The sequence below is a fragment of the Camellia sinensis genome, chromosome 3, assembly GCF_055761805.1.
Source record: "Camellia sinensis isolate YWXY chromosome 3, ASM5576180v1, whole genome shotgun sequence".
NCBI classification, from domain to species: Eukaryota; Viridiplantae; Streptophyta; class Magnoliopsida; order Ericales; family Theaceae; genus Camellia; species Camellia sinensis.
Window position 1 is genome coordinate 72072371 of NC_138963.1, and position 72089 is coordinate 72144459.

At 37.5% G+C, this 72089-nt stretch overlaps 1 protein-coding gene across 7 annotated transcripts; it reads right to left on the reverse strand.

The window, feature by feature from the left end:
* Window positions 1-1125: 1125 nt before the first annotated feature.
* LOC114305677 (regulatory-associated protein of TOR 1) lies at window positions 1126-51490 on the reverse strand. 7 transcript variants are annotated; one of them, XR_014364120.1, is made up of 23 exons: window positions 51049-51465; window positions 28876-28978; window positions 26103-26185; window positions 25867-26028; window positions 25660-25776; window positions 24905-25065; window positions 14942-15096; window positions 14691-14835; window positions 14536-14605; window positions 12885-12986; window positions 10520-10603; window positions 10295-10405; window positions 9606-9947; window positions 9329-9518; window positions 7927-8544; window positions 7114-7434; window positions 6909-7032; window positions 6341-6481; window positions 6111-6256; window positions 5284-5385; window positions 2583-2668; window positions 1969-2053; window positions 1126-1861 (listed from the first exon to the last, which is right to left on the reverse strand). XR_014364120.1 is itself a non-coding variant. In XM_082920008.1 (23 exons), exons 1-23 carry the CDS (start codon window positions 51331-51333, stop codon window positions 1541-1543), a joined length of 4035 nt encoding a protein of 1344 aa, XP_082776134.1. In that variant the 5' UTR covers window positions 51334-51490; the 3' UTR covers window positions 1126-1540. The 7 variants fall into 7 exon arrangements, 6 of the variants coding, with proteins under 6 accessions (XP_082776134.1, XP_082776133.1, XP_082776136.1 ...); XM_082920008.1 differs by having other exon boundaries at window positions 6357-6481; window positions 25867-26025; window positions 51049-51490; XM_082920007.1 differs by having other exon boundaries at window positions 6357-6481; window positions 51049-51460.
* Window positions 51491-72089: the final 20599 nt, after the last annotated feature.

Genomic DNA, 72089 nt, shown 5'->3' on the forward strand with positions numbered 1-72089 from the left:
TTTCCTAATCATATACAATTCAATCAAAGATATGTGTGCGTGCGTGTGTGTGTATGTATGAATGTCTATACAAAGTGAATTCTCTCTCTCTTCTCCTCCATCCATAAATTTATGTACATAAATATATGTATATATATACACATGCATATACATACACTTGTATATACAATGAATTATGTAGTGATTTTTAAATGTCAAGAGAATAAATCGCACCTAACCCAAATCACAAGAGGTAAAGTGACGTTTGCCTTTTAAAAATAATTATCAATTTTTTGTAAAATAACTTTTATTTAAACATATAACTATTCAATCATTTTGATTTTTTATATAAATATTTTGGAGAAAATTACACACCAATAAAACACTTATAAAATATTTACATGTTAATGAAAACAACATTAAATTAAATTATGAAATTTATCACTGATTTGAATTTTTTTTTTTTTTTTTTTTTTTAAGATGGTGGCTTGTAATTTCTCCAATATTCTACTTGACCAATTTGAGAGAAGCCACTAATTCTAACAAATTTTATTAATCAGTAAATTATAATAAAATATCACATTATACACATCAATCAATTACTTTTTTCTTCCAATTATCTATTAAATTAAACAAACCAGTTTGGGGGACCTCAATTTTCATAGGTCAAGAATGCAAACAGTTTGGTTTAATTTTTTTTTAAAATTTTAAATTGTATTTTAAAAGACAAGTTGTTAAAAAAAAAATTTGAAAATAAAAAATTTGTTTAATTATGAGTTTTAAAGATAATTTTGAGATGATAAATATATTTTTTTATTTTTTATTTTTTTGTAGTTAAATAGATGAGTATGAAAAAATTTGATTGATTAATGTATAAAATGTAAGAGAGGAGAGATGAGAGAAAAAAAAAATGATTTATTTATTAATAAAAAAAGAAGCGAGAGGAGAGAGAAAAATAATTTTGAAAAGAGTTTTAAAAATTTGTTAATCAAACATATTTTTTTGATTTTTTTAATCCAAATATTCATTTAAAAACTAAACTAAACCAAACCAAACAGCACCATGGACTCTCAAAGGGAGAGAATATTCTTCCAGTCTGACAAGAAAATATGAAGGATTTGCATGAACTAAAGGATGGAATGGAAGTAAATAAAATAAACATCCTAAATAATATATATGAAACAGATGGTTCAAACATATCTAAAAACCAAATCCTGAATGAATATCCAACATATAGTTAAAGCAATTGCAAACTGTTCACGTCTTTAAGTTATACATAAGAGATCATATGATATAATCATGCCATTTTCTAACCTGACAATATAAATTTATATTATGTACAACTTTGGCAACCGCACAACCACAGAGGGGAGAATGTATTTACAAGTTGGACCTACGTATCTCTATGTATATGATATATACAACCACTAGTGTGGAGCTAATATATATATACACAAGATTTTTACAAGCCCATCCCATATGAAAATTTTCCAGCCTGCACTAGTGAGCCTCATGCAAATTTGAAGGACGCTGTGTTTACAAGGTTCATGTTGCAGGTGGTTTAGCCGTCATCATATATGGAGAGAAAAGCATTGGTTGCACCGGCAACAAGAAGGGCTTCATAAGGATGGAAGGCGAGGCAGCTTACATGTCTGGTCCTCTCAGCCACGGTCTGGTGATATCTGATTGAGCTAAGTTGATCACCGTCGAGGTCAAAAACATCAATATGCTGATTCGCAGAGCCACTAGCAATAATAGGGGCATGGCGATGAATGACAAATGCTGTGAGTGAACTCGTGTAAGGGTGAATAGATAGGTACGGATTGTTTCTGTTTCTTAAATCGAGAAACTGAATGTCTCCAGCATCAGATGCACTTACAATCTACACATGCAAAAACAGATTATCAGAATATGCAAATTTTCATTTCCCAAAACCACAAAATAGACTAGGTATTGAAAATAATGTACTCTATAAGAAGCCTTGCATACCTTTAATGGATCTAAACCAGGTTGAAACCCTAGTCCAACAACTCTACCCGTTCCTTGAATATGCAGCTGTGCTGTACCAACCATCCTATAAGTATTGCAGACAACCAACATAAACACATTCAATTTCTAGTTGGGATGGAGAGGGAGAGAGACTGGGATGTTACGGATTTATGTTGGAGCCTAAGAAGCACGGACACGACACGACACAACACTGACATGCCAACATGAAATTTTAAAAAAAATATAAGATACAACACGTGGAAGACATGTAAAAAATATATAATTTTATATATTTATTATATGTTAAATACATAGATATTAAGTCAAATATACTATTTTTAAGGTCTGAAGGAGAAAAATAAATATGAAGTTACATTATTTTTGCTTTATCATTAGATTTCAAGTTATTTTATTCAAATTTGTAATGGGTTTCATGTGTGTTTTATTGGGAAGTGTCCGATGAATGTCAAGCGCGTCGGTATCAAACATGGTGAGAGACATCACACATTACCTTCATAGAAATATCCATGCTTGTGAGGTTGGAGTTTTATTTGGTAATTGGAATATGACCTTAAAACATGTGCAATCCTCTAGCCAATATAAGGGAAACTTACATGTCAGGGGTACGGATGTCATATAGTCTAACAGAACCATCCTTAAAACCAGCCGCAAGCTGACCCTTGTGAACTTGAGAGGCAGACTACAAATCAGAAATAAATAAATAAGATACATCTTGAGAAATGGAAAAAGGATCAGAAAACATGCAACCATTCTTACTACATATTATATCCATCTATTGATATTGTCATTAACTTGACAAATCCTCACTCCATTACTTGGTGTTTATAACGTGAATATTCTTTATTTATTTATTTTAATTGACATAACATGGATATTATTTTTGTCATTAGAATATGATTACAAACTATAATAGCAACTGCTATTGTACTCTTCATATGCTTCTGAATTTATAGGTTAGTCGTCTTAATTCATGTTTTGATTCCAATCATCAAGTCCTTTTCATGTTCTGACAAATAATAACATTTAGCTTACTTGGCAAAGCATATGTGTTGCTAGACCATATTGAGTTCCATAGAAGCTTTTGATCTTTGTGGAAGTGGAAGTAACACACACACACACACACACACAAAACCACACCTAGTGCAAAGAAGTTAAAAACCCTCCTGAATTTAAACATCATCTCCCGGCCACATCTCAAAATAAAACAAAATAAGGTAAATCATCTCAAAACAAAATACATATCCAAAAAGGATAGAAAATTCCCTTCAGCGAAAATGATAAAGCATACTTAGGCCTCGTTTGGGAACAGGCTAATTTAGTAACTTTTTGGCTATTTGGTTAAAATATGAGCTAAAAAAAACTAGTATGTTTGGGATGACTTTTTGGCTTTTTACGAAAAGATGTGCAAAAAATAGAGAGAAAATAGAATCTTTGACTTTTTGGTATGGGTTGTTGGCTTTTTGATTTTTTTAGTGACTTTTTGACTAAATGGGTCGCTTTCCAAACGAGGCCTTAGTCATCAATCCCCAAACTCACACATTTCTATGAAGAAAAATTTATCAAGACAATAAAGGTAGGCATGCTCTAGGTAACTTCTTCACGTAAATGAAAAATGAAACAAAAAAATATTCACAATAAAATGCAATATCAGTGGTTTTCTTTAATTGCAATACCTCAAACCAGATAAAGGCACGCACTATCTTGCTTTTTTTTTTTCCCCCTGCAAATGATTCTACTAATTTATCTTTTCTTCATTTCTAGTCTATATCCTAATGTGGAGAAGCATATTTCTTTCTTCTTTCTATTCTTCTCTATTTTTTTAGTGACGAGTAAGAGAAAAATGATCTCAACGGAGAGCTCCAGAAGTATCACTGGAATTTGCGTTCTACTTCAACAATAGTACCATGCTGATCAGAGGCAACCCGGAATAAGGGACAGTTCCCAAGTTGAACTTGGCCAAATCTCAACACAAATTAACCACTTAAAGAAAAGCATGTCCTACGAAACAAACTTCTTGCTTAGTTCATTTGACCCGAAGACAATTGCGCTCATTACAAAAAACTTGAAAGTGTTATTTCACTCTCTAAAATCCTAACTTAAACCCATTCTCCTTATTCATGCATTTGACCTCTAGCATGCAATAATTTTATGAACTTTCACAAAAAAAATGGTCCAGGAAGACTTTGAACTAAGCCAAGCATATCCAAGCTCATCTGAACCTACAAAGCATGGATACTTCTAGAACCCATTCTAAAATCCTAACTTAAACCCATTCTCCTTATTCATGCATTTGACCTCTAGCATGCAATAATTTTATGAACTTTCACAAAAAAAATGGTCCAGGAAGACTTTGAACTAAGCCAAGCATATCCAAGCTCATCTGAACCTACAAAGCATGGATACTTCTAGAACTTAGATGTATCCATGTCGTATCTGTATCAAATACTCATACCCCACGGATTCTCTCAGATACGTATGTGATACTTCCTATATGTATCCTATACTTGAAATTTATTTTATTTTTTTTTATTTTGAGAAGTATGAGATACTTATTGGATACTCTAGGTCACAATCTGAAGCTCCAATCTCTTATGCAATAAAGATTAGAATAATTCTTGGATAGCATTAGAGTATAGTTGGTAGGATAAATAAAAGAGTAGTTTTTCAATACCTTGCTTCTAAGAAAAGAATAACATAGTGAGATCAAACTAGCAACCTACTTTCCAAAATTTATTGAATTGATGTACTTTAATGTGTCGTACATTGTTTAATTGTTGAAATCCAATTTTACCAATTTTAGTATATCATTCTATTTTCCTATTTTACTTTCTTAAATTTGGGTACAATAGTTTTAACCTTAAGTCAACATTATCCATTCTTAAAGAATATAATCTCCTTTAATTTTGGTCTTTCTTTGGCCACTCACTATCTGCATTCAGGTGGCATCAATAGATGACAAAATAGTAGCCTTAAGACTGTTCAGTTGACTGCAGCTAAAATCAACAAACAAAGACATGAGCAGTGACTTACTTAATAAGGTTCTACAACAAGAAGACGACCAAAACTGAGGGCCTTTTATTTAATGGAGTACATAATCCTAGATCATGTAACAGAGGCAAAGTAGTTGCAATTTTAAGCATTACTTAATATTGAGTTGAATTGATTAAAGTGATAAAATCCAACGTAAATGACTCAATAATGTAGCCTAAGCGGCAAGTCAAGAGGAGTCCCTACATTTTCAAACCAAAGCTTAAAATAGAAGTTGGAATAGAGAAAACAAAGACGTAAACATACCAATGCTGAGATGCCAACTTCTGACAATGAAGGAATAGACTTTATACACTGCTCCCTGTCCATGTCCCAGAGCATGATGGAAGATATCTCCCCAGATGCATACTATTCATAGCATACCATACAAAATATAAAGTTAACATAGAAGTATTGTTTAAACTAAAAGAATTTGTTCACTTAATTATGATCTGTTTGTTTGAGCTGAAAAAAATGTTTTTCGCATTTTCTGGCATTTGATACAACGGAAAACAAACCTATATAGGCGGAAAATAGTTTTCACTTTTAAAAGGTGGAAAACATTTTTCTGACTAAGGTTTTACCAATGCCACCATCACCTCCACCAACATACCGCCACCGCCACAGCCACAGCCACCATCACCCCACTGCCACCACCACCCCACCGCTGCCACCATCCTACCACTACTAACACAAACATTAGTACATTAGTTTCAAGGATGCAACCAAACAAAGGAAAATCGTTCTCCAAAAAATATTTTCTGGAAAACGTTTTCCATAGATTATGTTTTCTATTGGAAAATATTTTCTGCTGAAACAAACAGAGCATTAATAAAATATTCTTTTAAGGCATCATTTTTGTTGAAAGAAATTTATAATCATAAAGCTTGTACACAATTTGTCATTTCTCTCCAGTATTAATGCTCAGAGAAAAAGTTGTCCATCAATATTTTAATATCTTGGAAAAACAGTCCCAAATATATATATATATATATATATATATATATATATATTTGATAAATAAAAAACTTTCCCAAATATATAAACCAAGTGAAGCAAGAAACATGAGGACACTCAAAATCTGAAGAACATACTAGATATCCAGACTGCTGTTGCCAATCCACTACAGTGCCAACATTTTGGAATGCAGGTCCAATGCTTTGAATCGAAGAGAATGCAGTGACAAGCTTCTGATCACCCATTGACGTATAATCCTTCCATATACGAACATTTCCATCACCTAATTAAATGAGCTTTGTTAACTTAGGTTTGATGTGTCAATGTAGAGTTGATGGGGTGTAACCACCACTTCTACCAAACATACCAGCAACAAATCTTACGTGAGGCAACAAGAAGCAAGCTGTCATCAAATTCATTCATAGGGCAAAGCTTTGACACGCCTTTATTGGAGAAATTGTGGTTGTCAAAACTATTAAGCACTATATCTTCTTTATAATTCCACACCCTGAGACAACAAAAACTTGGGAAATGATCATCCAAACACAAAATATTGAAAGTGAATAAACTTAAATTTCAAAGGACACATTCAAGTGAAAATTTATTTGACTTGATGCTTAAAATATTTCCAACATCTAAACAACCCAACTTGGTTCGTCTCTCTAAAGACTAAAACCAATTTGGGGCATACAGGGAATAGGACGTTTTAAGGGGATTCTAATCCAAACCATGTTTTTGTTAATTAAACCTTCTACCTGAATATGTTCTTGTTATGCTGTAGTATTTGTTTATATCAAAATTCTACACTTTCAAGTTGGACCAGTGAGACCTATATATGTTTCAAATATATCTCAAAATTTCTGCAGAGTTGATTCCAAAACAAAAAGAAAGGTCAAAAAATAGAAAATAAAACAAACCAAACAAAACAACTGCACCTGATCTGCTCGGTTTCATCTGAAACAATTACAACAGGAGAAAATGGGTCCAACAAAGCTGCTTTTGTGCCCAACTTAAAATTTGTATCCCAACATGCAATTTGTTTATTGAGCTTGCCAACAGCTGACATAAAAATAGGATGATAAATTATGACAGATTACACATGAAGAGAAGCTCTATGTAGAAAACACATAGGATACTCACAGAAACGCTGCCATTTCATCATGCAATCTAGTGCTACTTTCTCTCTCTCTTCTCTTCTACTCAAAATTTCTTCATCATCATCTATTGTATTACGAATTGGCCTTGAAAAATGGTTGCAACTCCATTTGTAAATAGCTGAATGCGAAAGTAAATTGCGCTCTAAAATGCTGCTCAATTCACCAGAAACCAACAATGGATCAGCCAATCCCAAGTTCTGTGAATTTGCCAGGTGAGGCCCAGAAAGAACTCTTCGCATCCCTGTGAAATGACGTTGCTGAGGGGGAATAGCAGAAGTACTTCCCAACCTCCGAGGTAATTGACCTGACAAATGAAATTCAACAATAGTGAAGGAATGGATACATTAATAAAGGTGTGACTACGTTACTTAATCATAAGTTATCCATATTTGACATTTTTCAGATGCAATGGTATTTCAGTTCAACAATGCTACGACGACCATCTCTTCTTTACCATATTGAGCTTACCACATTATGTGTCATACTCACATTTGTTGAATATAATAGGTGTGCCACATAAGGTGGTACACAAAACGTGGTAGGAAGAGATAGTCATTCTAACATTATTGATTTCAGTTACAAGAACCCACGCACAAGCAAGGTATTTAAAGAGACACAAGAATACCCACAACTTACTATACCTGAATCACTGAAATTGCAGACTATGGAAAAGTTTGAGGTAATACCCCTAATCTCTCCCTCTTTCTCTCTCTCCCCCCCTCTCTGTTCCCCCCCCCCCCCCCCCCCCCCCCCAAGCTCTTTCCCCTTCTAGTTAAGTAGTATTAGCCAAAATTACCTGCTGACAGGTCCAACCCCAAAGAAGACCTTGCTAGTCTGGCATGGCTGCTTGATGCCGGTAAAGATGCACCAATATCACTCAAACGATTGTTGCCTCCACCATACCATATTGCCTTAAATGCAACTTGATCAATACCAACTTGCGTTAGTATCTGTTTACCAATACCAGCAATATGTGGTGATGGGTCCCTGGCTAAAGAACACAATGCTAAAACACATTGACAGTATATTCTTTCATCAAGTGGTTTTGGCCTCAAATAGCCAAGGGCCATATTACTAAAACGGTCATTAAATATTTCCAAATCAGAGTTATGAGATGAATATTCTGACTCTGGAGAACCAGACATTACTCCTGTTGTGGCAGGATCACTGGAAGAGACCCTGTCATAATGACTCATGGCAGTGTTATAGCGACCACCAAACAACAAGGAACCAATTTGGGTAGGAATGATAAGCCCATGCGGCTTGCAGCAGCTTCCGCCAGTAGAGCCACTAGATGAACTCTCAAGGTTTGCTAACAACGGTGGTAAACCCAGAATGGTATTAGAGTGCTTTCCCAATGTAACAGCAGCCAACTTCAAGTACTGCTTGTGGCCAAAAGAAAAACGGGCAAGAGCTGTCAAGTAAACAATGCAAGAAATGTCAAGGAAGTAACCAACTAAGTAGTAATTTGCAATGTAGTACAGTTACACAAGTTCCACACAACCCTTCTGCCTAAAACACACACACACATGAGAGAGAGAGAGAGAGAGAGAGAGTCATGCCCAGACTAGTTGAGGTGTGCATCAGTAGATATTTCACAGGAGAGAAAAACTGAGAACAGGTCCAGATATAACAATGATAGACCAGAAAAGTAAACGACTAGAAGTAACTTACGGGTTTTCTGAATTACTAAAGAATGAAAGTCAACAGTTAAGCAGATAAGATCAGTAAAGGTAGTGATCCTCTTAAAAAAAAACTGGTATATCTGAGTTGCTGAATAATATTCCATCCAAGAAGCCTATTGTTGAAATCACTTTGAATAATTTAGGTATTCCTTAATTGGCTATTAAGGGTGCTATTGAATATTTTAAGACTACTGAAATACAATTACACTAAAATCCAACACATTACTAAGTCATAAATTTTTAATATATTAGTTGGTAATGCATATTTCATGATCACATGTTTTAGAAAGCTACAATTTACAAGAGTGAGGCATGCACTTGTGTACCTCACAAGGAAAACTCCTCAAGGTTACATGTCAGGTCATGCCTCAAGGCATTTCTTCAAGTTATAAATAATAATAAAATTGAGACTTTAAAGCCATATTCAATCAGCTGCTGATTATGTAGTCATCTTCTTTTTAAAAGGCATAGTAAGAAATCATCTGATTAGAAAACTTGACAGTGAGTACAAACCTATAGCAACCTCCAATCTAACCAGTGGATTCCCATCTGAAACAACAGCCAGAAGGCTCTGAACTATACTAACTTCATCCTTCACCTTCTTGTTGTCCTGAATTTCTTCACTAATTTCACTCCAATCTTCACATGAGTCAGATCCACTTTCAAGTAAGTTACTTAATGCAAAAGTAGCAGAAGCCCTAACCTGAAACAATGCAAACAGACAGATGGAGTTCTAAATAATTACTCATTGTCAAACCTAAACATTGAGCCAAAAAGAATGAAAGAGGACCTCAGGTTGGGGATCTGACAATAGCTCATGTAACTTCAGTGCATCTGCTCGCAAAGCTATAACTCGCGCCTCAGGACAATCCTCACAGAGCTTTCCTAGACAGAGGCAAAGCCACTGAAGAAGAAGAGGCTCAGTTTGGATATCATTTGGTTGAAGATACCTCAAACACAGGTGTATAAGATCAGAATTAACACAAGCTTCCTGTCCCTGTCTATGCCCATCCACAATGACAGTCAAAACAAATGCAGCCATTGCTCGCTGTTCAGGATTTGCATCAATGCTATCAAGAAATTTGATGAAATAAAAGTGCCCTCCATCCTTTACCAAATCAACCTGACATGACTATTATACCATGGGACAAAAATGAAGAATGTCAAGAAAAAAAAATAAAGAAAAATACATTAAAAGACATCCATGTCTCTGTGTGTGTGTGCTGTCTTGTCATATTACAGACTGGAAACACATCTTCGGATGCTAGAAGTTTTTGTATTCTTCAATACAGAGGAACATTTAGTGTAAGAGAGGCTATCTTATTGACCAGAAGTTGAATCAACAGCATCAGATAGAAAGGATGAATACATTGCTCACACCGGAAACATGTGGATGACTCCTCACTTGTTTTGTTTATGACTTGCCAAAGACATATACATACATATATATATATATATATATAACGACTAACAAATTACCTTATCAAATGCAAGGATCTTTGTCCATATGAATACAAGACTTTGTCTCAGGTCTGCTGCTGGTGTTTTAAGCAACTTGAGCACATATGGAAAAATTCCAACTGACAAGATCTAGATGAACAGCAAACTGCTTGCATAAGTTAAGTACAAAATGACAGCAAACTGGACAAGGGATGAAATGAAGAAGAAAAAGATAAAAAAGAAGACGAGCATTAGAAAAGTTACCAGATTCACAGCCCAGGGACCCATATCAAGGAATCTTCCAAGAAGGAACAGTGCTCGGAATCGATGACTTTGACTGAGCAAAACCTAAAATAATTTGGCAATTAATTTTAAAAAAAAAAGAAAGAGAACAAAAGTAAAAATAAACATGACAAAGCATTAACTCACTGCCCTATTAAAGCCAATATCTACTGTAAATTGAAGACCATCATGCCTTCCCTCATAGCCACAACTTGAACCATATGCATATGGCTCCAATCCATTGTCCCACATGACAGATGGGTATTTATTAGTCACTCATCTTTATTCAAAAATAATACAAAATGCATGTGTTGCTACAGCCCAAATAACTGAATTGTACCGGTGCACAGTGATATTATAGTTGCTTACCCTATTTAATAAACTTTTGTTTAGTTGTTAACACATAGATATCTTCAAAATAGCATAGTAAAATCAATTTTCGTTTGGAAGAGGACAAGATAGAAAGATTTTGTAAAGCACCCAGCATTGTGACTCACAAGTTGGACAAGTCATCCTAATAATCAACCAAACTCACTCAAAACATAGTCTTATGAACTAATTCAAAAACCCGTGCAGTTAAGCAGACTAAAACACAAATCAACCAATGGGCAACAAGAATGCAGTTAAGCAGACTAAAACACAAATCAACCAATGGGCAACAAGAATGGCTGCACAATGCATGAGTTATGAAACTGACTACACTTAAAACAATCTTGTGGAAAAAACTATTGTACTAAAATCATAACTACTGGCACATAAATTTTAACCAAATTTAGGATTAGATTCCAAGTTCAATGGGGTGATAGGACTCTAAAATTCAAATCCTTTGAACCTATACAACTGACATGTGGTGTCTACAAAGTCCAAAAGACAACTTGCTCAACCAAGTGGTGGCACATGTAGAGCCTACGGTGGAAAGACTACAGGAAAACAACTCTAAAAGGATCAATACGATCAGTTGAGATACCTGATAAGATACAATAACATCGCATTTAAACGATGTTACTCAAGATCTTCAAGTCTATACAAGTAGAGTGACACATGGAGCCTACAAAATTCAAAGGACAATGCATTCAATCAGAGGATGACACGTACAGAGCCTACAAGAAGGAAGCTACAGAGGATAAAATCCAAAAGATCAATATAGTTAATCATGTTTGATATGATAACATTATGTTCAAATTTGAACAGAGTAATCATAAAAATTCAAAAGGGAAATTTAGTCAAAACCTGTCCATTGGACCCTTGTTTGGTAAAAATGACAGCCCAATTTATTTTTCTTCATAAACCCCCTAAGGAGAAAACACATAATTGAGTAAAGAAAAAGTAAAATATCTTCTTTTTTTTTCTTTCTTAGACAATATTAAGAGAGTACCATGTTACTGTCAAATAGAGTAATTATCAAACAAAGTAATATATTACTGTTACTGATTACATCAATTTCAACGGTAATAATTTTTTTTTTAAAGAATTTCATAGTCAACCTGGATCTTATTTGATAGATCTTGATGAGAGAATTCTAAAAATATTATTTTTATTAAAAACCGACATCTACATCAAAAGTTATATTATTTTAAAGTTTAATATTTTGATAATAGTGATATTTGTTGGACATTTCAAGAAAAACTTTTTGTGCTTGTCCTTAATGCATTAAAATTTTATTATGAGGGGGTTTTGACCAAATTCCTCAATTCAAAATTCAAACTGAGGATAAGAGTCTCTTATCATGTAGATGGCCCTTTATAAATATGAGGACCATCACATACAAGAGGTGACGACAAAAAGACGATTAGAAAGACAAGAATCAAGAGAATTCCAAAGCTGAGAGTTCTAAGAAAGTTTTTTTTTTTGAACTCGTTCTAAGAAAGTTAGAACCTGAAGAATTGCATACAAACCCATTGACTGTACTTGGTGTATTTAGAGGGTTTAAATCCCCAAAACTTTAATGAAATAATTCTTTTGCTTAAATTCTCTTCTCTCCTTTTTTTTTTTCTTCAATTTTTCTGTTCTTCATTGATTGGAGGTTTCAATTGTTTGAAGTGTGTAATTAACAATCTGGAATTCAAATCGGAAATAGGAATCCACAATAAACAATTAACACTGTTTAGCCTAAATGAGACTAAACAGTGGATGACATGAATTTTGAAATGTGTTAAAATTTGCATCTACAATAACCTTTAGATGATAAATGAAGAGGATTCAAAAAATAGAAAGATTATTACAGAATTGGATAGTGTACGGATATATTTTTAAGTACTGTTGGTGTACTCAAATAAATTATTCATCAGTCACTAAGAATATAGAAGCTACAAGTTTGCAATCCTGATAAGGGCATCGAAAGTCTCACCCAAAGAACAATTGGCAATTGCTCTGGTGGCTTCTTATGTTGGGACCCAAAGTCGAGCCATACCTCAAAAGCTGTTAGTTGTTCATCAAAAAATGAGCTTGGCTGCAATCAATAGGAAAACACATTATACTTTCGTGATAATTGCTAATTTATAAGGACAGCAACTAAAATATCCAGTCTGATAAAAAATTTCCAGATCATATGGTCACTCAATAATCGCTACACAAAGATGGCAGTTTCTATCTGTGTGTTAAGTCTACTATGCCATTAAAATTCAAAATGCCTGCACATAGCTAAGGCAATTGATTTTAGGGAAAGGCTCTCATGTGCTCCCCAAAAAAAAAAGAGTGTGCATATGGTATGCACCTTATACAAAAAGTATAGCTTTTATCACAAAATGTACTTCACAAAAATTATAAGTTTTTGCTTCTCACAAAAAGTGTAACTTTTACCACAAAAAGCATGACTTTGGTTATACATAACTTTAGGGGTGCACACCATAACATCACCATTTATAACTTTCATCACAAAAATCATAACTTTCATCACAAAAGATCGTAATTTCTTGCAATGTGCAATTGTAGCATTTCTCTTGATTTTAAGTCATCCAATCACCCTTGGTGACATTTATTTAAACCACCCTTCAGTTATTTCTTTCAATTTCTCAAATCCATGCATGTTTAATTTAAATCACAACACACCACAGTTAAAAGTAAAACCAGTTTTAGTCATGGTCGTCAAAATTGGGATCCTACATTGGATCTGTGAGCGGGTCTCGTGGATCGGATTGAGGATCGTAAAGTTCTACTTTCTATTCAATTTAAGGTAAAAATACCAATAACGATGGTGCATATTAAAAATAAAGAGAAAAATCACCGGCCCAAAAGATCCTAGCTGCGATGTGATCCTACCTACAATCCTACACGATCCTACTTGTGATCCTGCTAATTTTACAACGATCTGGATCATATTGGAAATTTACGTTTTGCAGGTTCATACAATCCAAGTCACAATTTTTATAACCATGGTTTGTCCCCATTAGATGAGGGTCTAGGAGGGAAAGACACTATGCTATAGCCTATATCTTACCCTAACTAAACAGGGTGCCAGGTTTGAACCATGTTTAATTAGGGTGATTGGATGATTTAATACTGTGGTACCAGGTCCGAACCCACAACCTCAAGGTTGATAGGCCAAGCTTTAAACACTGAATCAATGGCCACAACACACCGCAGTTAAAATTAGATATTTTGGAGAGGTAATTAGGTAACAACACATATATCATGAAAAAATTTTGAGAAACAATCTTGTAAAAGTGAAAAAAAAAACAAAAAACAAAACACTGGTATTAGTTAATAGCACATTGCATGTAGTCCTCTCTTTTCAGCTCAAATGCTAAAGAAAATCAATTTTTTACAGGATATTCTGATAGTAATTAACCCATTAAAAATCCAATCCAATTTTTTTTTTCCAAAAGTTACAATAATTTAAGAGAGAGAGAGAAAGAGAGACTTGCATTAGATGTCGTAAATTCACCCAGGTAACCACCAAAGCCCACTTGGATATCTAATGGGCCCCCTAGAGAGGCAAACTGCCAAAGTGACCACCCATAACAGCACTGGACAAAATATTAACTAAGCAAAACAGATACCTGAAATTCAGCTTCAGGCTCTTTGACAAATAACTTAAGGCAAGTTTCAACTGCCATATCCCATGCGTCCCTGTAATGCATAATATTGGTACAAGAAAAGACGAAATCGAAAACAAGTTTAAAAACAAATTTCCAGTGAATCATCTCTAAATTACCACATGTGATGCCAATGTGTTTGAGGCAACAAGGGGTAAGAAATTGGTGAACAATTTGTCGATCGCATAATTCTTTCAGCAAGCAGAAAGTTTCGGAAAAGACTCGCAACTAAAAGGTCTTGCCTAAATAATCTCTGGAAAGTATCTGCCAGAACTGAAGTCAGAAAGATGCCAAAAAATATTCTGATAGAAATGGAGAGAGATACATGAAAATCTACTCATCAGCACACAATTAGATACCAGAATATTACCATGAGGGAGAACATTCCAAGCAATAGTGTCCGTCACTGCTGTAAATATCCAATTCAACTCCCCAAAAAGAGATTTTCGATCATTTGGGTGGCCTGGAATTTTATCAATGATTGTTGGGTCAAAAGCATCTCTAAGTAATGAACGTGGGCAGAACCTGGCATATAAGATGCAATAATTAAAATATTATCAAACTTAAATCAGTTAGATATAAGGTCATGTTTGATACCCATTATAGAGGAGATTGAAGGGGAGGGGGATTACTAATACCATGGGTCCCACTTCATTGAATTTCAACGTAGAGAGGGGTACACGTTAATCACGACATTGAATTATTTTTAACCATAACAAGATATTAATAAACTTATAAATTTTTGTAATTCTATTTTTTTGTCAATCGGTGAGATATAATATTACAATTATCCTGAGATTTACCTCAACGTGACTTATAAATCCACAATCAACAACTAAATTCTATTAACCCAATAATAGGGACAAACAAACAACTGAATTTATAATCAGTAAGTCTAACACTATCAACTTAGGAAAGAAATAACCAACTAAACAAATTCCATAATAAGAAATAAATTATCAATTGATTTAATTTTTCCTTGACCTATCAGTTAAGCGTGTACAAGAATGCCCAAAAGAATAGAATAGAAAATTTTAAAAATTTTAAAAATATAAGGAAATTTACATGATTTAAGGAGGGGCACAATTACAATTTTATTAGGGATAAATAATACATAATCTTTATGTATAGGGGCAGTCTTATATTTATCAAAACTTTAGGGGTGGCTCCGTCCCAGCCCACATGGGTCCTGCAAAATGCAAAAAGGGTGCGATTGCTAATACCATGATATTGCTAATCACCCAAAATGGTGGAATTAGCTATACCACCCTCCCCACTGTATTGCTAATCCAATGGCCATGGGATTAGCCACAGCACTACATTGAATGGTAAAAAGTAATTCACCCATCTTGCCCTATGCTATATCCTACCTTAATTAAACATGGTACAAGTACTCCCATAGTATATATATTCACATCCCTTATCCTATGTATTACTAATCCCAACTTTAATTCCATGGTATTACCAATCCCCAACAATGCAAGAAAACCTATACTGGTTATGAGTAAGGGCTGACAAGGTGCCACTTCTGCCAACTTAGCTGACCAGCTAGGGAAGGTAAGGATGTCTGATGTGACTACTAAAAAAATATTCCCAAGACATAAAGACACACAGACAAGGAATTGAATGTAGATAAAATGCACATCCTACAGCTCAAAACTATCTGGTTTTAAGCTTCAATAACATTATAGCCCAACTGAAACTGAAAAGGAGTGCACAGAATCATAGAGTAGCATTCAACACATTAAAATGACTGCAAGTACTTGTCACAGACTAGGCAGTATTCTGGGTGTTGTCTTGTAAAATACAGGTTTCATATTTTTTCTCATTTGATTGATACTCTACAGAACAATCAGAACAGTAATTCTTTGAATACAAAGAACAAAGCCCAATCACCTAAAGTTTTTCTGAAGAAATGTTTGAATGGTCCTTTACATGTCTAATCTAAGCAATTAAGCAGAAAATCACTGTAGATTATTGTGTGCAATCTACCATAAATCTTGATCATGAAGATCCAATTTCATTTATAAACAGGTTGATGAGTTGGCTAAACCTCGAATTCATGGTACCCTCACAAAGCTCCCTTTATTTGCAAGATTTGTGTATTTTATGGGCTATTCAAGCAAAAAAACAAATATGACAAGATATGGACACAACAACATGATTTTTTTTGAAAGGACACGTGCAACGGGGACATGTCACTAAATAAATATATTTATATATACATGAAAATAAAAATTTCTTCATTTTTATGTTAAAAATATATTAATATGTTATTGTATCGAATAATAAGAAATCATTTTTCACATTCTAACAGTTGTCAAATTGAAAATCGTATTGTGAATCGAAATCCTAATTTTGCAAATTTTGAATTGCATCAAGAGTTAAAAGATTCAGCACAAACTAAAAATAAATAAAAAATAAACAACTGTACTTATGGCAGAAATAATAATTGATTTGGACACATGCTAGTCAATAGTTCTTTTATGAGGCCATGATTACACCTCATAGCAGGAGATGTGGGTCCAAATCCCACCAATCACAATATTATTTAAAATTATAACATATTTTCTCTTAACATTCAAATAGAGTAGAATACAAATAAAAAGCAAGTTAGAAACCTTCATCCTCACATGCCTTAACAGGTGTTTCTTATTGTTCCAAAAAAGAAAAAAAAAAAAAAGAACTGTGGGAACATGGGGTGCTGGAAATTTGTGTTAATGCATATAAGTAGATAGTGGCATGTATATAATATGATAGTGGTAGATAGTGGTAATATATAATATGTAAGTGGCATATAATGGGTTATAATGATGTTTGTAATATCTCCTATATAAGGAGTGTCATTTGGTCTTGTAAAATAAGAAGTTTTGAATATAACAGAAATATATTCCTTCTTCCTCATATTTTCGGAGTTCTTCTTCCTCATATTTTCTAAGTTGGTATCAGAGCTACAAAAAACACAGCAGCCCTAAAACCGTCATAGCCATGTCGGAAGTCACGTCCGAAACCACTTCAACCCCTGCCGCTGCCATTCCGGTGAAAACGTCAAACTCTCACTCTGTCCAAATCACCACCATCCGCCTAAATGGTGATAATTTTCTCCGCTGGTCACAATCTGTTCGGATGTATATCCGTGGGCAAGGAAAGATCGGTTACATCACTGGTGACAAGAAGGCTCCTGCTGTTAATGATCCGCTGTTCGACAGTTGGGACGCTGAAAATTCCATGGTTATGACATGGTTGGTCAATTCCATGGAGGAGGATATAAGCTCTAATTACATGTGCTATCCTACTGCACAAGAATTGTGGGATAATGTTAGTCAGATGTATTCTGACCTAGGAAATCAATCTCAAGTTTTCGAATTAACTTTGAAGTTGGGAGAGATTCGTCAAGGAGATGATTCCGTCACCAAATATTTCAATTCGTTGAAAAGGTTGTGGCAGGATCTTGACATCTTCAACACATACGAATGGAAATCGGTTGACGACTGCAACCACCACAAGAAAACTGTGGAAGACAGCCGTATTTACAAGTTTCTTGCCGGCCTCAACATTGAGTTCGATGAAGTGCGAGGAAGAATTATTGGCAGACCTCCTCTCCCATCCATTGGCGAAGTATTTGCCGAAGTCAGAAGGGAAGAGAGCCGAAGGAGCGTCATGCTTAAGAAAAAAGGTACTGGTGAATCAATTGAAATTTCTGCTTTAATTAGCGATGCTGCGGCCAACAAGGCTGCAAATTACCAGCGCAGGTTTGATGATAAGCCACGGGTCTGGTGTGATTTTTGCAACAAGCCTCGCCATACACGCGAAACGTGTTGGAAGATCCATGGCAAACCTGTCAACTGGAAAAGCAGCAAACAAGGAGAGAAGAATCGTGGCTTTCCTACCGCTAATGAAGCCGATTCAGGTCCCTTCAACAAAGAGCAGATTGATCAACTCTTAAAGCTGATAAAATCCTAAAGCCTTCTCTTGCCTAAACTTTTCTCCGTGGATCATAGATTCCGGTGCCTCCGATCACATGACTAGTTTTTCCCATTTATTTAGTACCTATTTCCCTTGTTCTGGTCATGACAAAATCAGAATAGCCGATGGTAGTTTTTCACCTATTGCAGGAAAAGGATTTATTAAACTAACTGAGAAAATTAATCTCAATACTGTTCTTCACGTCCCCAACTTAGCCTGTAACCTTTTGTCTGTCAGTAAACTATCTAAGGATTCTAATTGTCGTGTTACATTTTTTGAATCCCATTGTGAATTTCAGGACCAGAACTCGGGGATGATGATTGGGCGTGCTAGGATGCTTGAAGGTCTTTACTACTTTGATGAAGTACCTGTTAGTAATAAAAAAGCTCAGAGCTTTAATAGTACTAGTTCAATCTCTGTTCGAGAAAAAATAATGCTATGGCACTATAGGCTAGGACATCCTAGTTTTCTTTATCTGAAACATTTATTTCCAGAATTATTTAAAGGGATTGATTGTTCTTCTTTTCATTGTGAAAGTTGCATTTTTGCAAAATTTCATCGCTCTACTTATTTGCCAAAACCTTACCAGGCTTCCAAACCTTTTTATTTGATTCATAGTGATGTTTGGGGCCCTTCTAAAATCACTACTCTTTCTGGTAAAAGATGGTTTGTTACATTTATTGATGACCATACTCGCTTATGTTGGATTTATTTGATGAATAAAAAATCTGACGTGAAAAATTTATTCACAAATTTTTACAATATGATTGAAAACCAATTTCAAACCAAAATTGGTATTTTACATTCTGATAATGGAACAGAATATTTCAATGAGCAGTTGGGTGAGTTTTTGGAAAAAAATGGGATTTTTCATCAATCTACATGTCGGGATACCCCTCAACAAAATGGCATTGCAGAACGAAAAAATAAACATCTACTTGAAGTAGCACGTGCTATAATGTTTTACATGCATGTTCCTAAATATTTATGGGGTGAAGCAATTTTAACAGCCTCTTATTTGATAAACAGGATGCCTACAAAGGTGTTAACATACAAAACACCTTTCGATTGTCTCAAAACTTTTTTTCCTGACACGAGGTTGTTTTCTGATTTACCCGCCAAAGTTTTTGGATGTACTGCCTATGTTCATGTTCCTAGTCAATTTCGTTCAAAACTTGACCCCCGTGCTATAAAATGTGTTTTTTTGGGTTATTCCTCAAACAAAAAGGGGTATAAGTGTTTCGATCCTCAAACCAAGAAATTTCATGTGAGTATGGATGTGTCATTTGTGGAAACAAAATCCTATTTCCCCAACACTTTTCTTCAGGGGGAGACAAGTGGAGTAGAAGACCGTTTTTCGGATATTTCTATCCCGCTCCCCAATGTCATTTATCCTACACAAAAACCACATCTGTCTGATAATGATCACTTAGGAGAACCAAGTTCTATGGTGCCTAGTCAAGAAGATTCTTGTTTAGGGGGAGAAGTACTACAAAATGATCTAAATCCTGAGCTTCAGGTTTATACTAGGAAGCGATTTCATCTGAGGAATAATGACCCGAATGTCCATCCTAATGACCCGAATGTCCACCCGAGTTCTGGCATCGAAATTTTAGGTAATCCTATTCCTTCTATTTCCGACCTTGATGTTCCTATAGCAATTAGGAAAGGTGTCCGAAATTGCGTTAAACATCCTATTGCAAATTACCTCTCCTATCAAAGACTGTCTAAAAACCATAGAGCTTTCACATCTAAGATTTCACACTTGTTTGTTCCAAGGAATATACAGGAAGCATTGGATGATCCGAATTGGAAATTAGCAGTCATGGAGGAGATGAATGCTTTAAGGAGAAGTGGTACTTGGGAGATAGTTGATCTACCCAAAGACAAGAAAACAGTTGGGTGTAAATGGGTGTTTACGATAAAATGTAACGCAGATGGAAGCGTTGAGAGATACAAGGCGAGACTGGTGGCTAAAGGCTTCACTCAAACTTATGGGATCGACTATCAGGAGACGTTTGCTCCTGTTGCTAAAATAAATTCCATCAGAGTACTGTTATCTCTTGCAGTAAATTCAGATTGGCCTCTACATCAACTTGACATTAAAAATGCATTTCTCAATGGTGATCTTGAAGAGGAGGTGTTCATGAGCCTACCGCCGGGATTTGAGCAGAGACTTGGAAGCGACAGAGTATGCAGATTGAACAAGTCATTATACGGACTCAAACAATCACCAAGAGCATGGTTTGAACGCTTTGGGAAGGCAGTTATCAGTTGTGGCTTCTCGCAGAGTCAAGCAGATCACACAATATTTTATAAACATTCAAAAAACAGTAAAATTGCAATTTTGATTGTTTATGTTGATGACATCATTTTAACTGGTAATGATGAAGCAGAGTTAGCAGCCCTCAAAGAGAAACTCGCAAAAGAATTTCACATTAAGGATCTGGGAGCCCTCAAGTATTTCCTCGGAATGGAATTTGCAAGATCCAAGGAAGGTATATTCGTTAATCAGAGAAAATATGTTCTTGATCTCCTTGGAGAAACAGGTATGCTTGGTTGTAAGATGGTGGAGACTCCGATCGAGCCTAACTTGAAGTTACAAGCTGCTAAGGCTGAAGAAGTCAAAGAGAGGGAACAATATCAGCGACTTGTCGGGAAATTGATTTATTTGTCTCATACGCGGCCTGATATTGCATTTGCAGTCAGCATGGTAAGTCAGTTCATGCACTCACCAGGGGCAGAGCACTTTGAGGCCGTTTATAAGATCTTAAGATATTTGAAAGGAACTCCAGGGAGAGGCTTACTGTTCAAGAAACATGGACATCTTCAAGTTGAAGTATACACAGATGCAGACTGGGCAGGAAGTGTTACAGACAGGAGATCAACATCCGGATACTGCTCCTTTGTAGGTGGGAACCTAGTTACATGGCGGAGTAAAAAACAGAATGTGGTAGCTAGAAGTAGTGCAGAAGCAGAGTTCAGAGCTGTTGCCCATGGAATTTGTGAAGTAATGTGGATTAAAAGAATTCTTGAAGAATTAAAGCTTTCTCACCCGACACCTATGAAGGTCTATTGTGACAACAAAGCAGCTATATCTATAGCTCATAATCCAGTTCTATATGATCGCACAAAACATATAGAAGTGGATAAACATTTCATCAAGGAGAAAATCAATGCTGGCATAATCTGTATGACCTACCTTCCAACAGGTGAACAATTAGCTGATGTGCTAACAAAGGGACTACACAAGAAGCAATTTGATAAGCTGACTAGCAAGCTGGCTATGGAAGATATCTTCAAACCAGCTTGAGGGGGAGTGCTGGAAATTTGTGTTAATGCATATAAGTAGATAGTGGCATGTATATAATATGATAGTGGTAGATAGTGGTAATATATAATATGTAAGTGGCATATAATGGGTTATAATGATGTTTGTAATATCTCCTATATAAGGAGTGTCATTTGGTCTTGTAAAATAAGAAGTTTTGAATATAACAGAAATATATTCCTTCTTCCTCATATTTTCGGAGTTCTTCTTCCTCATATTTTCTAAGTTGGGGTCTGATTAAGCTAACCCACGTTGTAATACACCATGTTTATTTCACCAAAATAACAATGGAAAATTCATGGGTGCAAGTTACTTTAACTTTAAACATCCTTATAAGATATTATACTTCCTCCATCCCAATTAATTGGTCCCTTTTGGGGATTCCAACTTTTTAAGGGGGCATGCAATCATTACACTTAAATTTAAATTTCAAAATATTTTTGCACTAATGCCCCTATCTTTCAAATTTTTAATATATTTATAATTACTCAAAAGGGGTAGTTTTGGAAAATCAAATGTTTTTTACTGAATTTTTAAATGGGACTATCATTTTGGGACATCCCAAAATGAAATAGTGGACCAACAAAATGGGATGTGGGGAGTATTTTATTTTAATTATGATGAGGGGAAAAAAAAAAGAGAAAAAACTGTTAAGAACCCATTTAGTTTGACAGGATGTAAATTGAGGGTGTTTGATCTAACTTTTTTGGACCAGCTTATAGCTTTTAGCTTTGAAAAGCAATTTTGGATTGTTTGGTCTAGCTTTGAAAAAATTGCTTTTGCTTCTGCTGCTGCTTCTGCTTCTACTTCTAAGAGTTTTTTTGAGAGGAAAATAAGCTGAAAATCAGAAACTGCTCCAAGCAGCTTACGCAACTGAGATTATGCAGAGGGGTGTAAAATTACTTAAATGCCCTTCACAATTTCCAATTATTACAAGTGTGCCGTCTATATAAACCAAGAACAATCATTCTCTCTCTCTAGCACGAACGGGAGAGGCGATTTCCGACGACCAAAGCTCTCTCTCTCCCCAGTGTTCTCCGATCGCTCACAGTGAGCGATCTGAACCAAAGACCCTAACCATCGCAATCTCTCTCTTCGTGATCGCTCAAAGTGACGATCGATCTGAACCAGAGCTTAAACCCTAACCATCGATCTGAAACCCTAGCACCGCTGATCTTTCTATTCGCGATCTCTTTTCTCTCTCTCTCTCTCTCTCTCTCTCTCTCTCTTCTGCAATCTCACAGTAATTGCAATTGCGGCAGGGGGAAGTGACGATTGACGGCTGCCGGTGGTGAGATGAGGAGGAAGAGAAAAAGGGGTTGTCAGCAGTGGGAGTATGAGGAGGAGGAGGAGGAGGAGGAGGAGGAGGAGAGAGCTGCTGGCGGTGGGATTAGGGTTTTTAATCCCAAAAAAAATAATAAATTAAAGAAGAAGAGAAGAATTAATAAATTAAAAAAAAAATTGGTAAATTAAAAAATTAAAAAATTACTGAATAATTGATATTTAATGAATAATTGGTATTTAATGAATAATTGGTATTTAATGAATAATTTTTATAATGAATTATTTAATTATTTAATTTTTACATAAGGGAAAACTTCCATTAACAATTTTTATATTATTAATTGGTATTGTGTAATCAAAAATAAAATTAACAAAAAAAATACAATTTACTTCCACTAATGAAAAGAAATTAAACAAAATTAACAAAGAAAGAAGAGAGAGAGAGAAGAAGGAAAAAAAAAATAGAGAAAGAAAATAAGAAGAAAAAGACAAGGGTAAAAAAGACATTTACACAGCAAAAAGCCACTTCACAGCTTGTTTAGGTCTTGTTTGGGAAGACTAAATAAATCCACACTTTTTATCTTTTTATCTTTTTTGAGTCACATCAATCAACATCTCCTCTCTACTTTTCTACACATCTTTTTATAAAAATTCAAAAAGTGCACTTATTTAGAATATCCCAAACAACCCCTTAATAAACACTATTCAGCAACTTAAATCTATAATCTAACAGCTACACCAAACAGATTAACAGCTTCTGATTAAAGTCATAATCTATAATCTATAATCTATTTTAATAGCTACACCAAACGGGGCCGATGTAATTGGATCATATTAAATCCTCTGCTCACCAAAATTTTACAAAACATGCATAGATATTGGTTATGTTTGTACTAAACACTCTTAAAAGTTGTATTCTCACATTTTCACCAAAAAAAAAAAAAAAAAAAAAAAGAGATAAACAAAGAGTCTAAATATGTCGGACTTGGTAGTTTCACGAATTACATAGATCATAAAACACAAGTCAAATTTTTAATCATGTGATTCAATATTGATTCTATCCCAAAATAGATTCACCCATTGTGAATTGCATTGTAAATCATAAGATTTTGTTTATTTTGATAGACCATTCCATATACTGGAAAAGAAGCGTTAACAAAAGCTCATAGTATCTATTTAAAAAAATTATTCACAAATAAATTGGAAATTTCTTGAAATTAAAAAGCCTAAAAAAGGAGGTTTGATAGATATAAATCCATATTATTTTGATTTTAATCATGGACTCCATGTTATTTTCTTCAAATTATCTCGTGTTCTATGTGTCTAAGTGATCTAAGCAATAGACATGTGTCCCCCGAGTATCCGAAGCATGTCTGTCTGGTTCTAAAAATATTAGAAAAATCATAGGACAAATTTGGATGCTCAGGGTGTGTTTAAAGACTATTGATGTCCAACATAAACACACCAATTGCTTAGAAGTGTTTGTCCTTCTCAGTGTGTGTCCAGTTTTGAAATTATTAAAAAGAAAATCATAGGATATTTTGCAGTTGAGAAATGCCACTGAAACCCCTTCCCCCCTCCCAAAAAACATAAATAAAAGAAACACACATCAAACAAAAATAAATAAAAGGGTCTTCATCCAGGAAATAACCACTAATTGGTTATATATCTCTTAAAAGGAAACAAACCTACCTACCTAATAAATATCGTTTCAGGTCAAATTAAGAACATCATCAAGGAAATGGAACATACCAACTCAATGCCATCTTAATTGGCGTCGTGAGACAGGAAGTGAACACATCTGCAGGCAAACCAGCATGTTGAGGAAGACTTTCATGTGCTTCACAGGCTGCAAGAAGAATGCAGTCCTTCATGGAAGATGAAGATGGACCACTCAAATTACACTCTTGGAGCTAACCAAAAACACAACAAAAAAATAAGGTCAATAAAGTAATAAAAATTTTGGAACTCATGTTTTCATGGGGAATCAAGATTGGAATCACAGGCACAAATTCATGGGAGAAGACACACCCACTTCATTTTCACCCAACCCACTTGCCTAAGAACAAGAGAAAGACAGGAAGAAGAAAAATACGAGAGATACACCCATTTGGTCATTTGGTGTAATGTAGTACTAGTACAAGGACAGGAATGTGGATATAAATTATGCAACGGAGTCTGACATGAATGGTTTGTTATGGAAGCAAGTTTCTGTTTCCAACCAAAGTTTAGCAGTTTTACTTATCCAAATCAACCATCGGATTAGTCATCCATCCTTTCCTAAAATGATTCGTCTACATTCTAAGGAAGCTTTAGCCCTCAAACTTATTGCTACTTTGTTTAAATTCTACAACCCCCACAAAAAAACAAAAAGAAAAAAAAGGGGCTCTGAACTTTAGCATATTCTTAACTTATCATATTTGGGGGAAAAAAAGGCAGCCCATGCACTCTATTATGCCATCTATAACAAAACTCTCAGTGAATGACCTTGAGTGACAGCTGCGCACCTCTGTAAGAGCATTGACAATCATTCCCGCAGCAGAGCAATCAAAAACATAGATAGATGGTGTCTTCAACCAGGAATCTAAATCACTAACTGACAAGGGAATGTACTGTGTGCAACCCTGCACTTATTGAAGCACAGTTGAGAAACATCACTACTCTAGAAGTGATAAAGAACAAAACATGATCATAACTTCATATTAGATACTAACCTTATTGAAAACCCAAATTTCACCATTAGCAGTTGGTTTTGGTACACCATGTCCATTATAATGGAAGAGAACTCTATCAGAATTGGCATTCAAGCGGCACATATTACATTTTCTCTTCACTTCACCCACTGTTGGATCAATTTGAAGCTCATAATGTGCCTGCTTATATGTCATGAAGAATAGTCAAAACATTATTTGATATTAAATTTCTACACAAATAATAATAAAAATCTCACTTTGGGTTGCCATCGTTTATATTGGCCAAGCAAAGAGTTCCCAATTGTTTTATTTACCGTTGCAGTTGTGATAGAAAATGGATCTGCCAACAAAAGGAAGAAGTAAAATGGCATAAATACTTTCATAACATTAAACCTATACATAAGAAATAAATCTGAGTGACTACAGCCATCATCAAATGCACAACCAATTTGACAACAGGTGCCACAACTTCAAAAGCAAATTAAACAGAGAATAAACAAAAGAAACATGGGTTTATATGGGTCCGTTGTAAGGAGCCACAGGTTATGCAGTTAATTGCAGTCCACAAAAAATTCAAAAGGTCAAAGCATAAAAGCCCTTATCAGATAATATAGCAAGTCAGTGAAAAAAAAATGTCATTTTTTTCCCTTACAAATAGAACTCTCTGTCCACCTCTCCAATTGCCAACTCGAACAGAATGTACAAGGTAACTTTCAAGATATAAACAACGAATTTGAGTGAGAACCACTCTTTTTGTGCAATCCATCTACAAGGAAGAAAACAAGAAATACACTTTTGGGGTCTATAGAGAAAAAATTAGGAAAAAAAAAAGGAAAAACATGAACAATTTTATGGACACGACAGGATGCAAAAACTGGACCTCCCCAAGCATCTTCTTAACGGGATCTATAGAATTTCTAACATGTCCCTCGGTGAACTTTAGTTCCCAAGGAACTACAGTCAGTAGTTTAGCTATGCAGGATGATACCCAAGTTACAACAAGGCTATACTTCCACATGCTCACCTAGAGTGGTGTCACTAAACATGTATATAAACAAGGAATGAACTTTTTAGTTTTGTAGACCAAGAAAAAGAAAACATGGATCTAAAAGATCTAAGGCTTCACCAAAACCTCAATTGTTTCTTTGTGTTACCACCAGTATCTAAAGCATGCATTTAAAATATATAAAAACCCAATTAGGTTGATTTTAAAATTCAAAACAATGGATAGACAATATGTTTTGGAAATATAAATGTATCTTTAACATTAACAATAAATTACTTTATGATATTAAAACTTAAAAGTGGAAGCAATTGAAGATGAAATGACAGTTCTTTGAGAAGGTTTGGCCGTACATAATGTAACTAATGCCCCCAGTATGGAAAGTGATTTAATCCAAGTTGAGCATTCTAAATGGACAAAAAAGCCCAAGCGTCGCCCATTGGTTCTATAACCAATTCATAACTAGAAAGTTTCTCTGGTCCTTTGCTAATCGGGGCTAAAACTCCAGAAATAAAAAATGCCAAATAGGATAATAGGCCCGAAGGGTGATGGTAGGTGGCGTAAACTTTGGGGAACCTAACCTCCACTGGACTAGGGTAGACATGCTGCAAGTGAATGCACCTTGCTCTCTCTTTGTTCAAGCAAGCGACGTCGTACCTTCATTAATGATACATCAATGGATGATTTTTTTTTTTTTTTTTCATCAAACATTAGCTTACATGGAGCTTAATGGAAAAAACCAATGCATGTCTAAGAAACTAAACCCCAATCTGTTAAGTAGGCATAGAATGAGACACATAGTGATCTAGCAACTAACCCTAATCTGTTAAGTAGGCATAGAATGACACACAGTGAACTTACTATGGATGGAGACACATAATAAGTCCACTTTATAAGGTTGCATGCAAAGAGAAACGTAGTGACCTCAGGTCACAACTCAGTATTACGTGATGACTCATTAAAGATTTAGAAAGTTTTTACATAGGATGCTGCATCTTTGTCAGCACCTCATCTGCTCTGACAAAACCATCACAGACATTACTAATAGCTCTGAATACTATCTCATTCCACAGATGAAAACATAATCCCAACAACCTAACCCAAATTCCTCTTGGGCCAACTCCCGGCTTATAACAACATCCCATTTGTGACCACCAATCCAAGAACAGAGGCTTCCCTTCCAACACCCACGCCTCTGGATTTAGCACCCTCCTAGCCTCATCTTTCAAAGGGGAACAAAAAGAAAAGAAGGCCTCACTAAGGTGAAGAACCTGAACCCTATTAGCGACCGCCCATCTCCAATTTGCCCAGTTCTCCATCTCGATCACCCCAGGGATCTCATCCAACCAGTTTGTATTTCTCAGTATTACGCACAATGTAAGCAGGTCACTCACTATCCAAACCAGTCAAGAAGTCACACAATCATATTGATACTTATTTTTGCCCATTTCCAACTTGAAATTTATTGCAGCAAATTATGCCATTTTAGTTAACTTTCCAAAACCTAATCGATTTTAAAGCAAACAAAGCCCACTTGGAGAGAGGAGTTTATAATTATGCATCTTCCTTTCCATTTTCCGTAGGGAAATCACACCCCAGTAAAACACAACCTCAGCATCTTCATCACTTGTACAAAAAGAATTTTTCCCTATTCATTTTCTGCATTTAGCAGTGACAATAATAAAAATTGCACATTGTGTTTATCAACTTTGTGATAAAAACATAGGGAAACTACAAATTCTTGATCAAGTGAATCAAATAACAATCAACAAAGCATATATATGCCAGTTTACTTGTACAAATCACATGGAAATATTTCAGAAAGGATATAGACCACATCCGTGGAATTAAATAAGAAATTGCTACCAACAAGTACAATTGAATATATTTTGGAACTCAATTAATACATAAAAATTTTTTTTAAAAAAAAAAAAAAAAAAAAAAGAGTAAAGAAATACAACATGGCATTTATGCTCGATTGTTGTTGAGCGAACTTGAGTTGAATTGAGTTATGCTTGACATTATACCTATCCAGCACTCCGTCCTTGCACAAGGAGATATTTTCCTAACATCTGGTGGATCAACACCAATGTTTAAACACAAAACAAGTGCTACATATCCTGTTCTCATCTGCACTAAAAGTTCAAGTTAAAACTGGCATGGGATGTTAATTTGAACATTCAAAACCATAAGCATATGCTCTAGACTAGAGAAACATTAAACAAAATGACAGAGTGAAATGATACATTGGCGAAGGGAATGACATAGATCATGGAGCTAATTGAACAATAGAAACTACACTTTCAACAATTAAAAAAACAAAAAAGAAGTAACTACCAAGTTACAAACTGCATGGATACTAGATGTATTAACGGGATGAAGATTGATAATGGAGCTAGTTTTATTTTAAATTTTATTTTGTTTTATTTTAAAAAATTCAATTATTTGCTTTGTTAGGGCAAGGAAGGAAGGGGAGTCAAACCCCTGACCACCTAGTCAAGGCAGGCTACTTAATACCACAAATGTAGCAAGGTGTATGGGTATTCGTCATGGAGCTATAACGGATGACAATCACAAAACCATAATTATTATAGGTGCACACAATCATGACAACCTAGAGAAACTCTTCCAACCCAGCACAAGAAGATATTGCTTTGTATTAACTCCCATGAGAGTATCCTTGGACATAATAAAATAACAAAATCATTGGCTAACCAATTTCATATACCGGATCTATATCAACAGTGCTAAAATCACTACAGCATTTCAGAAATGCATCAAGAATGTCTAACATGAGACCACGTTGGAAATGAGTTGAGCCAAGCCAAGTCGAGCCAGAGTTAGCCAAGTGTTGGGGTGCTCGAGCTCGAGTAGTGCTCGCTAATCTTGTTCAAGCCCAACTGGCGAGTTTTTGACCAAGCTCAGAGCTCGTTTACACATCTCATTTCACGAGTCAAAGAGTCAAGACAACTAACATACAGATTTTAAAAAAAATACAAACTTGTTGAATCCAATATTCAAATCATCAATCAATTCCTCAAAAGTAGAAAGGCTAAAAGAGCATCCCTTAATATTGTTGAAAGGCTTAGATATAAGGGTGAAGTAACAATAAATCTCAAAATGTGATCTTGTAAACTGTTTAGTCCTCTTTTTTTTCTTATGAACTCAAAGGTTCTATTAAAGTGGAAATTACACAAAAGAGTAGTCACTTACATATTTGGATTTGATTTTTTAGGGATAAAAGTGGGTTTCTCCAAATGTGAAATTACACATTTGGGCAATCCGCACACTATAAAGGTTTTGGGTTTTCCCTTCTTCTAGAACAAATCCCACATTACGAATAAGAACGTAACACTCCAATGGAACACATTAATAAACTTGTTAGTGTACTTTTTCCAAACGTAACAAGCTAACACTCCAAATTTTTCCGAAACATAACACTCCAATGTAACATGTTAGCATATTATATTAAGTGTTAGCATATTATATTAGCCGAAAGGCACACTAGGGTCTGTCTGTAATCACTGTAATCATTTTATGCACTCAGGGATAGCACTCAGGGATCATCTTGTAAATTGCATTTCTTGTAAACCCTAATCTTCTTTTATAAATAGGGGGTGATATTCTATCATTCCCAAGCTGGTTACCCAAGCTTCATGGTATCAGAGCTACACCTCTAGGGTTAGGGTTCATAACATACCTAGTTGGATCATCTGCTGGGTTGATCTCCTCCAGCCGTCCTCTGTATCGTCTTCGTCTTCGTCTTCGTCCCTCAGCCCGTCGATCTCCTCCAGCCGTCATCGCCCTCGTCTGCTTCGTCTGCTCGTCTGCTTCGCCTCAGCCCGTCGATCTCCTCCAGCCGTCATCGCCCTCGCCTACTTCGTCTGCTCGTCAGCTTCGCCTCAGCCCGTCGATCTCCTCCAGCCGTCATCGCCCTCGTCGTCCTCATCTCCCTCGTCTTCGTCACTCTGGTATCTCATATATAAATATATATATATATATATATATGCTGATATATATAAATATAACCTGATATAGATATTTATATATATATATAAATATATGTATATATAAATAAATCAATATATAAAAAAAAACAAAACAAAACAAAACAAAAACAAAAACAAAAAAAAACAAAAAACAAAAAACACAAAAAAAAAAAAAAAATGGTTTCTTAATTTTTTGTTATGTCTTTATAGTAGTCATTGTGCCTGTTATCTCACTACCACCTTCCGGGTTTGTGATTGTCACTAGTTTTGTTGCGGGTTTGGTAGTATTGTATCCATGACAGATTCCACCAGTGTGTCCCCTTCTTCTCAAACACCAAAGAGTGAGAGTCCCATTCTACCTACTACCATGACTGAGAACCCCAACCCTAGTCTGAAAATCACCACCTCTCTATTTAATGGTCAAAACTACCTAGCATGGTCTCAAAGTTTGACTTTGTTTTTGAAAAGCAGAGGGAAGATGGGGTATGTTGATGGCAGGATACAGGCACCTAGTACCACTGACTCAGGTTATGACCAATGGGAGATTACCAACTCTTTGATTATGAGTTGGCTTATCCATTCGATGGTTCCAGAACTTGGTGAGGGCTACTTGTCTATGGAGACCGCCCAGGACGTTTTGGAGGCTGTGGCTGTTACCTATTCCCGCAAAGGAAATTTTTCACAGGCATTTGAGTTGCGCCGCTCTATTGAGAGCTCACTTCAAGGGGAGCAAACTGTTCTTCAGTACTTCACTTTCCTCACCAACGGCTGGAAACGCCTTGACCACCTGGAAGACTATAAGCCCGTTTGCCCTACTGATTCTATCGGGTACAAAAAGTTCATCGCACGGGAACGGGTCTTTAAATTTTTGGCCGGCCTCAATGTGGAGTATGATCCAGTTAGGGGTCGAGTTCTGAGTATGGATACTCTTCCTTCACTTCAGGAGACATTTGCCTATGTACAAAATGAGGAGAGTCGCCGGTCTGCCATGATGTCCCCTGTCTCTACTGACCATTCCGCATTACTGTCTACTCCTCGAGATGGCCTCAGCCTGCCTGCTCCGTCTGCTAATAAGGAGTCTGTATTCTGTGATTATTGCAAGAAGCCGCGGCATACTCGTGAGACGTGTTGGAAGCTTCATGGGACTCCATCCGGGGGTCGAGGTGATCGGTCTGGTTCTCGAGGAGGTCGGTCAGGCCAATCTAGAGGACGTGGTTCCTATTCCCGGGCTCATCAGTCTAGTGCCGTTGATACCCTTGAGTCTAATTCTACTTCTGTTACCCAAACTTCTGATACTGAGTTGGAGGATGCTTTGCGCCAATTGTTGGACCGCCGATCTTCTACTGCTCTCAGTACCGCTTCCTCGTCCTTTGCCCGCTCAGGTAACTTAGCATCTTCTCCTTGTGCTTTCCTGTGTCATACATCCTTGCCTTGTATTATTGATTCTGGTGCCTCAGATCATATGTCTGGCTCCTCTGATCTTTTCTCTGTCTATAAGCCCTCTTCAGGTCAGGACAAAGTTAGGATTGCCGATGGTACTGTTTCTTCCATTTCTGGAAAAGGTTTAGTCCAAGTCACTCCTACCATACATCTATCTTCTGTTCTCCATGTTCCCAAGTTTTCTGCTAATCTGTTATCCGTAAGTCGTCTTACCCAAGATTTGAATTGTAGTGTGACGTTTTTTCCTGATCATTGTCTTTTTCAGGACCTTGTCACGGGGAGGACGATTGGCAGTGGTAGTGCAGAAAATGGTCTCTACTTCCTAGATCAACCGGACAAACTTGCTTATTCTTCCACCACGTCTTCTACTACCCCCGCTGATTTATGGCTGTGGCATCGGCGTCTTGGGCATCCCTCATTTCATTTACTTAAGCATTTATTTCCTTCTAGTTTCGCAAATCATCATGTGTCTGACTTTCTTTGTGAGTCTTGTCAACTTGGAAAACAACATAGAGCTTCTTTTGCTCCCAGTTTGAATAAAAGTTTCGTTCCTTTTTCATTAATACATTCTGATGTTTGGGGTCCCTCTCGTGTTCTGTCTGTGAAAGGTCATCGCTGGTTTGTTACATTTATTGATGATTTTTCTCATGCTACTTGGGTGTATCTCATGAAAGATAAGAGTGAGGTTTTCTCTGTGTTTCGCACTTTTCATAAGATGATTTGTACTCAGTTTGGGGCCACTATCAAAATATTTCGTTCTGATAATGGCGGGGAATACATAGCTTCTGGGTTAGGACAATATTTCTCTGCTCATGGCATTATCCATCAGACCTCTTGCACCAATACCCCTCAACAAAATGGGGTGGCCGAACGCAAGAATCGGCACCTTCTTGACATGGCTCGGTGCATGTGTTTTTTTATGAATGTACCTCGGCCCTATTGGGGCGACGCTGTTCTCACCGCTGCCTATCTTATTAATCGTCTCCCTACCCAGGTATTGGACAAACAGGCTCCGCTTCACGTCTTCCTCGGTTCTCCGTCCTTGTTTTCTATTCCTCCCAAAATATTTGGTTGTATCTGTTTTGTCCATAATCACTCTCCCTCTCGTGGTAAGTTGGACCCTCGCTCCCTCAAGTGTGTTTTCCTTGGTTACTCTCCTACTCAAAAGGGGTATAAATGTTACCACCCTTCTTCTCGTAAGTGGTTTGTGTCCATGGATGTCACTTTCTTTGAATCCCAGTCCTATTTCTTGTCCTCTCCGGTGTCACCGTCCTCATTTCCGGGGGAGCCTTGGTGTGAAGTAAGTCCTGTGCCTCCTATGGTGGAACCAGTTGTTCTTGCACCACCCTCTACTACTGTGCTTCCTATGGTGGAACCAGTTGTTCTTGAACCCCCCTCTTCTACTGGGACTATCGAACCCACTGTCACCAAGAATACGGACGGGCATGTTTATGTCCGGGACATAGACAGAAAACAAGTTAACTGGATACACGGGACCGTTTCTGCTACCCCACTGCCATCTCCTGCTTCTGATGAGAGTCGAGGTAACTTTGAATCTCTCGAGTCCATTGATCTTGATGTTCCTATTGCCAAGAGGAAGGGTGTGCGATCTTATACTCAACATCCTATCTCACAGTTTGTATCATACTCTCATTTGTCATCCTCATATAGAGCGTTTGTGTCCAATATTTCCTCTGTTAGCATTTCTAACCATTTTCAGGATGCTCTTGCTACCTCTGAATGGAAACTAGCCATGATTGAGGAATGAAAGCACTTAGGAAGAATGGCACTTGGGAATTGACTGAGTTACCTCCGGGCAAACGACCTGTGGGATGTAAATGGGTATATACTGTGAAACACAAAGCAGATGGGTCTATTGAGCGTTACAAGGCAAGACTTGTGGCAAAAGGGTTTACTCAGACATATGGCATTGATTATCAGGAGACCTTCGCACCCGTGGCTAAAATGAATTCAATCAGAATACTTCTCTCTCTAGCAGCTAATCTAGATTGGCCGCTTTATCAGTTTGATGTCAAGAATGCTTTTCTCCATGGTGACCTCGAAGAAGAAGTATATATGGACATTCCTCCGGGTTTTGAGGATCATCAAACAGAAGGCAAAGTATGCAAACTTCGGAAGTCATTATATGGTCTCAAACAGTCTCCAAGGGCTTGGTTTGAGAGATTCACTCAGGCTATGATTAAATATGGCTTCAAACAAAGTCAGGCAGATCACACATTGTTTGTGAAACATTCCTCACACGGTAAGACTACAGCACTTATTGTTTATGTAGATGACATAGTTCTTACAGGCAATGATAGTGGGGAAATACCTCTGTTGAAGAAATATTTAGCTAAAGAGTTTGAAATCAAAGACTTGGGCAGCTTGAAGTATTTTCTGGGAATTAAAGTTGCTCGCTCTAAGGATGGGATATTTATCTCACAGAGAAAATATGTGCTTGACCTATTGAAGGAAACTGGGATGCTTGGCTGCAAGGCATGTGCCACCCCCCTGGAACCCAATCAGAAATTAGGGGATGATGAAGGAGGAGAAGTTGTGGATAGGGGGAGCTATCAACGATTAGTGGGTAAGCTCATTTACCTCTCTCACTCCCGTCCTGATATTGCTGTTGCTGTCAGTATAGTTAGTCAGTTTATGCATGCTCCTCATCAGATTCACCTTGAGGCTGTCATGAGAATCTTGAGGTATTTGAAGTCTGCTCCTGGTAAGGGTCTGTATTTTTCAAAGTATGATCATCTTCGTGTAGAAGCCTATACAGATGCTGACTGGGCTGGGTCAGTAACTGATAGGAGATCAACTTCAGGGTATTGCACATTTGTTGGCGGCAACCTAGTTACTTGGAGGAGTAAGAAACAGAATGTGGTTGCCAGGTCAAGCGCAGAAGCTGAGTTTAGAGCAATGGCACAAGGTGTGTGTGAACTTTTATGGATCAAATTATTGTTGCGTGATCTAGGTATTGATCAGACGGACTCCATGCGGTTATACTGTGATAATAAGGCCGCCATCAACATCGCTCACAATCCAGTTCAACATGACAGGACAAAACATGTTGAGATTGATCGCCACTTCATTAAGGAGAAACTCACTAGTGGTATCATTTGTGCTCCCTTTGTCCAGTCTGGTGAACAACTTGCTGACATTCTCACCAAGGGAATTGGGAATAAACCATTTCATGACATCGTAGGCAAGCTGGGCATGAGAGATATCTTCGCACCAGCTTGAGGGGGAGTGTTAGCATATTATATTAAGTGTTAGCATATTATATTAGCCGAAAGGCACACTAGGGTCTGTCTGTAATCACTGTAATCATTTTATGCACTCAGGGATAGCACTCAGGGATCATCTTGTAAATTGCATTTCTTGTAAACCCTAATCTTCTTTTATAAATAGGGGGTGATATTCTATCATTCCCAAGCTGGTTACCCAAGCTTCATAACACACAAAAAAATTTCTTAGTGTAATTTTTCCAAACGTAAAATAACACTAAAAAACTACTTAGTATACTTTTTCCAAACGTAACACTCACGGTTTCAAATTATACATTTATCCAAGGCTTAGTAAGGAATTTTTGTACTCCTTTTGGAATGGTTTCAAGAATCCCACACCCTTTTGGAATGATTTGAAGAATCTCACATCCTTGTTTTGGAGTGTCACATTCGAATATTTCGTTTGGAAAAAGTACACTAACGAATTTTTTTGCGTATTACATTGGAGCTCTATTATCAGAATCTTACGATTCGCGATTTGATTCACGATTCAATTCATAATTTTTGCAAAATCAATACGAATCTATAGGTGAATCTATTTTAGAAGAGAATTTGTAGTAAATTACACGATTCACTATTTGATTCACGATTTGATTCACTCTTTATGATTCATGCAATTCTTGAAACTATCATGTCCAACATATTTTCGACCCTTTCTTTCTCTATCTTTTTAGTGAAAATGACATAATACAACTTCTAATAGCGTTTAATACCAAAATAACCAATATATATACATGATTTGTTGTCATTTTAGTGATCATAGAGTTTTTAATAGGATCCAATCAAATTCAGTCATATCCAACATGTTTTTAGCCTTTCTTCTCATTTCTTTCCTTTAAAAAATCATAATATATCTTCTAAAGATGTTTAAGATTAAAGTAACTTACACCATGAACTATCTATTGTTGTTTTATTAAATTAAATATAGTTGAATATTACATGAGTGGGGTTAGTTATACATTTTAAAATATTTTAGACTTTAAAATAAAAGATCATAAATAATTATTTCTTATTGTTTGGTCATTGTTACTTGGCAAAGTATGTATACTTATTGTCCAAATATCAATATTGTTGTCAGATTATTGTTACTTTGAAATTGGTTGATAAGAAATTTTTAGAAAAGGGAAAGGTAAGATGGTGATCTTAGACAGAAAACTTTGTTAACTTCTTACTTACTAAACTACGTGATCATCATACAAAACAACATTTTCATTGATTTAAGTCCAAATATTTCATATTCATAATATAAATTTAGCATCCAAGTGTGTAGACATATTTTTCTAAGTAATTTAGAAAAAGGGACCGAATCTTTACGATTCACGATTCGATTCAATTTGTGATTCGGTATAAAGCCATTTTGATTCATGATTCGAATCCCGATTTGACAACTATGCATTGGAGTGCTACACTAAGTAGTTTTTTTGGAGTATTACGTTTGAGTGTTACATTGGAGTGTTACAAATTGAAATTCTACATTTGCTCAAAGCTTACTAAGAAGTTTTTTATTCCTTTTGAAATATTTGAAGAATCCCACATTCTTTTGGAATGTTTGAAGAATCCAATATTTCAAGTCATTTTTGTACTCCTTTCAAAATGTTAATCTTACACTTCAAGTCCTTCCAAATAAAAAAGATTTCCAGACAAAAATTCATCCCAAATTTGATTCTCATAGGTAGTGTATCTTACCTTTCTAGCACAAAAAAAAAAAAAAAAAAAAAAAAAAAAAAAAAAAAAAAAGAAGAAGAAGAAAAAAGAGAAGAAAACATAATAGAAACAAACAGGGGTATAACTATAAATCTAATTTTCAAATAATATATTAAATTTACCTTTTCAAAATCAATGGGACTAATTGGTCTATAAGAAAACTCTTGGGACTAATTGGATCACTATTCCTCAAGATAGGATTTATAGGTAAATTTTCCTAGATATAAGTATCAATAGAAAAATTCACAAATAAAAATAAAAATAAAGAAAATAATAGATTAAATATTAAAAAACGAGCAACAATGGAAAACATAACTGACACCGATGAAGCACGGATACTTCTACAAAGTAGCCGTGGTCGTATCTTAGCCGTACTGGATATCAATATCCCTTGGATACTTCCAAATGCGTATATGATACTTCTTAATGTATTCACAATTAAAAATTAATTTATTTTATTTCGAATTAAGTATCGGATATTCTAACTAGCTAATATATCTTGAAATTAAGATATGACATTTCTTGGGTAGTATTGTAGAATAATTGTTAAAATAGATGCAAGAATAATTTCCAATAATTTGCATACTCGTTGCCTAGGAAAATTTGGGAAATAGTAAGATTAAAGCATGTCAAACTTGGTCCAAGTTCATGTCCACATAACATAATCTTAATCTGTTTACATGATTATGTTATAAATTTGAAATTGAGAATATTTTAAGATAATTAATAGTTTGTTACAAGTGTGCTATGATAAATTAATTTTTTATATACATACACATGTACAAGGGCCCGACACATACATTTTAGGGTGTTCACTTGAACACCCTGGAAAAAATTATACAAGTATATATATCTCGAATTGTTAATTGTCACATCTGAAAGAACACTCTTGGCTTGATCTGAAGACTCTAAACCCACTCCACCAAAATTTTAAACACCCTTTCTATAACAAGTCTACTCCAATCCAAAAAAGTTTGATTAAGATATGCTTAGATTATTGGTTTTTTATGAGCTGAAGTGTCTTTTAAATGCCTTCTGATTTTCTGAAGACTTCCATTTGAGTTGCGTGTTTAAAATGCTTATTGATCTTTGTGTTTCTCTGTTGGAAGATTATGGCAGTTGGTCTTATTACGAGGACAAGTGTTTTGAGCTTGATTGTGCATCTATTTTTTATTAATAAAATTTTTTACTTGTCCAAAAAAATGTTGGGTTAGCGACAAATAGCCCGCTAAGGTTTATGAAAAATATAATTGACTCCCTCACATTCTGAAAATTACATCATACCTCTTGAGATCTAAACCACATTACAATGTCCCCCGTCCATTAATTCACAATTAGGTCAACTAATGAAATTTTATGATGTCAGCATCAAAATAATTTTAAACTACCAATTTCAACAATAATGGTCTCAATTCAACTTGGAGTAGGAGGTAATTATTGGAAATCGAAGCAAATAGGGTCATTCGTGGCAAGGGCAAGACAACTAAGGAGGTTGTCAAAGTACGTTTTGCTAGCTTGGGGGTGGCGGTGATTTGAAGCCACATTTGGCTGAGTTACTTGTTTACAGTCCAATTCTCTAACCAAAGTAGCACAAACACAAATACACGACACGACACGACATTGACATGTCGATACATTAAATTTCAAAAAATGCAAAACACGATAAGTCTGGGACACGTTAAAATTTTATATTTTTATAAATTTATTTCTATGTTAAATTTATGAATGGTTTATTCAAAGGGGGGAAAAAGCAACATAAAGTTAATTAAAATTAAAAAGTAACATATATTCCATAACTTAACTTTCAAGTTGCCATTCATATACCAATTGCAATGTAAAAAATGCATAACAATTGTAGAATATAGAAATACAAAATGATGTATTCATCTTATAAATGGTTCAAAATATATTTAGAGTGAAAAAGTTGCATTCCAGAGAGAGGGGGGGGGGGGGAACACATTGTAATTTATGAAGAAATTCATCACGTAGGTTGTGTTTGGAGGGTTCGAAGTGTCACCTAAGTGTCCAATATTATGAATTTATATTTTTAATTAAGACATGTTAAAGAAGTGTCGGACATGCTTTACAAGGGTTCACAGAGTGTCGTGTCTAACACGATGCACCTCTTACATAGAAACGCCCATGCTTGTTGGCTTCAAACATATCCTTAGAGAACATTAGAGGTCCATATGAAGAAGGTGACAAGTCATTGTTATAATTGAAGACTAGACAAGATAGAATTAGGAATAAGTGTATTCAGGAATGGGTAGAAGTAGCACCGATAGAAGATAAGTTGAGAGAGAATCGATTGAGATGGTTTGGTCATATTCAACAAAGACCAACAGAGGCAGTAGTGAAGAGATGCGATGCTGTAACGGTAGATGGAAGTGATAGGGGACGGTGTAGGTTTAGATTAACGTTGGTTAGCATTGTAAATAGAGATATGAACCTACCTAATTTGACTAATGAAAGGGCCTTTGATAGGGCCACGTGGAGAAGAAGGATTCATGTAACCGATCCCATTTGATGAGACTTAAAGCTTGGTTTGGTTTGGTTTGGTTTTTACATAGTTCCATAAAGTTGGAATTGAGAAGATCCAACAAGTAAACACTCATATAATTAACATTCAACACGAAATCCGTTGGATAATCTTCTTCTGAAGTGAATGATGATACCTCATTGTATGAACTTAATTGTAGTAGTTAAACCATGGAAGTGTCCTTAGTTGTTTGGTTGTCTTGCTAGTACTCTGTTGTTGTCAATGGATTTAGTTTTGAGTGGCTGTGGACTAATAAAGACCTTGGAGCACCTCACTGCCTAGGTCTGGACCACATGAGACCCATTCTTGGATTAGACATGGTTGATGACGCCATGTTGTACTTCCTCTTATTCTTCTCTTTAGATTGGTTCTTCTTAGAAGTAGATGTAGTGTACTAGTCATGGACCATTTTTCCTAAATTGATGTTTCAATAGTTCTTGATTCCATTGTCCGGGCGACAGGAGTTATGGATTGGGGGTGATGGAGAAATGGTGACATAAGGCAAGGTAGAGGCGGGGGTGGTGGAGTGGTGGGGAAGGGTGGGGAGTGGTGGTTGGGGGAGGTGGGGCCTATGCCATGGAGAAAAATTATAGATGAATTTGAGGAGGGAGGGAAAGAGACGAGGAAAATATAGGCCTTGTTTGGTTTGTATTTGAGAAACATGTTTTGAGATAAAAAGTACGAAAATTTGTTTGGTTTGGTTTTTTTTCAAAAGATGTTTTGAAAAATTATTTTGAAAGAGTTTTGGAAAAAGTGATTGATTTGATGTGTATGAGAGAGAGATTTGTTTGAAAAATTTGTAAACCAAACAAGTTTTGGAAAATTTTTTTGGAAAGATTTGTTTGGTTTGATTAACTTTGAAAACTTATTTGTAGAGAATTTTTCCCAAAATTTTTTCCGAAACACAAACCAAACAAGGCCATAGTAATTTTTCTTTAGTATGGAAGGGTAATACGATCATTTTACCTTTTTAGTTAATCATGTTAATTAGAAACTGCGACATGGAAATCTAGGACTTCCCAAATGAAAAGGAAGAATTTGTATTTTTATTTTTATTTTTTTTTGAAAAATAAAATTTATTAAAGAAAGAGCATCAAGAAGATGCTAAAGAATACAAAAAACAAGAGTTTTAAAAAGGAACCAAACTAGCCAATCACATCAAGGAAATCTAAAAAGGTAAACAAATTAGGATCCACATGCCCCAACACCCAACCACAAAGAACTTGTAGAAATATGTCTTCTAACCAAGACACTGAACGGCCAACACCCTGAAAAACATGTTGATTCCACTCCAGCCAAAGCCCAAGCCTTGCGATGCCGCTTCCCAACCCGACCCTCTCCTCAACTCCAAAGAACCTCCACCACCCCTTTCCGCTGCACCCACACAACTCCAAAAGTAGAAAAAAGAAGCATCCAGAAATGATAAGCTACCGAACACTGAATCAGCAAATGATTCATGGACTCCGCATCACCACAACACCAATTAACTAAGATATGCCCATGCCGAACCAAATTGTCAATTGTAAGGATCCTGCCAAGAGCCGTTGTCCACACAAAAAAAGCCACCTTTGAAGGAACACTTGTAACCCAAACCCGCCACCAAGGAAACTCCCTCGCTACACCACCACATAAAACTCGACGAAAAGAGGACACCGAAAAAACACCTTTAGAACCCAAGGCCCTGCCAATCCAAAATATCCTCCACCCTCCCCTCCACATGCAACCTATTGAGAAAGCCTAATAAATCCAATAAATGACCAAACTCCCAAACCTGAACCTGTCGACGCAACCCAAGAACCCAAACCACCCCATTTCCAACCCTAGCCCTACCCAAATAAGAAGCCACCATAGCATCCGGATTCACAGCAAGTAGAAAAATCAACAAAAATCGAAATTCCAAAACCACCTCACCACACCAACAATCCCTTCAAAATCGCACTCTATCTCCCGAATCCACCCGGAACCAGATCTGCTCCCAAAACTCCCCCTTACGTAACCAAATTCTCTTCCACAAACCACACCCATGAGACCCACCCACTCTCCCTGTGCTCCACTCTCCCCCTAACCAACCCATACTTCACCGCTACCACCCCAGGCCACAACTCATCTCTTTCCCAAGCAAACAAATTCCTTAACAAAGCAGAATTTACAGTCCGCAACCTCTAAACCCCCAAGCCCCCCACCTCCTTTGGACTACAAATGCCATCCCAACTTACTAGATGACACCTAAACTCACCCCCATTACTACTCCATTAAAAGTCCCGCTGCAACTTCTCCGATGAGCCACAAACACTGAAATGACATGCACCGACATGAAAGAAGTTGGAAGACTACACAACACACTCTTAACCAATGTTAACCTCCCACTCTTAGACAAATACTGCCTCTTCCACCCCCACCAAACGATGTTGAACCCTTTCCAGTACACCATCCCACACTACCTTCGCCTTAAGAAGCCCCCAAAAGCAGCCCCAAATACGACACTGGCAAAGTAGACACTCTACAATCCAAAATAGCCACTAAAGTCTGAAACTGATCCACTACTCCAATCGAAATCAACTCCGACTTCGCAAGATTCACCTTTAGCCCGGATACCGCATCAAAACACAACGAAGATGACCCATCTACTCCTGCTCCGCCCCACAGAAGATCCAAGCATCATCCACATACAAAAGATGAGAAACAACAAACATGTCTTCAGCGCAGTCAAATTTGTCGTAGACAAAGATGATGCCAAATTCTTTTGTTTTCATCTATGAAGCACGGATATGGACATGGACACGGACACAGATACGAGCACGGGACACGGCAATTTTCAAAAAATGGGGACACGGACATGGCGGGGGACACGGCAAATTTTTTTTTTTTTTATAAATATTTTTATTTTAATACATGTTAATTATTTTATTTATTTATTATATTTTTTAAATAATATGTTCTTGTTAATTTTTTTTATTTTTATTTTACATACATATATTTGTGTTCTTTTATTAATATGTATAAATATAGATTATATAAGATATAAAATAATATATACTTATATATATTATATAAGATATAGGTAAAATTATTTTGTACTTATATATATATACTAATACGTATACATAAAGATAAGAACCAAACAAAGGCTAGATAAGACAGAGAGAAGTCAAGAGAGAGAAAGAGAGAAGAGAGTGAGATCGCGAGCTTGCCAGAGGCGACGGCAAGAGAGAGAGAGAGAGAGCGATCGAAGTCGAAGGAAGGTCAAGTCGTTGAAGTTGAGAAGACGAAGTCGACGGGAGGTCGTCGAAATCGAGAAGAAGAAGTCAGCGAAGTCGAAGAGAGGTCGTCAAAGTTGTCGCTGACCAGGTCTGTTCTCCTTTACTCTTCTTTTTCTTTTGTTTTCCTTTACTCTTATTCTCTTTCGTGTACTCTTCTCGTTGCGTTGTCCAAATTCCATGTCCAGATTTGGACACGCGTGTCCCCGCCGTGTCTCGGCCATGTCCCTTGCAAAAAATAAATTAAATTAAAGGGACACACCATTTGGCGTGTCCCATACGTGTCCCCGGCGTGTGGTCCAACACCGCCACGGCATCGAAAATGGCGTGTCCATGCTTCATAGGTTTTCATTATTTGAATGGCAAGGGCCCTACATTAAGTAGCGACTTCGAGAAATTTTATGAGGGTATTTCAAAACTTAAACTTTACAAACTACTAATTTAAACTTCTCAAATCAAACCAAACCTTAAAACCCATCAAATGGGATCGGTTACATGAATCTTTCTTTTCCACTCGACTCTATCCAAGGTCATTTCGTTAGTCAAATTAAGGAGACTCATATCTCTATTTATTACACTAGCCCACGTCAATCTAGATATGCCCCTTCCCCTAACACTTCCATCTATTGTCACTGTATTGCATCTCTTCACTACTACCTCTGTTGGTCTCTGTTGTATATCACCAAACCATCTCAATCTATTCTCTCTCAACTTATTTTCTATCGGTATTACTCCTACCCATTCCTTAATATACTCATTCCTAACTGTGTCTTTTCTAGTCTTGCCACACACCCGCCTTGGCATCCTCATCTCAGCAACACTCATATTATCTACATGTTATTTCTTAGTTGTCCAACATTCTATCCCATACAATATCACTGGTCTAATAATCATTCTATAGAACTTTCTTTTTAATCTAATGAGTACTCGTTTATCGCACAATACCCCAAATACACTCCTCTACTTAAGCCACCCTACCTTAAATCTATGTACCACATCTGCTCCAATCTCCCCAGTCGTTGTGATAATCGATCCTAAATAACAAAAAATGTTCACTCTTAGGTAGTTTTTGGTTCTCAATCTTCACTTCTCCTCTACTTCCATTGTTGCTATTACTAAAATTACACTCCATGTACGTTGTCTTAGTTCTGCTTATCCTAAATCCTTTGGATTCAAGCACTTCTCTCCAAGTCTCCAACTTAGTATTAACTCATTCTCTAATCTCATCTACTAATCACAAATAAAAAATAATGCTAATATATTGATATTGTATTGCTAGACAAGAAAAAGTTACCATTAGCAAAAACACAATAAAAAAAAAAAAAAAAACTAACTAAAAATTTTAAACAATAGCAACAAAAAATCTGTATGCTAGAGAGAAGAAATAAAGCAACAAAGAACTGTATACAAAAAATAAACAGAAATTACCACCAAAAAAAAACCCAAGGTTCAACCTCAATAACATATCAAACCGTAACTTTTTAATCATTTCAATTTAAACCCTAAACTTCTAAAATGGTATCAATTCTTACCATCTATTTGTATCCATTAGTTATAACTAATGAAGGGGCAATTTAGACATTTTAACCAGTTTTTTCTCCTTCATTACTGTTGACAAACGGGAGATTCTATTTGCACACCACACTATCTCAATACACACTATTTGTGCCGTTCGAATATCAACTTCCGAACAAAATACAGATGTTTTGATATCTACATCCGAGCAAAATACAAATGTTCAAATATCAATTATTGAACGGGATTTTTGTTTGAACAATTGTTGATATTCGAACATTTTTGTTTTTGTTCGAAAGTTGATATCCGAACGACACAAATAATGTGTACTGAGATAAAGTATGGTGCGAGAATAGAATTATTCTTGACAAACACCTCTCACCTTTACCGTCATCCATCACCACCCCTCATTTTTCCTAACCCACTACCACTGCTCCATCCCATTTTCCCATCCCCCGCTAATCCACCCATTCCCTAACTCACTCTCACCTGTCTCAGTCATTCCCTAGTCCATAGCCACTACCACCATCCAGCACCAACGAAAAAAAGTAATTAATTGTTTGAATTTCCCTTATTCCATTAGTTACCATTTTAAATGTCGAGAGTTTAAATTTAAACAATTAAAAAGTAAGGGTTTGATTTGTTATCGAGGTCAAATCTCTAGGGGTTTTTTTTGTAATTTTTCCAAAAATAAGGCCTCGTTTGGGAACAGGCTTTTTTAGTAACTTTTTGACTTTTTGGCGAAAATGTGATGTAAAAAAAATTAGTATGTTTGGGATGACTTTTTGACTTTTTACGAAAAGATGTGCAAAAAGTAGAGAGAAAATGGAATCTTTGACTTTTTTGTATGAGTTGTTGGCTTTTTGATTTTTTTAGTTACTTTTTGGCTTTTTGGCTAAAATAGCCACTTGCCAAACGAGGCCTTAGATTGAACAATGAAACCCATGAAAGAAAACAAATTCATAAATAAAAAAATCACCTAAATGTTTCACCATATATTTTCACTTCATATTGTGTGGCTTCTCATATGGCCTGATGGGTTTTACAAATTGTTTAACATAATGGACTCGATGTATGTACATTACATCTATTGATGTGAAGAAAATGCAATGATAATAACAATTCTCAAAAAAACAAGAGGAAGTGAAGAAATAACATGGAAGATAAAACTGTGTGTGTGTGTGTGAGAGAGAGAGAGAGAGAGTTGTGTTGAAAAGTGAAGGTTTATCTTAATTTTCAACCTAATTCAACTAAAGCTTATAAGCTGATGTTATTAACAACTTTTTAATTTTCGAGAGTTAATGGGCTATGAGTTGGGAGCAATGTTTTAAAAAGCTCTAGGCGCATCGAGGCGCCAAAGTCACCTGGAGCCTAAGCTCCGAGGCGCGAGGCGAGGCGCGCGCCTCACAAAAGCGAGGCGCAAGTTATAAAAGTTAAGCAAAATATTAATATAACACAATTTTCAACATAGAAAGTATTTAATATGTATATTATTAATTTTTTTAATAAGAAGAGCAAAGAAGAAGAAAAAAAATAATTAATTTTTTAAATATATATTAGTTTATTTATTTATTATATTTTTTACATAATGTGTTTTAATTAATTTTTTTTATTTTATTTTACATACATGTTTATTTTTTTATTACTATGAATAAGTATATATTATATTTTATATATTATATAAGTACATTATATATTATATATTATATAATAGATATTATACGTATTATATAATATTATATATATATATATGAATCAATTATATATTATATATAAGTATATTATATATTATATAATAGGTATCATATGATGTATTATATATATATATATATGAATCAAGAAACAGAAGCGAGAGAGAGAGAGAGAGATCGCGATCGTGAGCCAAATAGATGCGAGAGAGAAGACGACGAAAGAAGAGAAGAGAAGAGAGGAGAAGAGAGGAGAGGAGAGGAGAGGAGAAGAGAAGATGAAGCAGAAGAGAAGAAGCAGAGACGAACCTGAAGAAGCTCAGATCAGTCGATTTCAAAGCTCAGATCAATCGATTCGAATAAGTTCACCAACAAATTTGTATTGTATAAGAGTTTTAATCCTATGTGGCTGGTACACAAACACAAAATAGGTCAGCCCTAGCCGAAGCGCCCGAAGCGTGCGCTTTCAGCCTAGGCGAAAGGCGCACGCCTCAGCGCCTTACGTGCGCTCAATGCGCCTCGCTTCGTCTATTTCGAGCGCCAACCCTGCGCCTCGCCTTGCTTAGCGCCTAGGCGCGCGCTTTAAAACACTGGTTGAGGGCATGGAGTGGGTGTTCAAAGGAGTGGGCTAGGGTATTCAAAACTACAAATTAGACTGATTTAATATATATACACATACGGCAAGTTCCATTCATTTTGGGGTATTCAATTGCATACTCATTCCCAAGGGTAGCACCGCCCCTACCTACATTTCAAATCACAACGGTAACATCGTTGCCATTTTTTATTTTATTTTTGACCATTACTGAAAAATTAGTGTCATTTTATTTTTATTTATATTTTTTACTATTGCAGTTATTAAGTAGGTGTTTGGCATCTCCTAAAAAAGTCAAAAAGTAAAAAAGTTACAAAAAAAGCAAAAAAGTTAACACTATTCACATGTTTGGGAGGGAAATAAAAGTCTGAATAGACAGAGGATAAAAAGACATATATGCCCTTGGTACACTCCCCTTCCAACAGTGCACTTTTTGGTGAAAAAAAAAAAAATTCAAAATAGTGCAGCACAGTGCACTGATGCGGCTGACACACAGTGTAGCACATCACATTCATTGACATGCACGGACAGTGCTCAGAAGGGTATTAAAGTAATTTTGCTAGTTGATACAATATTTTAATACAGATTTTTTTATAAAAAGTCAAAAAATTATCCTAAACATACATCTTTTTTTCCACGACTTTTTTAGCCAAAAAGTCAAAAAGTACACTTATATAGTTCATCCCAAACAACCCCTAAAGCTTTTTTTAAAAAATTATTTACCATCTATAAATTTGGAGTTGAAAAGTCTTTTTTTTCATTCACACTATTTTCTTTTTTTTTTTCTTTTTTTTTTAAACTGTTGCATTACTCTGATTTTACTTTTTTACCAAATAAAAAAGTGTTTACGTAACAATTAATCAAAATTCTGAATTTTGTTTACAAATAAATATTTGATTGAAAAGCAATTATTTTAGAACAAAAAGATACTATTTAAATGTGATCAAAACTATTTTAAAATGATATTAATTCTAGTTAGTACAATAAAAGAGTTCAAAAAATTTTGAAGTAAAAATAATAAATTCGGCATATTGGGTGAAGTGCTTTTTAGAGAAGTCAAATTTGCAGATGTCAATTTACCACCTTGGCCTTCAAAAAAATTGGGCATATGAATTTTTGAAGGTTTGAATGGAGATGCTCTTATGGATATAATCTCTAAAAGATTTTTATTTTTCAATATAATTTTTTGAATAAGAGTGATTTCTTATATAAATTGTAAAATTTAAATTTTGAGTGTCTACCCCTGCCACTACATGCATAATGTGATATGTATACACGTACACAAACATATCAACGTATCCTTAATGTTCCACTATCTTAATTTCTTAGAATTTGCATATCAACATATTCATATTGTATTGTACCTGTATTATATATCCACATTCATGCTTCATAGACCAGCATTGAATTGTGCTGGCACCATGACCAAGCAACTTAAGGAGAAAAGATCTATATGCATCCCTCATATGCTTACTTCTTTGGCTCTTTCATCTTCCTCCACTATCATTTTTTTCTCTCTATAACATTAGACTTTCAACCTCTTTGACTTCTCTAAAGATGTTGTACATAGTATAAATCTATGATGATAAGTATATTATTACTTATGTTGCAAATTTATTCCAACATGCCTACCCTCTTCCTAATTGATTCCAAACCGATTCTATGTTTCATCTCACATATAATTTTAATTAGCTGTAGTTTTGCATTTTGCTTCCATTCTAATAATGATGCTTAGAGACAGAACTACGTCGGGGTTAAGGGAGGCCATGCCCCAACCCCAAAGTTTTAAAATTTTATTATTACCTCTATAGTTCATAAGTATGCGTAAAATGCAAAATAAGATAACCTCCAAATTTTATGAAAATCATTTTACTAACTCTCTATTTTATTAGTATTTCAAATGTATAATGAGATGATCTCCAATTGTTTCACATCCTAGTTAATACCATCAATGTAACTCCAGAGGATTAGCCTAATGGGTGCAGCTTGGGGCCTGGGGGCTTGCTTCCTCCAGGTCTTAGGTTTAACTCTCATTAGGTACTATCAACTCATTGAGACCAAGCTCACTGGCTCTGCCCAAGATTTGCCGATACACGTAAAGGGGACGCTTTGCGTGGGTCCCGGGATTAGTCAACATACGCGGAAGCTAGCATGGACACCCGATCATCAAAAAAAATAAATAAATACCATCAATTTCATCGAGTCAATTTTATTTATACAAGAGATACATGCCACTTCTTTTAATTCTTTTATTTTAAAAATCAAATAGGAATGTATACTTTTAGGCCCCATTTGTTTTCAGAGATAGAATGGAGGGGATTCATAGTGAGGGGATTCATAGTGAGGAATTGTTAAATTATTTTTATATAAAATAATAAAACAAATAAAAAAATATAAAAAAGTAAACATTAATATTTAAAAAAAAATCCCAATATATAAAAAATAAAAAAAATTCTAATCCCCTCACTATTTTTCTAATACCATCTCTATCTCCTCCTTACCAATCCCCCTTCCAAGGGGACTACTAATACCAAGGGATTAATAGTCCCCTCCCCATCTCTCAAAACAAACACCCCATTAGTAATACCAAGGGATTAGTAATCCCAATTCCCTCCCTATAACCCCAAACAAATGGGGCCTTAATTTGTTAGATTATTGTCAACCAATAAAATGACTTAAAACGGTGGTCTAGTTGATTATATACCAAGATTTAATTAATAGTTCAAAACTTTAGAAAATAATGAGAAAAAAAATGACATGTTAGATTTACTTGTTTTTCTCCAATTGAAATTCTTCTTTCACAATGCTATGTAAGAAATTATCTTCGGATTAGCCATGTACCAAAACTAACTCATTTTTTTATTTTTTATTTTTTATTTTTTATTATAATTTTACCCTAATATGAAATTCCAATCCTACCTCATTCCTACTCTTATAAATCCTAACCCTAACCCCACCTTCTCCTCAGGCCACCACAACCACCTCCAACAATCCTCCTACACCCTTCACCGCCACCCCCCAGCTTCTCTCCAGCCACCCCCAGCCACATCCCCATTATACCCCTCCCCTTCCTTCCCTGCCCTTTCCCAACCTCCCTATCCCTTCCCCTTATTCTCATCCTCCTCCCCACCACCACCTAGATCATCCTCATCCGTCCCTGACAGCCCCCACCCATTTCCTCCCCATTTTGACAACTACAGCCCCTTCCCTTCTACACTATCGCCTTAGTGCACACAACACTCTCCCCTCTTTGAAACCTTAACCACAAAAGAGAGAGAAGGAGATAGTGATGGAGAGAGAGAGAGAGAGAGAGAAGAAGAAGAAGAAGAAGAAAAAGAAGAAGAGAGAGAGAGAGAGAGAGAGAGAGATGGTGTTTGCAGGTGGAAGTAGAAGAGCTGAGGAGGAGGAGGAGGAGGAAGAGAAGGAGAAGGGGATACAGGGGGTGTCAAGGAAGGAAATTAGGAGGCCAGGGAGGGGGATGAGCTGGAAAGGGGCAAGTAATTGGCCGGGAGGGTGGGTATGGGAAGGTGGGATTAGTGGATGGCCTGCCAGAGGTAGCAATGGCAGCTGCCGAGGTTGAGGTGGAGGTGGGGGTAGGGTTTCACATGTTAATGATGATAGCAGAAATGGGAATAAGGTAGGTGCTTAAAGAAAAAGAAAAAAATTCAAAATTTTTAAGGAGCCCAAACAAATTCGTTGGGTTATTAAACGCTCTGCTTTTTATGAACACATCGTGACAATTTCTGGTTCTGACACTCACTATGCTCTATTTGATTTGACCAAAGTTTCTACAAGAGTAATTTGCAGCTGACCCAAGACACAGCAACGTTACTTCTCCAAACTTCAGGGAAAAATATCACTTATCAAAACAAAAAAAACACCTCAGGGTAAAACATCCATTTATATTTTTACAGGTGCACCGAAAGCGGGGTTGATCTGCAAATTGTTTCAATGTGATTATAATCAAAATTGAATGAGCCTCAAAAACTGGAGGCACAAAAATAAAAACTAAACATTACAATGTGGCAAGTAGGTGTTCTTCACCCGGTAGCAATTGGGAAGATAATTGTGAAACCACCACAACCAAGAATTGACAATGATACTTACATGCATATATATACATACATGAATGCACACATGCTAATTCAAGAAGAGAGAGAGAGAGAGAGAGAGAGAGAGATCTTACTCTGCCTTGAGGCCGCCAATTGGAGACAACTTCACTACTGGACGAAGATGGAGCCTCAAATTCCTGATGACGAAACTCACATAACACCAGAGTTCGGGGCAAATAGGCCATCAAAATCTCAGTCGTGGTCTCTGTATTCAAAGGAACACTAGTTTCATTCTCCATAGAATCTCCCCTGTACTCCACAGAATCTCCTTCTTCGGCTCTCAGAATCGCAATCCAATGGTTCGACACCACATCCGAAGATTGCGAGCATCGAGAACCCCTCGGATCACCCAACGCCATCCAAGCCAAAAAACCCTAACCCTACCAAAGCTCAGTTACGAAATCCCCAATCAAATATCAACTTTCCAAAGAAGAGACCAAGAATCTTTCGAATCGAGCTTTTATAGATATATATATTTTCTCTGGAGCGTGTGTGTATTTTTAGTATATACAGCCAGCCACTGTGTATTTTTAGTATATACAGCCACTACTAGATTCCGCGTCTTTGTGTACGTAAATTGTGAGATTAAAAATAAATAAATGAATAAATAAAGGCAAAATTGATGGGGAAACAAACTGCCCCTTCGTGAAAGAGTGAAAATACATACCCCTGTTTTATTCCCTACTATTCTCGGCTGCTGCTTTCCAACTGCATGATAAGGAAGTGTAAACATGGGTAGACTTCCACTCCCTGTGTACCCCCCCTCAAATCACACTATTGCCCTTCTATTTTCGGACAATTCTATTTAAGGAAATTTTAATATATATTCCTTTAAAAATATATTACTTTTTAATATATATTATTTTAATATATATTCCTTTAAAAATATATTACTTTTTAATATATATTCCTTTAAAAATATATTACTATGCACTTTAGGTCTTGTTCAGCTCACTGTTTTAACTTAAAATCAAAAGGTCACTTAAAAAAAACTAAAAAATCAATAATATATATTAAAAATTTAAAAATTTTCTTTTCTCTCTATTTTTTATACATCTTTTTATAAGAAATAAAAAAATCATTTCAAACGTACTAATTTTTTTTACCTCATATTTTAACTGAAAAATCAAAAAGTTACTAAAATAGCATGTTCCAAACAAGACCTTAATTATGTCATTTTCTTTTTTAATTATGATCAATTTTTTCTTTAGTTATGACACATGAGTTCTTTAGTTAGGTCTAGGGGTGGACGCGGGTCGGTTGCGGCCACGGAACCCCTAATCTGCTATCCGTCCGCCAGATTGGCAAATTGGAAAAAAATCAATCTGCATTCGTCCGTCAATCTGGCAGATGTGAATTGAGCAGATTGACGGATTGGTGGATGGATGCGAATCGGTTTGACGATTTAAAATTTTATAAATTTTCAAAATAATTCAACTTGTGTACTTCCTCAAAAAAAATATATATATATATATATTACAATCAATGACTTTAAAAAATATTACAATCACTGTATGTCTCATCAACATATTACAATCACAGCATGCATCATCCACATGAAGTATTACAATCTGTGGTTCTTAAAATATAAAAACAATTCAAACCACGAAAACCATGAATAGAGCAGTAGTAGAGATTATATACCTCTATATTGTTACATCTATATCTATTTTGAAAATAAAAACCAACCGGTATATATCATCTTTTTTATTTATTATTTTTAAAGTTAGATTTAAAAACCAAAAAATATAGATAAATAATACATTAATTTTTTTCAATTCAAAAAATATATTCAAGTTGAAAACTCTTTTTCAACAGAATATTTAAACTCTTTTTCAATTGAAAATACAAATAGAATATCTAAATAAATTGAAAACACAAAGTTTTACAAATTATTAGGAGTACTCGCGGTTTGGCGGTTCGGTTGTGGCCAAAGGAACCTCAAATCCACCATCCGTCCAAAACTAGATGGATTGAAAAAAAACCAATCCGCAACCATCTGTTCGTTATCACGCATCCGTTCAAAATGCGGCGAATCGGTTCGGTTCGGTTGATTTGAACGGATTGATATATCCGTTGCTCACCCTTAGTTAGGTCTCATGTTATGTTTAGTTATGACATTTTTTAGATATAACTCAAACAATTGAAGTTATATCATTTTTTTTTATATTATATTTTTATCACTTTGTAAAATTATTATTAAGAACTAAAAGTCCAAAATCTTGCTTTTTATATTTCTCTTTACACCCTTTCGCTTTTCTTTCCCTTCTATTTATACTACACTTTTAGCTCATTACACTTTTTATTTTTAATTTTTTTATGATATTTTTATCTCTTTATGAAATTACTATTAAGGACCTAAAGTCCAAAATTTTTTTTTTTTTATTTCTCTTTACACCCTTTTATTTTTCTTTCCATTACCCATCACAGCCACCATTATTCTCCTCCACCTAGCCACCATTATTTCTCTTCACCAACCACCACGGCCTTTTCTTCCATCTCTAACTCTCTCCATCCATCTTACAAATATAAAAACATCTACTTTAAATAATTTATATATACACATGCATATAAACAATAACAAACAAAAAGCAGTAAAATCTATATTGACAATATATATATAAATCATTATGAATAATAATGTACAAGTTTTTTTTGTGTTTAAAATATGTTTGGATATGATTTTCAATAATTTGGGTGTAATTTTACATTATTTGAAAAAAGTAGGTTCGAAACTCTTTTTGGCTCTAGTTCATCGAGCAAATTAAGATTGTTCGATCTTTGATAACTGAACAATTAAGCTTGTTTAGACTTCTACGGCCGAACATGGCTAACTAAATCAATTTTGGTCCATTTAGTGGGACACAGCCGAACAAAATTAGTTTTGTTTTGTTCAACTCTGATTCACCAAACAAAACACAAACGCTAAAAAGAAACTGTGGAAATGATAGTTGAATAGGAGGCTGTGGCGTGATGATTGCGGCAATAGAGAGTTGTGAGGTGATGGCCATGGCAGTGGGGTTGTATGGTGTTACTCGAAGGTAGTGGTTATAGCATCGGCAATGATTGTAGCAGTTGAAGATGGAGGAGCTAGGGTTTGAAAGATTTTTAGTGTAAGAAAAAGAAATGAGGTTAAGAATGAGAGTATATGTAGAATAAAAGACTGTGTGAGGAGATGAAATAATATTTTTGAATTTTTTAAGGAGGTATAATTAGAAAAATGGTGTAATGAGGTAAATATAATTACCCTCCATTTTCTGAAATATCATTACATTGAGTTTACTATAATACCCTTGTAACGCCCCGAAAATAATTCCAACTAGATGTCAAATACATGCACAATATACCAAGATAATTACAATATCAGTTCCAAAAGGTCTCTTTCTCATTAAACTATAATTTAACAGTTACAAATTTTAGTATGAATCCTTACAGTTCAACAAGTTAGAGGAAGTTATAACAAATGCCTCATGGCTTACAAGTTTCTAAATCAAAGTTTTTTTAAAGAACAAAAGGACTCATAGTCCCAAAAGAAAATAAATACATTAGAAGCACTATGTTCCATATACATCATGTCCTTAGTAAAAACAAAAGATTGGATCACTTCTAATTCATTAGGATAGTTGTTGCTCTCCAAGTCCTAACAGTTGTTAGATATGAATGAGCAATTACCCAATAGAGAATATATTTAACCAAGTATATAAATATTTGATTAAAAATATGCATGATCATAACTAATACCCATGGATACTAACTTTCCAATTTCATAGAACAAAGCACAACCTTACATTAGTTCCACATTTCTCCATCCTCACGCGGATGGCCAGTGGGCACCTCAACTCTTCCACATTTGTCGTCCTCACATGACCGGGCACGTGAACACCTCAAAACATCCCCATATTTATCACCCTTACACGACCGGGCAAGTGGGAACCTCAATTTTCCAATGCGAGTAAAGCCATAGCGCACAACAAGCAACATTCCAAAACTTAATTTTTTTTTTTGAGAAATGCTAGAGACCCCAAATAATCTACCAAATTTTTTACCAAACCTCTCACATGGGTGTGGGACCCACACACAAGTGGGTTTGTGTGGATCTCACACCCATGTGAAAGGTTTGGTAAAAAATTTGGTAGATTATTTGAGGTTTATAGCATTTTCTATTTTTTTAATCACAACACAAAGAATCCCAATACTCTTCCAATTTACCCATCGATTTTTCTTCCATTATCAATCATGATCGAAGAACAACATTTAGGGTTTTCCAATAATTTTAGGGCTTTTCCTTTCGTGTCTTTATTTTTCTTGATTTATGTTTTTTACACTATCTTTCATTAGTTGATATACTCAAATCTTTCACCAAATTTAGTCCAAACTCACTATCATCATTAATGTCCATATATGTATATATATATATATCACCCATTCCAAATCATACATCTATACCATAAGACTAGCACACATTTTAACCAAAATATAAATATACAAGGATAAAGATATTCCACCATCAAAAGTTGTGAGAGAAGAGATGAAGACCCAAAGATGAACCTCCACAATAACAAAATCCAATCGGTCTAAAATGTAGCTCTTGATGAGATAAACAACTTTACTGAAGTGGCAATGATGGATTCTAACTAAAAATAGATGAAATCTAGTGTTTAGAAGCTAAGGTTTTCGAAAAAGGGTTTAGAGAGAGAAGGAGAGTGAAAAATCGAACAAAAAAAGTGTTTAAATCAAAGTTTAAAACTGTTGTCCCGAACAAACCGCTCGAGTGAACTATCCACCGCTTAAGCGGTAAACGCAAGGCTCAGAAGTTTTGCAGAGCTACAGTAAAACTATTGGAAGCTTGATGTCTTCGCCTGAGCGACCACTTTACTGCTCAAGCGATCTCGCCTGCAAACAAACAAGATATTAGGAGCTCTGTTTATCCGCTCGAGCGACCAATTAACTGCTCGAACGGTCACTCAAAATAGGTTGTTATAACCATTATTTATATCCATCTAAAAAACCAACGAAACTTATTTTCTTTTTCTCTCTCGATTATTTTTCCAAGCACCAAGACTTCATTCACCTCTAATATATAGGATTGAAAACAAGTCGAGGAATAAATTATTCAAGCTTGGCTTGAAATCTTAAAATATATTCAAATTTTGTTTGCAGAACGAGTCGATCTCAAATAAGCTTTTAAAAATTCGAACACTAGTCGAACTAAAATAACTTAATTTTATAGTGCATGTAAACTTATCGAATTGATTAGTAGACTGCTTAAGCTTGGTTTGAAAAACTAAGGCTGTGTTTGGTTGCATTCTCAAAATATATTTCCATCTATATATTTGCGCTTCACGTTTGGATACAATTTTCAAATCGTAATTCCACCATACAATTCAAAATACATCTCTACTTCCCGTTTGGCAGATTTCTCCCTTCGTATATCCTTGAATCGATTTGCTAGTCGTATATCCTTCAATCCTTCAATCGTTCTGCTATGTAATAGCTGAGAAGCAGAAATGGTTCTGATCTATCAAACCGGTCAACCGCTAGGACAACTGGCCGATCGTCCCACCGGTCCACCGGCCAGCCCAGCTCCCTCTCCTCTAGGTCGACCGCCACTTACCTCCTTTGATGCTTCTCTTCTTGTTCTACTCTCCTTCTGTTTATTTCTTCTTATTGTCCACTGTATACACTTCTTTCACAAACTTTTTGCATGCAATATTTTGTTTTTTCTTGTTATATCTGTTTTTTCCAACACCGTTAACAACTTCAATTGATGATTTTTTTTCCCTAGCAATATTATTCTTTTTCTTGTTGTATCTGTTTTTCCCAACACTGTTAACACTTCAATTGATGAACTTTTTTTTCCTACCGAAACATAATTGGAGATTATTCTTGCATTTTTATTTTTTAATATCCAATTCAGATTTGTTTAGATATAAATTGTGTGTTGTTAAATGGATGGCAACAATTCTGATGACAATCAGGACACAAGAATATGGAGTTCCATAATTGAAATGAAGCTAATAAACATGTTGAGAGACGAGGTACAAAAAAAATCAAATAACATGTCGGAGTACTATGTAGACAATTAGGCATTAAAATCATTTTGCAACTGAGTTGCAAAATTTGTATGGGTTTCGATACATACCAAAACATGTGAGACAAAAATATCAACGACTAAAAGCTGATTACAAAACCTTCAAGCGATTGCAGCCACAGACCAGTCTGGGATGGGATCGCATTGTAGGAATGGTTGTTGCACCCGATGAATTTTGGGATAAGGTATTGAATTAACCTGTACCCTTTTCTATTTTTTTTTGGTAACATTTGATAACACGTACATAACGCTTATTTTTAAAATTTTCAATTGTTGTAGGCAACAAAAAATGTTAAGAAATTTAGGACAAAAGGATTTGAGTATTTTCAAGAAATGGCCAAAATTGTTGAAAACTGTTGTGCCACAAGGGCCTTGGCCCATGCATCCACACAAGGAGCCCCTGACTCTGATGAAGAGGATGAAATGCTAGTGGAAGTAATGTGGCCGAACATATTACTATTGACTTATTCGGCGATGAGTACATAGAACCATCGAATAGTCAGACTTACAAATAGTCACAAGAGGGGGCTTACAAATAGCCAGACTTATAGTGGTCATTCTAAAAGGTCACGGTTAAGTGGCTTTGATGATGTCTGCGTAGCTTTCACTACCTATGTACAGACAAAAACGAAACATTCTCGTGCCCGATCAACAGACACAGAGGCTGTAAGTGCAGGTGGTGATGACTATTCTCTTGCTGCATGTCAAGATGCCCTGTTAGAGCTTGGGGACATACCACCGGCCCAGCACATTAGGGCACTGACACTATTCAAAGACAATGAATGGTGGAGGTTTTTTATGCGTACTCCAACCCATATGCGCCTAGCTATGATCCTAGCTTTGCAGTGAAGGGAGAAGTTGTGGTTTGATCAAGCTTGCAATTCTCTTTGTGGTTGTCCAACATGATTTGATAATGCCTATGTTGTTCTTATTAATTTTTTTTTTCACCTAATGACATTCTCTTTTTTATCCGTCTTTCTTTGTTTGTTTTTATATTTTTTAAAATAATTTATGTTTTTTATTTAGATGTGATTTTATTCTTTTGCGTTCTTTCATGTCTGTTTTCTTATTTCTGTTTCAACTTTCAATTTTACACATAGCATACAATATGAAATGGTAGTAATGACAATATGACTAAATATTAATATGTTTTTTCTTCACATGTAAGTTTCCATCTAGTTCGATAAATAACTAAGGTCAACAAATTGTAGGCAGTGGTTTATTTTAGTTTCACCAATAATGGTAACAGTTAGCATGTTGTTAATCATTTTTTTTATAATAATGCATGAGAGGGTAATTTATAAATAAATTGGGCCAAGCTGGGTAATGGGCCATTCTGTGGGCCATAGTAAAAAAGGGCTGAGTAAAAGGGCCTTGTAGTTAGCTCGATCTAAGAAGAGTCTTGAAGTTAGCTCGGTCACCACGGTTAGAGTGGTAACAATTAGCTCGGTCACCACAGTCAGAGTGGTAACAATTGGCTCGGTTATACCATTCTGGGCAGAAATGGTTTGAGCTTCCCTCAAGACCTTGCTCTAGATTAGCTCGGCCCAAGCTTGCTGTGGTTAGCTCGGTCTCAACAGGTGAAACCGAGGTACAAGCTATGAAAGGAAGAACCGAGCTAGTTAGAGCTCGGTCATATTTGCCAGTTTAACATGGCTATGTTAGCTCGGTGGTTTTGTCATACTACCGAGGTAAAACCATCTCACTTGGTTTAAGCAGTGAGGGAGGTGTTAAGAGATAAGCATTATCTTTTAAGAATGTGATTCCTAGGAGGACTCTACATGGAGGAATAAGAGTCCTACTAGGATTGTGCCACGCGGAACCTATAAAAGCTCATAACATCACCTATGGAGAGGTAACACAACTTTGATTCCTGAATTCACAGAGCTTTTGTATTTATTGTCTATTGTGCTGACTTAGGCGTCGGAGGGGTTTCCGGCACACACCCGCCGGTTAGCTCACGCTTGTGTTTTCAGGTGGCAAAGCGACGACGTTTGAAGGAGCGCAAGCTTGATCAACAGGATCATATGAGAAGAATTATTTCGTGCTCGTACAATTGGCGCCGTCTGTGGAAATTTCAGAAAGAACAAAATCTCTTGATCAAGTTTTTCCTCTCTAATTGAAAGCAATGACACACAATGAAGATTTGCCACAATCCGCTATCGACAGACAAACCCCAGAGGGGGGTGGGAGGCGCGAAGGTTTTCCTTCTATCCCTCCCATGGCAGATTTAGAACCCCAGCGACAGAACCCCCGGAGAGATGGAAGAGGGAGGCGGGCTAATAGCCCCCGTCGCTCTCAAAGTCCTGAAAGACAGAGGCAGAGGATAGACCTTCAAGTTCTGGAAGATCGCGTAAAGGAGCAAGACGAGTTAATACGAAGGATGGCGGCGGACATGGAGCCAATGAAGCGCCGGATAAAAGGAAAAAGGGTGGCGACAAGAGAGAGGCGCAAAAGTAACACGCCCCCTCGCCACTTAGAAGATCGTGGTAGGCATACCACACCATCGCAAGTAGAGAGTAGGAGCTTAAGAACAAGCGACACTTGATCGAGGACTTACAGGACTCGTTACCCCAGGTCTGAGAGAACGAGAACTGAGAGGTCATATACTGAGGGAAGCACCTATCGGCCCTCGCACACGCACCAGACGTCATCTAGGCACACGGAGTTGCCCAGAACATCAGACTTGCGAACTGTGCTTGAAGAAAGGGCATGATGGAAGGAGGATATCAGGGCATGCAACCCGCGCAGAGTCTTAGCCCTTCAGCGGTTGGCCCATCGCACGCATGGGAGCGTCGAAGTAGGAATGCCAATACCGCGCCTTGCTTATGAACCAACAGACAAAGCATTAGCAAGGTTACATAGCTCGCCGTTCGTTTCGACAATTAAGAACGCGCCATTACCTTCAAGCTTCCCCCAGCCCAAGTTTACGACTTACAAGGGGAAGACGGACCCCTACATGCACTTAAGCCACTTTCGCCAGGTTATGCCAGTATACCGACGGAACGAGGCTTTGATATGCATCCTATTCCCATCCAGCCTTGGCGAGCTAGGCTTACCTTGGTTCGAAAGGCTACCAGAAGGCAATATCGGTGGGCGCAATTGGCGAAGGCGTTCATGACTAGGTTCAGAATGAACACCAAAACACCAGTGGAGATCGATCAGCTACTCTCCATTGACATGGATGACAAGGAGATGCTGAGATCTTACAACAGTCGTTACTGAGAGACCTTCAACCAGATAGGAGATTGTCCCACCAATCTTGCCATCGCGCAGTACAAAAGAGGGCTACCAGTCGGAAACAAGTTGAGGGATTCAATCACTATGGCGCCACCCCTCACGATGGAGGCCTTAATGGAGCGATTGCACCAACATATTCGCGTAGAGGAGGATGACGCCCGTGGTAAAACAAAATCTGGCACAGCAGCAACGCCAGATAAAAAGACTACAACAAAAGTCAATACGGTAGAACGCCCCAGCAGAAATGGGCGAGGCAGGTAGGCCAACAAAGAGGACCCAGACAAAAGGTGGTTAAGAGTCTGTACCGCCATTACCACAGTATTCAAAAAACCAATCTACCGAATTCTCAGCGAAATACGTGATAAACCTTTGGTCCGATGGCCAGCCAAATTGGGAGAAGCCCAAAAAGACTATGACGAAAGGTCTCGGTGCACCTTCCATGATAAAAATGGGCACCGCACTGAAAATTGCACGCCGTTAAGACAGCATTTGGAGGAGTTAGTGGCGGTTGGGCACTTGGACCAGTACATAGAAAGAGGAACACAGCCAGCCCCCCAGAACCACAACGTCCCAAACGGGATGCCGGTTGACGCTCCACCTCAAGGCGTAATTAACATAATACATGGGGTATTCGAACCTGAGCGGGTATGTGAGCTCAGGGGCATGGTCAAAAAGGCTGAGCACTTAAGGGAGGTATTAAGTGCACAACCTGCCATCAAAAAGGGGAGAACAGAGGCCACGAATGTCATATCTTTTTCAGATAGAGACTTGGCAAGGGGATATTGCCCTCACAACGATGCACTAGTTGTCATTCTCCGCGTCAAGGATTTCGACGTCAAACGGATTTTGATTGACCAATGGAGCTCATGTGAGATAATGTATTACGAAACCTTCAAACAACTGAAACTGGAGGATAAAGGCTTGGCACCCGCCGTATCCCCCCTGGTCGAATTCAACTCAATGCCAGAGTGGCCAGTTGGCAAGATAATCCTCCCAGTCATAGTAGGAAGCATGATGAAACATATGGAATTCTGGGTATTGAAAGTCCCTTCCACTTACAACATAATCTTGGGAAGGACATGGCTGCATGTCATGCGATCGGTAGCGTCAACTACCATCAAGTTCTACGGTTCCCCAACGAAGTCGGAGTAATTGAAGAGGTCTTTGGAGACCAAATTATGTCCAAACAGTGCTTCGTCATAGTAAATGGATATGTACAGATGGTAGAAAAACCTGAGAGCAATGAATTGTTCGCGGATGTTGGCAAAGCCGCTGAACAGAAGGCAGTGGAAGACTTGGTACAGGTAAGGATAGATGAAAAGAACCTGGAAAAGTTCTTTTTGCACGGTTCATCTATGTCCAGCACTGAGAGATTAGAGGTCATGGAATTCTTGACCTCTAAACATCGAAGTGTTCGCCTGGACACCGTATGATATGCCAGGCATTGACCCAAACTTTATCTGTCACCAACTGAATGTCCATCCAACTGCCGGACCAATCATACAGCGCACTCGCAGATCGGCACTCCACCATGCCGAGATAGTAGCAGAGGAAGTGGGAAACTTGCTGGAGGCAGGAGCTATCAGAGAAGTGTACTATCCCAAGTGGATATCCAATACAGTGGTGGTGCCAAAGAAGAATGAAAAATGGCGTGTCTGCGTGGACTACAAAACAGTGAACAAGGCATGCCCAAAAGATAGCTTTCCCTTACCCAGGATAGACCAACTGGTAGACTTGACGGCAGGCCATAATCGACTTAGCTTCCTTGATGCGTATAGAGGTTACCATCAGATCGCTATGCATGAGCCTGACCAGGAGGTCACATCCTTTACAACGCTTAGAGGATTGTACTGTTACAAGGTCATGCCCTTTGTCCTAAAAAACGTAGAGGCAACATTCCAACGGATAGTCACCAAGATGTTTGAACCATTGTTAGGCAGAACAATGGAGGCTTACATTGACGACATGGTGGTCAAGAGCAAGGATGAAAAGGACCATCTCAGAGACCTAGAGGAAATGTTCTAGATTCTGAAGAAAAATAAGTTATGCCTTAATGCTTCCAAGCGTGCGTTCGGCGTAGGATTAGGCAAATTCCTAGGCTTCCTAGTAACCAACCGCGGTATAGAGGCAGATCCTTCTCAGATTAAAGCAATCCCGGATCTAGAGAGGCCCAACTCAGTAAAAGAAGTGCAGCATCTTACTAGCATGGCAGCCGCGCTCAACCGGTTCATAAGTCGGTCGTCAGACAAATGCCGACTATTCTTCCAAGCACTAAAGGCCAAGTTTGAGTGGGATGAAGAATGCGACCGCACCCTAGAGAGCTTGAAAGAATACATGTCTTATCCACCATTGCTAGTAACCCTAATACCTGGAGAAGAGCTCTTTTTGTACCTGGCAGTTTCATAACACGTAGTCAGCGCGATGTTGGTCAGAGCGGAAGGAATCCAACACCTGCCTATCTTTTATGTCAGCAAGACATTGCTGGGTGCAGAAACTAGGTACTTACCATTGGAAAAATTGGCCTTAGCCTTGATGATGGCATCAAGGAAGTTGTCGCATTACTTCCACGCCCACACCATAATTGTCTTCACAGCTTTTCCATTAAAAGCTTTGTTTGAGAGGGCAAACTTTTCTGGGCGAATCTTAAAGTGAGCAGTGGAACTGGGACAGTTTGATATCAAGTTTCAACCCAGAACCGCAATCAAAGCCCAAGCTTTGGCAGACTTTGTGGCTGAGTTCACACTAGGAAGCCATCACATCTGCCCAGTTGACTTGACTGGAACAACCGAAATGGGGACGGAAAGTATCGCAGTAAATGCGCAACCCTTAATACAAGATACTCAGCCGCATTGTGAATCACACAGGCTTCAAGACAAGCACGAAGAAGCAGACCATGCTACATCAGGCCTCAAAGACTCATCAACAAACAAGAACTTAGTACAGTCAAAGAGTAAGGGGCAAACAGAAGGTGTGAACTTGGAAGAAAACATCAGTAACACTCACGACCCAAAGACATCATCCGACCACTCAACTTACTGGAAGCTATTCGTTGGAGAGATATTGAAGCTCTTTGTGGATAGAGTGTCTAACAGGCACGGTGCAGGACTCGGCATAGTCCTCATCTCACCAGATGGCCTAGTAGTGGAACAGACAGTCAACCTTGGCTTCCCGGCATCAAACAACGAGGCAGAGTATGAAGCACTTTTAGCGGGCCTGAAATCAGCACTCTATTTGAAGGTAACCGAGCTAATGGTTTACAGTGACTCCCAGCTAGTTATAAACCAAATTTTAGGCGATTATGAGGCAAAGGATGAGAGGATGGCTAAGTACCAGGAATTAGTAAGGAAGGAGATCATGAAGTTCGAAGTAGTGCGGATAGAGCAGATTAGCAGGGAAGAAAATAATAGAGCAGACGAATTAGCAGGCTTTGCTTCAATGGCAGACACATCCATCCCACATCCGTTACTGATCGACTTCCTACCAAGACCAAGCATTGAAGAACCCAAAAAAGACGAAGTATGTTGTGCCGAACTAGGTCCTTTTTGGATGGATCCCATTATAGTGTTCTTAAAGGACGACATCTTACCCGAAGAGAAGAAAGAGGCCAACAAAATAAGAGCAAAGTCGCAGCGATTTTGGCTCTCCTCGTCAATGTCCTTGTACAAAAAATCCTTCACAGGACCTTACTTGAAATGCGTCCATCCCAGCAAGGTTGAGGCATTCTTGTTCGAGATACACGAAGGCGTATGCGGAAGCCACCAAGGGGGGAGATCATTGGCTTACAGAGCAATCTCGCAGGGATATTGGTGGCCTTACATGCAAGCAGATTCAGAGAAGTATGTTAAGAAGTGCGAGAAATGTCAGAAGTTCGCACACCAAATACATCAACTAGCCAGAGAGCTTCTACCATTAACTAGCCCATGGCCCTTCGCAATGTGGGCCTTGGACATAGTAGGACCATTTCCGACGGCACCCGGCAACAGAAAGTTCTTCCTTGCAGTAATAGACTACTTCACAAAGTGGGTGGAGGCAAAAGCACTAGCATCAATAAAGGAGAAAGATATGAAAAAGTTCGTCTGGCAGAATATCATTGCTTGGTTCGACATACCAAATGCCCTAATATCTGACAACGACACTCAATTCGACGGTAAAATTTTTAGAGGCTTTTGTGAAGAATACAAGATAGAATTCTACAACTCTACACCAACATACCCCCAAGCAAATGGCCAGGCGGAAGCATCAAACAAAGTCGTCTTGGATGGATTGAAGAAAAGATTAGAGAAAGCAAAAGGAAAGTGGGCTGAGGAGCTTCCTCATGTTTTTTGGGCTTACCGCACCACACCTCGGCGATCAACTGGAGAAAAATCATTCTCCTTAGCCTGCGGCATGGAAGTAGTAATCCCACTGGAAATTGGCCTCCCCACCATCAGAAGCAAAAATTTTGACCCAGAGTTAAATGGAGAAGCCATAGCATTGGAGCTCGACCTTGCAGAAGAAAGAAGAGAAAGAGCACTGGTTCATATTGCCTCATACCAGCAAGAGTTATCTAGAAAATATAATAAGACAGTACATCCAAGGCAATTCAAGATCGGAGATTGGGTGCTGCGCAAAGTAATGGGAAACACCCTGGTACCCAGAGATGGCAAGTTAGGGCCCAATTGGGAAGGACCTTACAAAGTGGTTAGATTAGCAAGAAAATGGGCATACTACTTGGAGGATGGAGACAGCAAGGCCATTCCCAGACCATGGAACACTATCAATCTCAAACTATTCTATTTTTAGTCTTTCTTTAAAGTACTTGTAATTTTCCATTTTTTCAATAAAACAAGTAGTTTCTTTTCAGCATAATTGTTTTCTGCTGCAAAAATTGTTTTAGTGAGCTAGGGACATTGTAAGCAGAGTTGGCTGGAATAACCAACTTTGCGCTCTCTTCAGCTAAGATTAGGATCTGGGCTGAAGAGGTTGGCTGGAAAAACCAGCACTTCTCCTAAGCCGAGGATAAGGATCTAGGCTGCAGGACGTTTGGCTGGAAAAACCAAACACTTCGCTCTAGGTTGGCAGGAATAACCAACTTTGAGCTCTTTTCAGCTAAGATCAGGATCTGGGCTGAAGAGGTTGGCTGGAAAAACCAACGCCTCTCCTAAGCCAAGAATAAGGATCTAGGCTGCAGGACGTTTGGCAGGAATAACCAAACGCTTGGCTCTAGGTTGACAGGAATAGCCAACTGTTAGTACTCTTCAGCCGAGATAAGGATCTAAGCTGAAGAGTGGTTGGCTGGAATAACCAACACTTGGTACTCTTCAGCCGAGATAAGGATCTAAGCTGAAGAGTGGTTGGCTGGAAAAACCAACACTTAGTACTCTTCAAACGAAATAAAGATCCAAGCTGAAGAATGGTTGGCTGGAAAAACCAACACTTAGTACTCTTCAGTCGAGATAAGGATCCAGGCTGAAGAGTGGTTGGCTGAAAAAACCAACACTTAGTACTCTTCAGCTGAGATAAGGATCTAAGCTGAAGAGTGGTTGGTTGGAAAAACCAACACTTAGTACTCTTCAGCCGAGATAAGGATCCAGGCTGAAGAGTGGTTGGCTGGAAAAACCAACACTTAGTACTCTTCAGCCGAGATAAGGATCTAAGCTGAAGAGTGGTTGGCTGAAAAAACCAACACTTAGTACTCTTTAGCTGAGATAGGGATCCAGGCTGAAGAGTGGTTGACTGGAAAAACCAACACTTAGTACTCTTCAGCTGAGATAAGGATCCAGGCTGAAGAGTGGTTGGCTGGAAAAACCAACACTTAGTACTCTTCAGCCGAAATAAGGATCCAGGCTGAAGAGTGGTTGGCTGGAAAAACCAACACTTAGTACTCTTCAGCTGAGATAAGGATCCAGGCTGAAGAGTGGTTGGCTGGAATAACAGCTTTTAGTGATCTTCAGCCGAGGTAAAAACCTAGGCTAAAGAGGTTGGCAGGTGTGACCAGATAGGTCTCAAGGTTAAGATCGAGATAGGTATCTCGGCTAGAAAATGTTATACTGCATTCAGATTACAATTGGAAAGTAAATGCAAACATGGAAGCAAACTGAAACAACAATCGAAATAAAACAAATTTCATTCAAGATGCAAGAGTTACAAAGGAGCGGGACTTCAGCCCGGTTACACGTTCTTTCCAAAAGTAAGAAGAAAGGAGTACAAGATCAGGCAAAAAGGTTGTCCAGATCTGTATCCAGTTCAACTCGAAGCCTGGTTTCAGCAGGTAGCTCGGTCACAGAATCAACCAAGTCTTCCATCGGTGGCTCCACCCGAGCTGATTGAACAGCAGGATCAATGGTGATGACCGGGGCATTGTTGGGCTCTGTTGCCTTATCTTCGTCCTTTTCTTCAAGAAATTTTTGTTGAATGGTAGTAGCGTACTCTACCATATAGCTCGGTATGAAATGAGGAGGAGGGTTGACAAAGATCTCGATCTCTTGGCTGTGACCGAGTTGCGCCACAGCCGCCTTCCATCCACATTTGAAGAATATGTCTTTCGCTGCTTCGCATTGTTGGATGTAAGTGGCCTCCCCCTCCTTGTAACCCCAGTTTTCGACATCTTCCATGCTCTTCTCAAACCGAGTGATCTCAGCATTCTTCTTTCCCTTGAGCTTGGCCAGTTCGCGTAGATATTTGTCTTTCAGCACGGCCGTAGCCTTACGCTTATCTGCTTCAGCCGAGCTGACAAGACCGGCCAGGCGGGACACCTCGGTTTGTAGCTCGGCCATTTTCTTCTTGGCCTCTTCTACCTCGGCCGATTTAGCATCTGTCTCTACCACGGCCTGCCTTGTGGTTTTTCGAAGCTCCAACAAACACTTATGAGTGACGTGGTTCTTCTGTAAGGCCTGCAATAGGAGATAAACAAATTTTGAGCAAAACCGAACAAACAGATGTACAAATTAGGACAAGAGAAGGGAGAACGCACCAACACCATCGATTTGGTGGCCGAGCGGATGGCTTTTAGCTCGGTCAGGTGGTCGTGATGTTCCATATCCGCTGGCAGACAGACGCTTTTGGCAAGATTGAAAGCCAGTGAATGATCTTTCTCTGCAACCACTGAGACGGAGTGAGTGATAACACGGTTCTTGTATGTGACTTTGGGCACCCATTGTGAAGGGCTAGCCCGGTCTGAGCGCTTCGGTTGTGGGCTCGGTGGTGTGGTCTGGGGAAGGATGGTTTCATCTTCGTCGACAAGGCGTGGCTCGGTTGTGGAAGTCTGAGCACGCTTTCTTGGCCGAGATGATGACGGCTGAGAGGTAGGGAGCGCTACCACGGCCTCATTTGTCTGGCCGGCTAGTGGTACCTCGGCCTGGTTTGTTTCAGTGATAAGAGCTCTTACTGCTCACTTTTTGGCCATCTCTTGTTCTGCAGTCAATGAGATAAGATTGATTTGTAGGAGGGTTAGATCAGGTTCATGAGAGGGCTCTAAGAGGAAGTCGGTCACCCTGGTCTTCCTCCTGCTGCTGTATCTGTAGGTCGGTTCGAAGTTGAGTAGCTCGGCCCATCTTCGATTGGGATATCTCAGTGCAGCGTGGAGGGCGTTTAAGTTGGGGTAACTGTACTGCGACTTTAGAAAGTTTAAATCTGCACAAAGGAAAATTACAACGGTTAGTGCGGTCCGAAAGTTACAAACAGAGTAAGGAATGCAAAAAGTAAGCCGAGGTATTCATACCGGCTACGCCCTTGTTCCAGTTTATTTGGTCGCCCGGAATCTGGGCTTCCTAGTCTTCGAAGTTACTAGAGACCCAGAAAAATTCATCATCGTTTACATCTTTATCTGGGGTATTTTTTATTATTTTCTCTTGCCGACGTCTTATTCTTAGATAATATACCCAGCCGTCTTCGTTTTGGCCTAATGAATATTGATGGAACAATTCGGCCAGACTGAGGTTGAGGCCAAGCCGGTGGTTTAGCTCGACGACGCCATTTATTATCCTGGACGAATTTGTGAAAAGTTGGGTAGGGCAGAGATTTGTTTGTCTAAGGAATTCACAAAGAAGAGGCTGAACGGGAAAACAGAGTCCAGTTTCTACAATGGAAATGAGGGTGAAGGGGACAAAGCCAGTTTTTTCCCAAGGGGTAGTGTCTAGTTCAGCTAAGCTGAGGTGGACATCATCAGGGATATGGTAGTCCCTTCAGAACTCGGCCATAGCCCTTGGAGAGTTTACTAAAAACCTACATTTCCCCATGTGATCTTAAATTAGGTATAAATTATCCTCAAGTGTTAGCTTGGTATTGAGATTAGGAATGACAACGGGCCGGGGTGGGGCCGGGGATCATACTCCCCGTCCCCGATCTCCGATGGTAGAAATTTCCCCGTCCCCGGCCCCGATCCCCGACGGGGAGCCTATCACCGCCCCCGTCCCCGTCCCCTAACGGGGATCGGGTTTCCCCGACCCCAAAAATTCCTCGGCCAAAAAAAAAAAAAAAAAAAAAACTACAGCAACAACATCCATATTCAACAATAGCAGATCTTATATATTCATCAACAACAACAATGTTCATCATCATCATCATATATGCGTAAATCAGATTAAATATGAAGTTTGAAAACAGATGTGTATAATGCAAACAAATTAAATTTGTGTATAATGAAACAAATCAAATATGTAGAACAACAAATATGTGTATAATGAAAACAAATTAAAAAAGAAAATTATGTTTGATGAACAAAAATTAAATCAGTAAATTTTTTATTATTATTATGTTTCATCATCATCAATAACAATCATCAACTTAAAAACAAAAAAACACGGATCAGATCACAGAGAGAGAGATGAGGTAGGGCGGTGGTGGTGGATCTGGATCATGTGGTTTAGCAACTCCGGCGGCTGAGAGAAAGGACGAAGTCGAAGACATCACGGTGGATATGGATGGTGCGATCAACGGCGAGATGAAAGAGAGGAAAGATAAGAGAGAGGAGATAGTTTCAGAGCAGTGGGAGGGATGAACGAGTGAAGCGATGAGAGAGAGGGGAAACAAGAGAGAGAACTAGAATGGGATAGATATATAAATATAATATTTAAATATAATATCATATCATGTAACCTAAACAGCAACCTAAAACACATATAATAATATTATATAGATAGATATAATATAACATACACATATATACACCTACGGGGAAGTTTCGGGAAAATTGCGGGGTGGGGCCAGGGAAGGAAAATTTATCACCGTCCCCGGCCCGCAATTGATCGAGGATTTAATTTTGAATACCATCCCCGTCCCCACGGGGGTATTTTTCGGGAAAAAACCATTCTAATTGGGGTCGGGGGGTCGGGTCCCCGTCGGGCCGGGTTCAAATTGCCATCCCTAACTGAGATAATATGGAGTATCTCAGTTGAAGGGTTCAAATGAGTGCCTGGGCAACCTAGTCAGAGTCTGCAAAAGGCAAAGGAAAAGTTTTAAGCACAGATCGATGGACCGTGCTAAAAGTAACAAAGGTAAAATAAATGTTGTCTTAGCTCGGCTACATGAGACACTTTCCATTCTTAGCTTGGCTTGGGCGAAGAAACTTTAGCCCGGTTAAGTAGATAATGAGTTCGTAGCACGGTTGAAGCTTATAGTGCAACATTCTTAGCCCGGTTTTTTACTAAGTTAGGGAGCTAGTTTGACCCCAAGTTATAGCTCGGTTGGAGGTTGAGGATTTCTAGCGCGACATTGCGCAAACCTAGTGCAGTTCGCTAGCTCGGCTAAATGAAAGAGAATGTACCTAGACCTATTGAAACTACTGGTATGACATGAAGTTTTAGTTCGGTCATTCAGTTTGGCTAGGTTTGCACCTAATACAAACAAGATCCTAATTCAGTTGGAGTATGATTTTGGATCTAAAATGTCCTCTTTCAGTTTGTTCGCAAATCCATTGGGTGTGATTACTATTCAAAAAAGTTCTTATTCATTACAGAGAAAACCATTTGAAAGTGTTGTGAAAAAACACATATTTAAATGATACGTGTTGCAAACGAAAAGCAAAAGAGGATTGAGTAACTTACGGATTGAAGACGAACGGATCTAGTTGGTGATGAGAACGCAAGCTTCGCAGGTACTGAGGTTGCAAAAATGGAGGCTCAAGCAAGAGAGAGAGAGAAGATGAATAGTAGAATTGAATGGTTTGAAGTATATGGTTTTGGTGTAAAAAGAGAGAGAAAAGGCGGGACTGTTCAAATTTTTCGGAGTACGAAGAAGGCGTGACAGCTATGCTAGGCGAATGACAGTTTGCCACGTGTCCATGGAATGGGAAGCGATTCAGTTACAGTGCGACTGAAGAGACGTTTTATTACCGTACCAATTGGTAGCCCGGCAGCATTTTTAGCTCAGTTGAAAGGTAGGAGTTTTTAGCTCGGCTGGTAATGGGTAATCCCAATCATGTTGCGCAGATGGAATTAAGGGGCAATTGAGAGGGTAATTTATAAGCAAATTGGGCCGAGCTGGGTAATGGGCCGTTCTGTGGGCCGCAGTAAGAAATGGCTGAGTAAAAAAGCCTTGTAGTTAGCTCGATCTAAGAAGAGTCTTGAAGTTAGCTCGGTCACCATGGTTAGAGTGGTAACAATTAGCTCGGACACCACGGCCAAAGTGGTAACAATTGGCTCGGTTATACCATTCTGGGCAGAAATGGTTTGAGCTTCCCTCAAGACCTTGCTCTAGATTAGCTCGGCCCAAGCTTGTTATGGTTAGCTTGGTCTCAACAGGTGAAACCGAGGTACAAGCTATGAAAGGAAGAACCGAGCTAGTTAGACCTCGGTCATATTTGCCAATTTAACATGGCTATGTTAGCTCGGTGGTTTTGTCATACTACCGAGGTAAAACCATCTCACTTGGTTTAAGCAGTGAGAGAGGTGTTAAGAGATAAGCATTATCTTTTAAGAATGTGATTCCTAGGAGGACTCTACATGGAGGAATAAGAGTCCTACTAGGATTGTGCCACGCGGAACCTATAAAAGCTCATAACATCACCTATGGAGAGGTAACACAACTTTGATTCCTGAATTCACAGAGCTTTTGTGTCTATTGTCTATTGTGCTGACTTAGGCGTCGGAGGGGTTTCCGGCACACACCCGCCGGTTAGCTCACGTTTGTGTTTTCAGGTGGCAAAGCGACGACGTTTGAAGGAGCGTAAGCTTGATCAACAGGATCATACGAGAAGAATTATTTCATGCTCGTACAATGCATTATTGTCATGTAACCGAAACAATATGTCATCTGACATAGAAAACAATACAATGGAAAGGTCATCAGAGGAGAATGAGGTTATTGAAGATTTTATGGACTTTTTGATGATTGATTTTATGAATGAGCATATGAATGCGCCAACCAGTAAACAGCTGCATCGAACTTGTCCATTCAGAGGTGATGATTACATCTTCAGTTTATTAAATGGCCATCCAGAAACAATGATGGATATTATGCGAATGGATGCCCAAACATTCATTTTATTGAAAGACATTTTACTTCAAAATGGCTTTGTTGAAACTGAACATATGCACATCAGTGTCGAGGAATCGCTTGGCATTTTTTTGTACACTTTTGCACAAAATGACCGGCATAGACTACTAGTCGATAGATTTTAACACTCCATTGAAACTATTTGTCGGCACATCAAAATCATTATGTAGGCACTGTGCAAGCTTGTATTAACGGTTATCAAACCACGTAACCAAGATGAGATACCGGCAAAAATTTTAAATAATAGGAGGTTTTTTCCGCGGTTCAAGGTATGACTACATGTTTGTCTTGTAAGTTTTCAATAACAATAAC

Bases quoted from the DNA above. Each gene is read 5' to 3' on its own strand.
- LOC114305677 (XM_082920007.1), bottom strand. From the start codon at position 51,333: ATGGCGTTGGGTGATCCGAGGGGTTCTCGATGCTCGCAATCTTCGGAT. The intron at 25,777-25,866 runs GTTAGTATCTAA...CAATAAGTGCAG, and splicing joins AAATTTGGGTTTTCAATAAG to GGTTGCACACAGTACATTCC. The intron at 15,097-24,904 runs GTATGTTCCATT...CTTATATGCCAG, and splicing joins ATTAAGATGGCATTGAGTTG to GTTCTGCCCACGTTCATTAC.